This window comes from Petaurus breviceps, unplaced genomic scaffold (assembly GCF_028583685.1).
Source record: "Petaurus breviceps papuanus isolate PSGF00001 unplaced genomic scaffold, PetGlider_PUasm1.0 90639, whole genome shotgun sequence".
In the NCBI taxonomy this organism is placed as follows: Eukaryota; Metazoa; Chordata; class Mammalia; order Diprotodontia; family Petauridae; genus Petaurus; species Petaurus breviceps.
The window spans coordinates 3,821,964-3,894,052 of record NW_027187296.1 but is presented as its reverse complement, the minus strand read 5'-3'; the positions used below and the strand labels follow the sequence as shown (position 1 = coordinate 3,894,052).

Below are 72,089 nucleotides of genomic sequence, written 5' to 3'. Positions count from 1 at the left end.
AATATGTCATTTTATTTGATCTTCACCAGAACCCTGAGAAATATATCCATTTTTAGGAAATTGAAGAAGACTGAGGTTAAATGTTTTGCCCAGGATCATACAACCAGTAAGTGTCTGAGACCTGATTTGAATTTGGGACTTCATGACTCCAAATCCAGCACTCTATCCACTGCACCACCTAGCTACCTGGAGGTCTTCAATTAAAGGCTAGATGATAACTCATTAGGTACGTTTTGTAGGAGAATTCTTGTTCCTTCCCATCTTGAGAATCTCTTAATCAAGTGTGCAGCTCTTCCTTGTCACTCTCCTCAGTCATTTTTAGAAGATGAGGAAAACCTAATATGAAATATAATCAGGCTATAACTTGTTGGAAAAAGGTCAGTTGATGACCCAACTTTCTAATAGCTTTAAAACAAAAGTGACAGAAATCAAATGTTTGTATATGGTTATATTAAATTTATATATGTATACATATATTGCATATGTTGTATATATACATATATTATATACATATATACATATTTAATTAGTTAGATTTAAGTCACTATTTCCATGTAATAGATAAATCATGTGTAAAAATAGAAGTATGATATAGTAAAACGTATATTGGATTGAGAATAAAGTCATCAGAATTCAAGTCTTGTCTTTTCCAAAATTATCATGTTGTGTGACCTAAGCAAGATTTTAAGCCTTAGGGGGTCTCTGCTTCTTCATCTAAATGTTATAGAAAGCTATATAATCTCAAAATCATTGTTCTTAATGATGATTGTTCATGTAAGAGAGAGAATCTGAAAAATTAATTTGTTTGGTTTTGATATTGTTACGCATGGCATCTATTTGATGTTCTGAAAATTGAAAGCAGTTTAAACTAAATGTTGAAACCAAACTCTAAGACCTAAATAATAAGTTGCTGAGTTGTTACTAAACTGACACTGACAACGTCCTACTCTTTATCTATTGCTATTTCCTTGGCAGGGATAGAGATGGGAATGGGGATTGGAAAGGGAAGGACAGAACATGGAATTAAAACAATGGATCATCCATATCTTAACTTCTTTAAGTTTACTATCAATAGTTTTTCTCCCTGGGGCAGGGTAACTAATTAAGCAATTAAGCAAATTGCACAGTTAAGTAACCAAAATGTGTTTAAAGTCACTGCTACCAATACTATTTCAGTATTTCAAATGTTTTCTTTCTTAATCCAGTTAATAAGAGCTTTTGATTCCTTTTTGGGCCAGAAGTGCTTTGGGCATAATGTTTTGGATTTTATGTAGGCCCCATTGTAAAACCACCAGGAGGTTTGGCTCTTCTTCGCCAGTTTCATATGTGGTTTTCAGTAGAGTGGGGAAAAAATGTCCAGAAGATTAGCTTGCTGCAGGAACCACAATGGTAATAAAAATTCCAATCAGTTGAGAAGGAAAGAGTATTATTTTTTTTTTTATTTCACACACACATACATACAAACACAAATCAACTTTTACTTGAGCTCTGTCTGATGCATGTTAAATTATGCCTAGTAATGAAGAGATAATAAGGAAATTGAAAAACAAACTACCAAAAAAAGTCATTCTTTAATGAGAAAATTCAATCTCAAAAGACATCTTCAGATTCCCTGATGATATTCCCCTTTTCCCCTTCAGAAACTTGAATTTGACAAAGAATCATGGGATCATCAAAAACTCATAAAGATCCAAGTTTTGAAGAGAGGGAACTTAGTGACCTCTCATTTTACAGATGAGGAAACTGAGCTTGAGAGAAGTTATGTGGCTTGTCCTGAGTCATGAAGTCAGTAACCATCTGATGGAGGTTTTAACACAAGCTATCCTGACTACAAGTCCAACACTCCAGAAGTGCAATTTATGGTAGCAATTCTATTGTTTATTAAGTAAGAGTTAGCATGAACTCAAATTCTGCCTCTAACACATACAGGCTATGTGGCCTGGGCAACTCAACCTCTTAGTAACCTAGCTAATTCTCTAAGACCACAAATTGATGAGAAAGTGCTGACCTGCACTGATAGGAGTTTTCTCACCTGGAACTTCCTTATAAAAATGTGACAAAATGATACAATGAAAAGTGTACTGGACTGGAGATCAGAAAACCCCAGTACAAATCCCTTCTCTGCTTCTTACTTACTTCCTGTATAACCTGGAGTAAGTAGCTTAAACTCTCCTGGGCCTTATCTTCTTTATCTGTAAAATGAAAGGATTTGGACTAGGGAGACCTGACAGTTTCCTTGTAATTTTAATTCTGGGATTCTAGAGTTGAAAGAGAAAAATGCAATCATCCGATCCACCGCCTTCTAATCCAATCCAATAAGCATTTAATAAGTGCTGGTGACATACAAGGCCTTGTGCTAGACTCAGGAATTTTTTTTTAAAAAGGTTTATTTTTTTAAAAAAAGCTCCTGCCTCATAGAATTTACATTCTTAGGTGGAGAGGGGGAAGGTAAATTGAACAACCCCTTTGTATTTCATAGTAGAAAATATGGGCCTCCAAAAGTAATTTATCCAAGTCCACACAATTACTAAGTAACAGAACTAAGATTTACATTGATATTTACTACTTAACTACCTAACTAATCAGTATTGCCTATTTCAGTTCTAAATTTCTCTGTTTTCATTATTACTACATGGAAAATGTTCATGCATAGTAATTCATAATTTCCACTTGGGGCAGCTAGGTGGCACAGTGAATAGAGCACAAGACCTAGAGTCAGGAAGACTTACCTTTGCGAGTTTAAATACAGCCTCAGTGTGACACTGGGCAAGTCACTTAACCCTGTTTGCCTCCATTTCCTCATCTGTGAAGTGAGTTAGAGAATAAAATAGCAAACTGCTCCAGTACCTTTGCTAAGAAAAGCCCAAATGGGCTCATGAAGAGTTAGAAATGACTGAACAGGGGCGGCCAGGTAGCACAGTGAGTAAGAACACCAGCTCCAGTGTTGGGATGACCTGGGGATCGAATCCAGGCTCAGACACTTAGCACCCACCCAGAACCACCTGGCCATGTAACCTTAAGCAAGTTACTGAAGCCTGATTGCTTTAAAAAAAAAAAAAAGGAAAAAAGAAATGACTGAACAACAAGAAGTATCTCCACATAGTAAACTTAGAGTGTATAGATACATTCCAAGTGGAGACATGAAGCAATGACCTAGATAATTCAAATAAATCCTTATGTATTAGCCTGGATTATTGAAGTGCCCTCAAATTTGTCTCCATCACACACACACACACACATACACTCAAATATGGGTGTATATATACATCCACAGGCATGTATATACACACAAATATGTACATTCTTTTCTTCTTAAGTGGGATTCAACCAAACAACAAGCACTGTTAGCTTTATAGATCTAAGGATACCAAGACAAAAATCAAAATAATCTCTACCCTTAAGAAGTTTTCATGAGGAAATTTGTATGCTATATTTCTATGTATGTAAGTTTGTGATTGTGGATATATACAGATACATACATACACATACATAAATATGCCTACCCAGTTGTGTAAGCATATATAGACACACACAAGTAGATGTAGTGGATAGGACACTGGATACTTGGAGTCAGAAAGATCTGAGTTCAAATCACAACTCAAGTACTTGCTATAGTTGTGTGGCCTTGGACAAACTTTTGAATTTTAATTTTCTTAGCTGTAATATAGAGGGTGGGGGAAAGAGTGTGACGACCTCCATTCCAAATCTAAATCTATAATTCAATGATTATGATGTTATGATTCTAAACAGATGCAAAATATATGCAAGATAGAAAAAAAGGTTTTACATAACAGGAGGTGTGTGAGATGAGCAGTCGAGCCTGAGGTGAAGAGGGAGCTCATCCCAGGGATGGGGGACCACCTGTACAAAGGCACAATGGTGGCCTAATTTGTACCACTTACTTAATGAGATTGTTTTCAGGAAAATTCCCTGTAAACTACAAAATATTATAAAAGTCAGCTTCTGTTTTAGTTGTTATCATAATCATCATCATGACCAGTCAAGTAATTTCTGCACATCCATTGACCCAAAGAAACATGCCCTGAAGTTCATGGGCAACAATTCCTAGAGAGATAAAGATTTGAAAAGTGGAGCACAGAACTCATCTAGGCCTTTGCCTAGATGTGCAAACTAAAGACAAGAGAATGTAAGTGATTTACCCTGTGTTACATAATAAGTCAATGTCAGCAATTGGATAAGAATCCAGATCTGAATCCCATTCCACATGAAGCCTTGAGTTTTATTTTTTCTTTATAAATTAACACTTTTTTTTTTTTACAAAAGATTTATTTGCATTCTTGACTTTTACCCTCAGATTGAAGTTCTAATTTTGTTTCAGATAATTTTTCACCCTTTGGCAAGATACATGTATGAATAATTCAGTGAATAGCTCAAAGGTGAATAATGAAAGACATAAAGAAGAGCTTAAGATGCCTGAGTTAATTATAAAACTGAAGGCTATTACAGTAAAATATGCTTTTTGTGCTTATGCATATAGAAGACAACTCAATCATAAAATAGAATTTGAAACCTGATGAGCTGCCAATATATTGCAATGACAGTATCAGCAATTATAATATTAATAGCTATTTATCAATGACCAAAATAAGTTTTAAGACTTATGTGTGCTTGCAGATTATGGTACATTAGTTCTGAAACTCTAAATTTTATCTTCTTTGTACTGTATGTTGATCTTTTAACAGGCCTACACAAGATTATTTTTAGCTCAATCCACTTTTACATGTGGAATCAAACAATATATAGACCATTGAGGAAACATGGAAAGGTGAATATATTTATGTTTTTACTTTTTTTGAAGGGGTTAGGGAATGTTGGAAGTAGCAAGATGTGTGTGATCAGGCTACAAAATGTGGAAACTTGAGCTGATAACCCCTCAGTAACTTGGAATCCTCATGGGACGTAAATTAAGTTAGAAAATGACATATAGATGTGTTTTATTGTATCTTTATTTATTTTATTAAATATTCCTCATTTAGATTTTAATGAGATTCCATTTATAATCAGGAGTTTTGTGGACTGTATGAAATCCTCAGGGTGTGTTTGATACTTCTTGTCTAGATAGTGTCTAATATGACATGAACATCTCCTTTCATTTTCCTGGACAGGAACTATCTTTTGCCTTGTTTTGTATCCTCACTACTTAAAACAGTACCTGACGCATAGTAGGTACATAATAAATGTTTATTGACTGGCATTTTATTTTTGAATCTGCAAAACCCAGTGCAATCAGCATCTTGGGCAAAATAGGCACTTATCAAATGTATTTTGGAATTAAACTGAATTGAGTTTTTTACATGTACATTAGTGGTAGTATCTCTAATAAGGGAAAAAATGAATGTTCTTTTAGGCTATCTATGCAATGACAAAATAATCACAATCTATTCTGTCAGTTTTTTAATCAGTTTTTAAAAGTTGACCCTATATGGAGATCATATTCCAATTTTTACTTTTTCAGTGACTGAAACATAGGGATTACTAAAGCCTTAAGAAATTGATTTGAATTGAATTGACTACCTGACCTATTTAGCTAAAATGGCTAATCCAGCAACAACAAGCAAGTGGAAGCCCTAGAAGATGAGGTTGAGGCATTAATATGTTACTATGAAAAAATTCAAATTGTCAAGTGAAAACTAATAATTACGAGAGACCTCATTCTCTCATTGTTTCCTTTAAAGAAGTAATTATCTTGAAGCAAAATCAAATCACTCAATATTAATTAGCTATATTATGATTCCTATAATGCCATCTTGTGGAAAATTAATGTAACTTTAAATCATAGGAAATCATTCTGAAATAAAAACATCCATTTGGGGAAGCCACTGATATTTCCAAAAGCTCCTATAACAGTAAGACCTATTGGATTAGAATATCCTCTTACTTCTAGCACAGGACTTTTGCCCACAGTTGTGTGAATTAGCCAGGGTTTGGAGCATAAACAAAAAGTACCAGTTCCTTTCATTTTCATTTCAGTGGTGCTTGCTCTCATTTTCTAACATTTTTCTTACGGTATACAATGAAACTTAATTCAGTTTATTTCCAAAATTCATTTGCTAAGTGACTATTTTGCCCAAGATGCTGACTGCACTGGGATTGAAGATTCAAAGATAAAAGTCCAGTCAATAAACATTTATCAGGGACCTACTATGTTTCAGGTACTATGCTAAATACCGAGGATACAAAACAAGGCAATAGATGGTTCCTGCCCTCAAGGAGCACACAGTCTTATGGGGACCTATTTCTCATTTCTTGAAGGAGGTTATTATATAAGATATATTTTTTTCTGTTTTTTTTCAATTTTTTCAATATTAGTTTTTAAAATTTTGAGTTCCAGATTTTTTCCCTTCCTACCTCCTCACCTGCCTTCACTGTGATGACAAGCAATTCGATATAGGTGTTACATGTGCAGTTACCCAAATCATTTCCATAGTTGTCATATTGTGAAAGACCAACTATATTTTCCTCCATCCTATCCAACCCCTCACTTATTCCATTTTCTCCTTTGACCCCATGCCTTTTCAAAAATGTTTGCTTCTAACTACCCTCTTCCACGATATGCCCTCCCTTCTATCACCCCTCCTCCTATCTCCTACTCCCCCCATTTTCCTGTGGGGTAAGATACTCAATTGAGTGTGTATGTTATTCCCTCCTTAAGCCAAATTTAATGAGAATAAGGTTGTTCCATTCCCTTTCACCTTCCTGTTCTTCCCCTCCATTGTAACAGTTTTCTCTTGCCTCTTTTATGTGAGATAATTTATTCTAATCTACCCCCTTTCACCTTCTCCCAATAAATACCTCTCACCTCTTAATTTTATTTTTTAGATATCATCCCTTCATAATAAACTCATCCTGTGCCCTATGTCTATGTATACATAAAAATACATATGCCCACACTCGCATATACATTTACACACACACACACACACATATTCACTTCAACTATAAGTTACAATTATCATTTTTCCATTTGGGAATGTGAATAGTTCAAATTTAATAAGTTCCTTATGATTTCTTTTCCCTGTTTACCTTCTCATGCTTCTCTTGCTTGTATTTGAAAATCAAATTTTCTGTTCAGCTCTGGTTTTTTCATCAAGAATGCTTGAAAATCCTATATTTCATTGAATGACCATATTTTCCCCTGTAGCATTATATTCAGTTTTGCTGGGTATTTTTGGTTTTAGTCTCAGTTCTCTTGACCTCCAGAATATCATATTCAAAGCCCTTCAGTCCCTTAATGTAGAAGCTACTAGATCCTGTGTTATCCTGATTGTGTTTCCACAATACTCAAATTGTTTCTTCATGACTGCTTGCAGTATTTTCTCTTTGACCTGAGAACTCTCGAATTTGGATATAATTTTCCTAGGAGGTTTCTTTTTGGGATCTTGTTCAAGAGGCAATCAGTGAATTCTTTCCATTTCTATATTGCCTCTGGTTCTGAAATATCAGGTCAATTTTACTTGATAATTTCTTGAAAGATGGTATCTAGGCTCTTTTCTTTGATCATGGCTTTCAAGTAGTCCAATAATTTTTTAGTTATCTCTCCTGGATCTATTTTACAGGTTAGTGGTTTTTCCAATGAGATGTTTCACACTGCCTTCTATTTTTTAATTTGTTTGGATCTGTTTTATATTATTTTGATTTCTCATAAACTCATTAGCCTCCAATTGCTCCAATCTAATTTTGAAGGAGATATTCTTTTCAGTAAGTTTTTGACGTTCTTTTTCTGTCTAGCAAATTTGGCTTTGTAAGGCATTCTTCTTCTCATTGGCTTTTTGGGTCTCTTTTCCATATGAGTTCGTCTACTTTTTAAGGTGTTATTTTCTTCAGTGTGTTTTTGTGTCTCCTTTAGCAGTCTGTTGACTCACTTCTCATGATTTTCTTGCATCATTATCATTTCTCTTCCCATTTTTTTCCTGCACATCTGTTACATGATTTCCAAAATCCTTCTTGAGCTCCACCATGGCATGTAATCACTTCATATTTTTTCTCAGATGCTTTTGATTCAGGATTTCTGACTTCACTGTCTACCTCCCATTCCATGCCTTGATCTTTTTTGTCCCCAAAAAAGGAATTTGTGGTCTGATTACATTTCCTAGGCTTGCTCATCTTGGCAATAATTTACTTGACTTTTTAGTGTTGTGCCACAGTAGAACGCTGCTTCCAGAATGGAAAGAGCTGCATCCCAAATCACTGGGGGTTTTGAGCTGCTGGAGCTATTAGTTGTGCACCCTCTCTACAAATACCATAAGCTCTGGCTCACTGGTCACACACCCCAAGACCATCACCCAAGACTGTGATCCAGATCCAAGCAGGTTAAAGCAAGAGTGATTACCCTCTATATGGTCACTTGGTCTCCCTCAAATTTACAATCTAGGAGCTCCTGGGACAGTCAGGCAATGGTGGCTGTACAGCCACCATGCCTCTGCCTCTTCTTGCCCTGGGGGGAGAGGCCAGACCATGCCCTTGGTCCCCCTGTTCCCACAAATTTCCACAATGGCCTCTTACTTTCTTTTTGGCATTTATGGGTTGATAATTCTGGAAACTACTGCAGCTGCTGGTGATTCTCTCTCCTAACGTCTGCTCAGGGCCCACTGCTGGTCAAGACTGCCCTGGGGCTGGGAACCACATAATTCATATGGGGCTGCTCTCAGCTCCCAATGCCCTGTGATAGATCCTTCCTATCAGCCTGCCAGGCTTCTTTCAGTGGGAGCTCTGTTTCTCTTTGTCTCTTTGTGGGTTCCATAGCTCTAAAGTTTGTTTAGAGCCACTTTTTTTACAATGTATTGAGAAGTGATGGGAGGGGAGCCTGCACCAAGTTTGTGCGTCTACTCTTCCCTCTTGCTTCCACCCCCTATATAAGACAGATATTGAAATTGTAATTCTATGTAGAATGTGATAGAAATCTAGGAGAGATGTAAAGAAAATGGAATAATAATTTTGAGGAATGAGCCAAGTCTTTAAGGTCCACATAATTCAACAATATTTACCCAATGCTTGCTACTGTGACAGGAGCTAGGTATATCTATACATAAGTTCTCAGGGATCAAGCATTCTGAGAATTTAGTTTAACAGATATTCTTAAAGCACTTCATGTTTGTGAGATACAGTGCTAGGGTGTGTTCTGTGTGAACAAGGTCTGTATATGACCATCAAATCAAATATGACTTGGTCAGTTTGGGAATTTTGTTTCTCATAATTAGACACATATTTTATGTCACAGAAAGCTCATTGGTCAGTCTACTGGCCTTTTCCTATATCTATTACTGGATTCATTTTTATTTCTCTTAGATCCAAATTTATCTATAGCTACAAACAGAATGTTCATATGAAAATGTGCATAAAGGCTCAGCTACATGGCACTTCCAGGATGCACTGGCAATTTTTTTTCCTCTTTTTCATTAGAGAGTAAATGAAAAATTACAACGAATTTTCTGCCCACTTCTCTTTTCTATTTAAATAATATGCCTTCATTGAGGTGGGTGTTCTCTTTAATGTTATAGCTACCCAATCATACCTCTTCATTCTTTTTGATTTTTGTCGAATTTCTCCCATAAATACATGACAAAGTATGAACCTATAAGATTAGGTGCCTCTTCTAGGTCATCCAACATTATGAGGATTTCCATGTATAATACAACATCAATTATCTGCTTGCTTGTTTGATTCAGGGTAAAACTCAAGACTTTTAAAGTTTACTCATTTCACCATTTTATTTGCTTCTGGTTTTCTGGACTTTGCCATAATGACTCAACTACATTCTCAAATTGGAATGTTCTTCTTCTCCTTTGACCTATGCTCTTTTCCATGTGGGCCTCCCTTTTCAGGAAGGGGATACGTTGGTCATTCTTCATTCCCTTCCAGAATGTTTCTGACTCTTTAGACTTTGCCACTATATATACACTGTCTTCTACCATGTATCCATGCTTTTTCCTTTTGTGTGTTGTTTTCTTTCATTAGAATGTGACTTCCTTTGAGGAAGGGACATTTTTTTTCTTTTTTGCTTTTTTTTGTATTGTATCTTGAACACACACACACATTTCTATTCCCTTCAATTATTCTCATACTGAGAAAAGATCTATAAGTTACAATGATCATTTTTCCATGTAGGAATGTAAATAGTTCAACTTTGATAAGTTCCTTATGGTTTCTTTTCCCTGTTTACCTTCTCATGCTTCTCTTGCTTCTTGTATCTCAATGTCAAATTTTCTATTCAATTCTGGTTTTTTCACCAAGAATCCTTGAAAGTTCTCTACTCCACTGAATGACCATATATTCCCCTGAAACATGATACTCAGTTTTTCTGGGTAGGTGACTCTTGGTTTTAATCCCAGGTCCTTTGACCTCCAGAACATCATATTCTAAGCCTTCAAGCCCTCAGTGTAGAAGCTGCCAGATGCTGTGTTATCCTGATTGTGTTTCCACAATATTCAAATTGTTTCTTCTTTGATCTGGGAATTCTGGAACCTGGCTATAATATTCCTAGGAGTTTTCTTTTGGGGATCTTTTCCAGGAGATGATTGGTGGATTATTTCAACCTTTATTTTGCCCTCTGGTTCTAAAACATCAGGGCAATTTTCCTTAAGAATTTCTTGAAGAATGATTTCTAGGTTCTTTTTTTAATCATGGCTTTCAGGTAGTCCAATAATTTTTAAATTATCTCTCCTATATCTATTTTCCAGGTCAGTAGTTTTCCCAATGAGATATTTCACATTGCCTTCTTTTTTTTTTCATTTGTTTGGATCAGTTTAATGGTATCTTGATTTCTCATAAAGTCACTAGCTTCCATTTGCTTCAATCTAATTCTGAAGGAATGATTCTCTCCAGTGAGCTTTTGAGATTCTTTTGCTATCTGGCAAATTCAGATTTTTAAGGCATTCTTCTCCTCATTGCCTTTTTGAGCTTCTTTTGCCATCTGAGTTAGTCTATTTGATAAGGTGCTATTTTCTTCAGCCAGATTGTTGACTCTCATTTCATAATTTTCTTGCATCATTCTCATTTCTCTTCCCAATTTTTCCTCCACTTCTATTATTTTATTTTCAAAATCCTTTTTAAGCTCCTCTATGGCCTGTAACCAGCTCATATTTTTCTTGGAAGCTTTTGGTGCAGGAGTTCTGACTTCACTGTCTTCCTCCTGTTCCATGCTTTGATCTTTTTTGTCATCAAAATAGGAGTCTAATGTTGGATTCCTCTGTTTGCTTTGCTTCTCTTGTTTACTTATGTTGCCACTCAACTATTTGACTTTTGGGCTTTTTGCCACAGTAGGACCCTGCTACCAGGCAGAGGAACTTTATGCCAAATGCTGGGGTTTTCTCAGCTTCCAAAGGTATTAGTTGGGTGCCCTCTCTGAAGCCTCCACATGCTCTGGCAAGCTGGTCACACACCCCATGACCTCCACCCTAGACTGCAAACAAGACCCAAGCAGGTTAAAGCAAGAACAATTACCCCTCAGACTGGTCCAGGTAACTTAAGATTGCTCTGGAGACCACAAAATACCAAGACACCCGGTCCTTCCAAATGAATTCAACTCAAGTCTTCTCAGCCAAAGAAAAGTAAAGTTTATTGAAAGTTAGCTTGTATTGGACACAGAGTAAGTCTGTACTAGGTCATTTTATGGTACTTTCACACACATAGAGAAAATATGGGTTCTTATATACAGAAGGTTGTGGGAGGAATCTAGGGGTGGTCTAGAGGAGGAGTTTGGGGAGGGTCTTCAGGTGGAGTTAATGAGGTCAAGGAGTGATTAAAGGTGGGAAGTTTCTGGAGAATACCTGGATACTACAGACAATGGTGGGCTAGGCCAGTTCAAGTGTGGATTGATATTTTGATAGGCTCAAGGGTGGAAAGTCTAGTAACAGAGATTTGGGCTCAGCCACCACAAAAGGCTTATTGCCTCATGCAAATGCCTCATCAAATGATATGATTTAATCAGAGTTCAAGGGGTGTTCCCAGAGCCTGTACCTCAAGGACTCAAGGAGAGCTTGAGGGGGCTTCCAGAACCCATACCTCATCATTTCCCCCTCAAACAAATGGAACCCAAATTCCTTTGGGTAAAGGGCAAAGGTCTCAGCTTCTGAAAGTGCTTCCTGCTTGCAAGGTGTTTAGAGCTGTCCCTGCCTCTCTGGGTCCTGTTCAAGGTGGTCAGACTTTATATTCAAGGGGTCAGACTCTGGAACATGGATGATGCCAGGTCCAGTGGGCTGGAGAACTTGGATTCAGTCAGAGAATTGCATAGCCTTAGTGGTCATCCAGAGGTTGATGGCTTGAAACCTGGAGGAGACAAAACTGGCAAAGAGGTTAAGCAAACAAAGACCAAACAGGCACCAAAAGAAAGAGAGAGAGAAAAGACAATTTCCCTGGTACAAAAGACAAATTTTCCTGGTTGGAATTAAAGATGATTGTGGCAAGGCCAAAACACTGTCAGATATCCCTTTCCTTTCCAAACTGCTCCATGGACATTTAGCACATGGAAAGCAATAGCAGCCACAGAATCAAATAGTTTTCAAAATCAGGCAACAACTCCCAAAGCCTGTTCTCTCCTTCCATCATCATCGAGAGTAAAAGGTTTTTTTTTTTCCTAAATTGGGTAAAGCTGGAGTGGGGGTCAACTTAGTTTTCAAAATCTCAAAAGCTTTCACCTGGTAGTCTGGGCCTTGAGTAGTATTTAATGATTGCAGTCCCTCCAAGGCCTTGGGTTTAATTGGATATAGACCATTATGGGGGGGACACTTTAGAATCTAGGAGTCAAAAACAAATGCTGAGATGGCAGAAATAGCTCGCCCAGGAATTTCCTGATCTCTAACAATTGATTCAACTATCTCCCATACCCCTGAGGGAACATGGGGAAATCTGGGATGCTTCACTAGAGAAAATTGGCTTCCCAATTTCACCAAGTCCCTTCCCAACAAGGGGACAGGATAAGAGGAAAGCATAAGGAAGGAGTGTTCAAACAACAGATCCTCAAGTAAGCAGGGGACTGGGTATGTCTGGAGATGTCCCTAAAGTTTCCCCTTTCATGCCCTGACCTGACTGGTCAAGGGGAGGGTAGAACCAATTGGTTAGAGCAGAGAACTTAGTCATAATAAAGTGGGCAACCTTACTTTCAGCCTCAATGCTTGCCCAGGGCTCAGCAAAGGAAATGGAGAAGGTGGGAACACTGCCAATCCTCAAGCTTCCCCTTCACTCCAAGTCTTGAGAAGATTGGAAGACAGGGTACTGGGAGGTAGCTCTACCACTTTTACCTTGGTGACCATCCTTCCTCCAGTGTCCCTCCTGGTCAGATGGGCACAGTTCTAGAGGCATTGGTTACTGTGGCTCCCCCTTGGGGGGAGTCTTGGAGGGGCACTCCCTGGACCAGTAATCCTCCTTGTGGCATCAAATGCAGGTTTTCCCCCTGCCCAAGTGACTGGGCTTTCTCTAAGGGGGTCCACTGGAGGAGCTTTTCCTGGCCATAGCAGCAGCCAAGAACCAAGCATGTTCTCTGTCTCTGGTTCGTTCCCTGCATTCTTTCTCCTCTGCTGCAACCAGGTCTCTGTTATTAAAGACTCCAAAGGCCATCTCCAGTAATTGGGCCTGAGGTGTTTGAGGTCCCATTGCCAATTTATGCAGTTTCCTCCTAATATCTGGGGCAGACTGATGAATAAAATACATGTTAAGGATTGCTGCCCCTTCTATAGAGTCAAGATCTAAATTTGTATACTTTTCAATAGCTTCTACAAGTGTATCTAGGAAAAGGGCAGAGTTTTCTTGATTTTTCTGAGAAATTTCTCTAACTTTCTGATAATTTACTTGCTTTTGAAATGCAGTTCTTGTCCTTCTAAAAGGCAAAGTACCTTATGGTCTCCCTTCTCCCTGTCATCCCAGATCTGATAATCCCATCCTGGGTCACTAGTGGAAATAGCAGCTGTTCCTGGGGGGTATTTTCTGGGGTCATTGCTAGCCAAAAGATCCCCAAATTTTGGGGCTTATTCCCAGATTCTCCTCTTTTCCTCAGTGGAACAACAGGTATAGAAAAGGATATGCAAACCACCCCAAGAAAGCTCAAATTGTAGGGATAAGTCCAAAAAGCCTTCAGCAAACTTTGTTGGGTTTTTGGAGAACTTACCCAAATTTTCTTTAATTTGATTGAGATTCAAAATGGAGAATGGGACATGTAATCTAGTTGTCCCACCAGATGAGAGAGCTGCTTCCCTTAAGTGAAAAAGCCCTGAAGGAAGTGTGGGGACAGAAGCTTGGGAAGGGAGATTGGAAGTCCCACTTCCTGTGAGAGAGGGACTAGGGTGCTGACTGAATTGGATCAGACTGTTAAGACTGGGGAATCTGTCTGGCAAGGGGAAAGTCAGCCGGTACCTGTGGAGAGTAAGGGGTCAGAAGAGGAGATAACTCTATGAGTGCCTCAGTGGTAGGGTTTGAGACCTGAGTGGGTGTTGCCTCCTGGGGAGGGTTCACAGAAGGAGGCTCTTCAGCAAAACCAGTGACTGGGACCTGAGCAGGGGTCCCTGAGTGGGAAGTGGCCATGCTGGGAGATGCAGAGTAGGAGATATGGATGGTGTAGGAGGCAGGAAATGAGGGATGTTGGGCTAGAGGAAAAGGGAAGGGGAACCAAGGGGAAAAGGGGTGGGGTGCAGCAGAAAGGGCTGGGGGAGCTGCTTCAGTGATCTGAGAAGGAGTTGCTGAGGGGGAAGGGGCTGGGGCCTACGCCATAGGAAAGGGGTCATTTAATTGGTCCCTGTTGCTCCTCTGTGGAGAGGCTCTAGCTTCAAACATCTCACAGTCTTTCCTGAGAACCTTGTCCAGAGAAAGTTCAACAAAAGCCATTAAGTAGGCAATTTCTATCCATCTTCCTTCTCTTCTATAGTATGATTCTAACTGCAAGAGAGCATTATCTTTTAAAGTCCCCAAAACTGGCCACAATTCATCATTTTCTAGGCTATACCTAGGTCAAACAGTGTTACAAAAAAAATGCCAACTTTTCCTTTTTAAGATCTCCAGAGAAACTAAATTTTTTCCAGTGTTGTAAAAGACAACCCAAAGGCAAATTTTTGGGAGCTACAAGCAAAGAAAAGTTTGAGAATAGCCTCAAAAAACAAACCAAAAAAAATCACAAAAATGTACCTGAAATGTTCCCAGTTCCCTAGCGCCAAGAGAATTTAAAGAATCTGGCTTACACTTCCATATGGGGCATCTGTCTTTGTCTTCCATTCTTCGGAAGAGGCACAAATGTCCATGTTCTCCAAAATAACCAAGCAGGACCAAGAACCTGAGGTCAAGCTGATCATGAAACAGCCTCCTAGCTGTCTGGCCTAATGGGACTTGAGATGTCAGGCCTCCCCTAAAAAACACACACAGAAAAACCCCACAAAGCAAAAACAAAAACAAAAAACTGCACTTCCAAGTTACTAGGGAAAGAGAGAGGCTTATGTACCTTCCAGTCCCAGCTGCAGAAGAGCTTGAGATTAGCAGTGTTTCTGGTATCAGGGAACCATAAAAATGAAGGGGTTACCCATAAAGAGGGTTAGGGTTGCTTGGGAGACCCCAAAATACCAACACGCCAGCTCCTGCCAAATGAATTTGACACAAGTCTTCTCTCAGCCAAAGAAAAGTAAAGTTTATTAAAAGTTTGCTTGTATTGGACACAGAATAAGTCTGTGCTAGTTCATTCAATGGCACTCTCACAAACATGGAGATAAGATAGGGTCTTATATACAGAAACTTGTGGGAGGAATCTAGGGGAGGTCTAGAAGAGGAGTTTGGAGAGGGTCTTCAGGAGGAGTTAATGAGGTCAATGAGTGATTAAGGGTGGGAAGTTGCTGGAGGCTACCTGGAGACTACAGACAATTGTGGGCTAGGCCAATTCAGTGGCCTAGATTCACAGATCAATCAGTGGATTGATATTTTGATAGGCTCAAGGGTGGGAAGTCTAATAACAGAGGTTTGGATTCAGCCACTATGTAAGGCTTATTGCCTCATGCAAATGCCTCATTAAATGAGATGATTTAATCAGAGTTCAAGGGGGGCTTCCCAGACCCTGTACCTCAAGGACTCAAGGAGAGCTTGAGGGGGCTCCCAGAGCCCATACCTCATCAGTAATACTGCTAAGCCTGAAGCCTTTCTTCATTCTCCTCACAACCCTAGACTCTCCTTTTAACAAATTTACTTTGTATTTAGTTTGTATAGACTTCAAGGCAGTATGGCTTAGTGGTTAAATGTTGTCCTGAAATCCAGAAAGACTGGTTCAAATCCCACTGCTAACTATAGTGGCTAAGTGACCATATACAATGTAATGGTAATGGAATTTAAAGATCCCCCTGTATTGGCTTGGTTTTTGGGTTGAGTGTTAAAACCCAGAGCTTGTGAATCCCATTTGTGGGATGGACTTATTGATGTGATGTGGATTTAGAGAAAGGCCCAAGCAGAGAGAGAGGCAGAAGAGCAGCATCGTGGAGGATTGCTGAGGGCCAGTTGGAGCTGCCCAGGACTTTTGAAAGCTTCCACCAAGAGCTGCCAAGGACTGAAGAGGCATGGCTGTGATGCTGGTATTTTGTCTGTCTGCCTTGATGTTGTTTTGCCAGTTTTATCTGCTGGTGAAGGACAGTGCCATTGTTGCAGCACTGGAGACTTTCTATTGGTTCAGAAGCCCTGAAGAAGGATTTTCTTGTTGTATGTTTACAGAAATCCTGAAAGATGGTCTTGCTGATATTTTCAGGGGTGCTGAGACTGTTCTGCAGGCAGAGAGTGAATTGATGAGGACACTGGCAATGTATATTGTGGCTTTGTTAAGCTCTGTCTCCCCAGGAACAGAGATTGCTGAAAACTTGCTTGGTCCAGATGAATAAAAGACCTCTCCTTGGGTATTAAATTCTGTGATGATATCTTAACCTTGCTATAGTTCAGGGGTAGGTGGCCTTTGTGCTTTCCACTGCCCCTTTTGAGAAGGTTCTTGCCATTAACTGATGATAATTGTAATTCAGTTGTGATCCAGGGGTGGAAAACTTGACTTTTTTGTGCTCTGTGATTGGCCAAATGAATATGCTTTGTTTATGATTTGGAAACTATCTTATTCTCCATTTGAGAAGAGAGACTTTGTGATTGACTAAATGAATGTACTGCACAGGGGTAGAGTAGTTCTTGGAAATTATTGGATCACACTTGGTGAATGCTGTATTTTGATTTTCTATGTTCTGTGAATGTTTTGCCTTAATTTGTCACTGAATAAAATAGAGAGTTACTATGTTGGTATTCTGAACCTTGGAAGTTGCCTTTGCTTAGCACTACACACAAGTAACTTACTTTCTTGGTTTTCTAAATAACTTTCTATTATCACAAATTGCAGAGAAGATGCCAACCTCAGAAACCTTAAGCAAGTTATTCAACCTCTTAGTACTCCAGTCAAGATGACACACATTGACAGAATTTCCCCATCCAGGAGTTCTCCATATTAATAAAATCCCAGTCCCAGTCTTCAATCAGGATATATTCCCCCTGTATCTTGATTTTACCTTTTTGCATATTAAATTTTTTGTAAATTATATCTGTTATTTATGTACATACTATTTCCCCCAATAGAATGGAACATTTATCATGTTTAGTTATGAAGATGGCTTATTTATCATAGTATACCTGGCATCTATCAGAGGCTTTTAATAAATGCATACTGATTGGGTATGTGTACCATTACTCTACACTATTTCCCAAACATATGTGCCAACATTTAAAAGTTAGACCAAAGTCTGATATCTAAAAGTTAGGCCAATGACAATGGGTATCCATTTGGAGGGACACATAGTCCTAAGAATTCTGTAACTTGGTGCTTAAATCAATCAAACTATCATAGAATAAGAAGAGTCAGGTGATAATAAGTTATTTCATTACTGGTTCGCAGGATGGTTGACAGAGACAGAGCAGGACCACAGCAAGAATTTCAAATACTTTTCTCTGAACAGTTTAGATATTTTCATGAAATTTTATAATGTTTACCTTTTTTTAAAAATATTCATTTTGAGTAATAAGGAAAAGGGAAGGGAAGGAACAAGCATTTATTAAGTGCCTAATCTGTGTTAGGCACTATGCTTAGTGATTTACAAATATGTCATTTGATCCTTATAGCAACCTTGGTAGTTAGGTGCTATTATTATACCCATTCTACAGTTAAGGAGACTGAGGCAGACAGAGGTTAAATAACTTGCCCACAGTCACACAACTATTAAGTATCTGAGACAGGATGTGAATTCAGGTCTTCTCCCCTCCAGGCCCAGAGTCTATTCACTGCATCACTCTACCTCCCAGAAACCAGAATATGAATCAGTTTATGACTAAATATGATATTTGCTCAGTTTTCCTAGTGCATTCCCAAGTGCAGTGCAGAATACATTAACCATCTGGAATAGGGACATCTGGCTTTCATAGGGATATATAACCTGCACACAAAGTATTTTGTGAACTCTGATTTTATAAAAAAAAAAAATAACTCCCTCTATCAGTATTAAACACCAAATACATACGTGTCTAAGAGACAGTTGGCAGCAGAATGGATTGAGTTCTGGATCTTGAGTAAGGAAGACCTGAATGCAAAGCCAGCCTCAGACAATTACTACCTATGACCCTGGGCAAGGCCGTTCACTTCTGTTTTCCTCAGTTTACTCAACCGTAAAGTGGGGTTAATAATAGCACCCAACCCAAAGAGTTGTGGTGAGGAATATAGCACTTGTCAAAGTGTGCCAGGCACATAGGGGTGCAATATAAATATTATAATTGATGAGGATGATGTGGATGACGAGATTAATTTATGTATTGAGAAGAAATAGAAAGCATCTTGTAAACTAAATAATACAGGATGATTTTTGACAATCTGTCCAGAATATGCAGTGAAATATTATGGTCTAATAGTTTTCTGGCAATCACAATTAGTTGTTGTAAGAATAGTGCTTTGGAAGCTATAAAGACAAGATAAATATTTTTGAGCTGCTCTTATATAACATTTTATTACCTTATATACCTTTTGAACATTTGCAAATTGGTTTCAAGTGCATGTCTAAAGAGTGCTTTAATATGCCGTCTTGACAACAGGTTGTACAAACAGGTGGAACAAAGCAAAGGGAAGAACATCAGGTCACCCTACATGAGTTTCAGAGAACAATTAAGCAACAAGAGATTTCAGCCAAAAGCTGAACCAAAGACACTATGCCTCCTTTACCTTGCCATATACCTACCTCCCTCCTTTAGTAAACCTCATCTTAAGTCTACAATTCAGCTTTCTTCCCTCACTATAAGTTTTCTAGAATTTCTAATACTACCTCTCTTTCTTCAAAGGAAAATTATACAAACCAATATACTTGAGTAAATATGATAACAATAGCTTCTGTGACCTTAATACCTGTAGTGTCTGCAAAAAATGACCAGGGCTCTCCACTCTGTGCTTTCTGAGGAAGAGAGGAGGATTACATTTTTCCTATATGGGTTCTCTTGTACAACTTTATACATTCTTTTGTCCTCATATTTTATGTGCCCCATCCTGATTACCAAAGAAAAAACAAAACCACAGAAATATTGAGGAAAAACAAATAAATGCATTTTTGCTCCAATGGAAGCCAAACTCGGATTTATATTTAGAAAGAGGGAAACCCAAAAACACTCATCTTATTAACAAATCCATCCCACTTCTGACTGAAAAATCTTATCAGAACAAACAAGGCTATACATAAGTATGGTAATACTGTCAGCTAAAGCCTTGGTCAGTTTCTATTCTCTCTTAAATATTTCAGTGATGTTAAAAAAAATTCTGAGACACAGAGCTTAAGTGTAAATTAAAGTCAGTTTTATTGACTATGTCTACAAAGCAGTCAACAAAAACAGGTTCATTGTCACCTCTATAGCCAAAGAGAGAGAACCTATTAAACTTTCCTTATTTACAAAGTTTTTTTTTTTTTTAGATTTAGGGGTTCTGGGATACCAAAATAGTGACATACGGGTCCTGTCTGATGGAGTAGAGGCCCAAGCTGAAAGCTTCACCCCTTACCCAAAAACAATTTTAGTCCCATTTGTGCATAGGCCCTGGAAAACCCTACCTTGAACTTGCCACTTGATCTGACTTTTCATGCCCAAATCTGTTACCTTAACGTAGCCTAGCCCTCCATTGTCGGTTACCTCTGAATTTCCCCTGGCTACTTCATACCATTGATCCCATCGATATCCCATTCTCTTGGTTCCTGGTGTCTGACCTCTAGTCATCCCAGCTACAGGCCACTCCCATCAAGACCCTCCCTAAACTCCTTCTCTAGTTATCACAGACTACTTGACAAACCCTAGATCACTCCCACAATCTTTCTATATATAAGACCAATTCCATTTCCATGAAGATGCTCAGATTCCTTAAGGGTCTAGTCAATGGTGATATTTCTTAAGAGTCTGGCAAATACAGTGGATCTTTTTTTATTTAATTTTATTTATTTATTTTTATTTATTTTGAATTTAATTTTAGTTTTCAACATTCATTTCCCAAAGATTCTGAATTACAGATTTTCTTCCCATCTCTCCCCAACCTCTCACCCAAGATGGCAAACATACTGAATACCTCTTCTTCCAATCTGCCCTCTCTTATATCCCCCCCAATCCCCCCCCTTTTTTTTCTTGTAGGGTAAGATGGATTTCTATACCCCACTGTCTATATATCTTATTTTCTGGTTGCATTTAAAAAACAATTTTTTTAACATTTGTTTTTAAAACATTGAGTACTAGATTCTCTCCCTTCTCCCCTCCTCACTCATCCCCACTGAGAAGACAAGCAGTTCCATATAGGTTATACATTTGTAGTAATGCAAAATATTTCCATAGTAGTCATATTGTGAAAGACTAACTATATTTCCCTCCATCCTATCTTGCCTCCCATTTATTCTATTTTCTCCTTTGATGCTGTCCCTTTTCAAAAGGGTTTGCTTCTAACTACCCTCTCCACCAATTTTCCCTTCCTTCTATTCCCCTCCCCCCACTTTTCCCTTTACCTCCTACTTTTCTTTAGGGTAAGATAGCCAATTGAGTGTGTATGTTATTCTCTCCTTAAGTCAAATACATTGTCAGTAAAGTTGACTCATTCCCTTTCACCTTCCTGCTCTTCCCCTCCATTATAACAGCCTTCTCCTGCCTCCTTTACTTGAGATAATTGACCTCATTCCATCTCTCCCCCTCTCCTTCTCCAAATATATTCCTCTCCTATGGCTTAATTTTATTTTTTCATATCATTCCTGCACATCCACCTCACCCTGTGCCCTCTTTCTATGTACATGTACACACAAAAACACACAAACATACATACACACATACAACCACTTACACATAATTTTTAAGTATATATACATATATACACATATATATACACATATGCACATAAATATACACACACACACTTATATAATCCCTTCAACTATCCTCATACACAGAAAAGTCTCATGAGTTACAAATATTGTCTTTCCATGTAGGAATGTAAATAGTTCAACTATAATAAGTTCCTTATGATTTCTCTTTCCTATTTACCTTTTCAGGCTTCTCTTGCTTCTTGTATTTGAAAGTCAAAATTTCTGTTCAGCTCTTTTTTTTTTCATCAAGAATGCTTGAAAGTCCTCTGTTTCATTGAATATCCAAATTTTTCCCTCAAGTTTCCCCTAGTCCAAATTTCTCCAATACTCAGTTTTGCTGGGTAGGTGATTCTTGGTTTTAATCCTAGCTCTTTTGACCTCCAGAATATCATATTTCAAGTCCTTCAATCCTTTAATGTAGAAGATGTTAGATCTTGTGTTATCCTGATTGTTTCCATAATACTCAAATTGTATCTTCCTGACTGCTTGTAATATTTTCTCCTTGACCTGGGAACTCTGGAATTTGGCTATACTATTCCTAGGAGTTTTCTTTTTGGGATCTTTTTCAAGAGGTGATTGGTGAATTCTTTCCATTTCTATCTTTCCCCTGGTTCTAGAATATCAGAGCAATTTTCCTTGATAATTTCTTGAAAGACACTAGGCTCTTTTTTTTAATCTTGGCTTTTGGGCAGTCCAATAATTTTTAAATTATCTCTCCTGGATCTATTTTCCAGGTCAGTGGTTTTTCCAATGAGATATTTCACATTGCTTTCTTTTTCATTTGTTTGGATATATTTTGTATTATCTTGATTTGTCATAAAGTCATTAGCTTCCATTTGCTCCAAACTAATTTTGAAGGAATTATTTTCTTCAATGAGCTTTTGAAATTCCTTTTCCGTCTAGCTAATTCAGCTTTTTTAGGCATTCTTCTCATCATCTTTTTGGACCTCTTTTTTTTAAGATGTTATTTTCTTCAGTAAGGCTATTGACTTATTTTTCATAATTTTCTTGCATCATTCTCATTTCTCTTCCCAATTTTACCTCTACTCCTCTTACCTGATTTTCAAAATCCTTCTTGATTTCCTCCATGACCTGCAACCATTTCATATTTTTTCCTGGAGGCTTTTGATGCAGGAGTTTTGACTTCATTATCTTCTTCTGGTTCTATGTTTTGATACTCTTTGTCCCTCCAAAAAGATTCTATAGTTTGATTTTACTTCCTCTGTTTGCTCAGCTTGCCAGGAAATTACTTGACTTTTGAGCTCTTTGCCTCAGTAGAACTCTGCTTCAAGAGTAGAGAGTGCTGTGTCCAAATTTCTGGGGTTTTGTGCAGCTGTTGGCATAGCTTCTTCCAGGCATCTGCCTCAGAACTGTGAGGAGGACTTTCTCTCCACAGCCTCAACAAGCTCTGCCATGCCAGGGCTCCTCACCCCAGGACCACCACCAAAGCTTAAACCCAGATCCAAGCAGGGCAAAGCAAGAGAATCCTGTCTCAACACCAGCAAAGAGATTCCTGCAATTGCCCTCTGGACAGTCACTTGGTCCCCGTATGATCTGTAGGCCTGGAGTTGGAAGCAGTCACAGAGAAAGCAGTTGCACCCACTGCTACCTCCACTGCCCAGGGTTCAGAAGACAGACTGCACTCTTCTCTCCCCCAGGATCAAGATAGTTTCCCACTGACCTTTTACTTTCTCTTTGGTTTTTATGGGTTGAGAAGTCTGGAAACCACCACAGCTGTCAGTGATTCACTCTCCTAAAGTCTTCACTGGCTGGTCTGTGCCATAGGTCTGGGCTGGCACAGCTAATGTGGAACTGTGCTCCCCTCCCAGTCTGGTATGACAGACATATCCTGTCTGCCTTCCAGGCTCCCTTCAGTGGGAGATTTGTTTCTCTCTGTCACTTTGTGGCTTCTTCAGCACTAAAATTTTTTTAGAGTAATATGTTACAGGTATTGGAGGTGGTTGAAGTGGGAGCTCAAGCAAGTTCCTGCTTTTACTCTGCCATCTTGGCTCCACTTTGTGGATCTTTAACAAACTTCATTTTTCTTTGGATTTATTTGGGCAGGACCCAGTATGTCACTATTTCAGGGTCCAAAGCACCCTTAAACCTCAACACTGCCAAAATCAATTCAACCTGCACCTTCTTTCAGCTAAAGAAAAAGAAAGTTTATTAAAAATCAACCATATTGGCCAAAAGGAAGCTCAGAATTGGCTAGACTCTAAAGGAATCAAGTATTTTCATAAAGGCAAGATGGATCTTTCAAATAGAAGGACCGTGGGAGGGATCTGGTCTGTAGGACTAGTCAAGTAGTGTGGGATGACTGGAGGAGGGGATCTTGATGGGAATAAGGTCTAGGCAGGATCAAGGGTGGGAAGTAGTTGAAGGGAATCTGAAGGTAACAGTGAATGGAGGGAGATTGGGCATAGGCTACACTGAAAGGCCAGTTGATAGGTGCTGCTCATCTGAATGTTAAAGGAAGTGAAGTATTCTATGAAGTGGCTATAAGGAGAAAGTGCATCCCAGGAAGAGAGTACAAAGGCAAGGGGAAGGAAGATGGAGAATCAAATGTGAGAAACAGAGGGAAGACAAGTTTTGCTGAATGGAGGAGTGTGGGAAGTATATAATGAAATTTTTAAGATAGGTTGAGATTACATTTTTAAAGATTTTAAAAATAATAGAGGAGTTTATATTTGATCTTAGAGGGAACTGGAACCCAGTGGAGTTTGCTGAGTAATGGAATAAAATAATAAAATCTGCCAGATGAATTGGGAAGATTCAAGGAGAGTCCAAGGCTGGGTTTCCAAGTGCCTGTACCCCATCATTTTGAAAAGGGGGTACACTTGAGGGTGAAAATCAACTCTGATTTTTCAATAAGTAATAAGAAAAAATTAATATTATAATGGAAGGTGGCTTATTTTAAAAGGAGAATCTTTGGGGTACTAACTTGAATCACCCATGTCTTAGTCAAAGAGATGTATCAATTTCCACATCACCTGTCTGACAAAAGGTAGAATCTACATTTTCCTAGACCTCTCTGAGTACAAACAACAAGAAGGAGAGAGGTGATGACATCCACCAATGAACTTGAAATGACCGAATAGACAGATGGTTTTTATTACAGATTCATATTTTTTATCAGCTTTTTCACAGAGAAGACTTGAGGCATTTGTAGAAACTCATCCTGAAGGACTCTCAAATAATTAAATGCTTCAAACTTTAACCTACTAAAATTTAAAAAAAGGAAAAAAAGAGAGATCATACGAGCATATCACCTCCTCTACTTTTTCTTTCCCAAAAGAGACGTATGACACTAAATAGGGTATTTCACCCTACCGCAGAGGAAGGGGGGAAGGGATGACGGGGGGGGGGGCATGATGGAGAGAGGGCAGGTTGTGGGGAAAGGAAGTTGGAAGCACACACTTTTAAAAAGGGACAGGGTCAAAGTAGAGAATAGAACAAGTTGGGTGTGGGATAGGATGGAGGAAAATATAGTCAGTCTTTCAAATATATCCACTATGGAAATGTTTTGCATAGCCACACATGTACAACCCATGTTGAATTGCTTACCTTTCCAGTAAGAGTGGGTGATGATGGAGGAAGAGAAAGAATCTGGAATTCAAAGTTTTAAAATCAAATGTTTAAATATATATATATATATATATATATATATATATTTCTTTACATGCAACTGGGAAATAAGATAAATAGGCACTGGGGCATAGAGATCCATTTTGCCCTACTGGAAAGTCAGAGGGGGATGAAGGAATATATAGGAGAGAACAGATTGGGGGAGAGATTATTCAGTGGAGTCGCTGTTTTGGGGGTGGTAGGTAGGAGAAACATGGGGAGAAAATTTGTAACTCAAAATCTTGTGGAAATGAATGATGTAAACTAAAAATAAACATAAAATTTAATTTTAAAAAAAGAGAGATGTATGGAATACCTGAACATATTAAGCCTTCAAAAAATTCCATTTCAACAAAAATTTTTAAAGTATTTATTGTGAGCAAAATAACTACCTTTTCAGAAAGAAAAACAACAACAACTATGTGACTATGGAAACTAACTTTGCCTATCAACATCCCCAGGCAACTTTCTAATACTAGAAGTTATAGAAGAGTTGCTAATACATTTTATGGGAAAGAACACAGGGTGAGTCCAAACTGATAAAATCAGTGTGGAATGATGTGGAGTGATGAATCCCACACAGATATTTTCCTGTCTTAATATTTTAACAAAATCATGTACCCAGTACTCTTGCAAAAAAAAAGTTTACAAAACTTTTGTAGGTATTCATGGCATATATTGTATACACTGACTAAATACAGTATATCTGTAGATATTCATGGACTCGGCATATATTGTATATATTGCCTAAATACAGATAGGGAAAAGAGTACCACCAGTTGAGGGGGTCAGAAAACCTTTCATGTAGTTGTTGTTTGAGTGTTAAAGGAAATGAAGGATTCTATGAAATAGCTATTAGGAGAAAGTGTGTCTCAGGAAGAAAGTATAAAGGCAAGGAGAAGGAAGATGGAAAATCAAATGTTAGAAACAGAGGGAAGACAAGTTTTGATGAATTGAGGAGTGTGGGATGTATATAATCAAATTGTTGAGATAGGTTGGGATCAGATTTTGAAGGGCTTTAAAAATAATAGAGGAGTTATATATGATCTTAGAGGAAACTGGCACCCAGTGGAGTTTGCTGAGTAAGTTGATGAAATAATGCATTCAATTAAATGAAATCTGCATTTAAGGAAAACCACATTGTTAGCTTTCTGGAAGATGGACAGGAAGGGAGAGAGACTTGAGTAGGGAAACCAATTATGACATCACCCCAAAAGACCAGGGACAAAGCAATGAGAACCTAAACTACAGTGCTGGCTATATCAGTAGAAAGAAGAGATTCTATGTAAGAGATATTATGGAGAAAGAAATGGTAACATTTGCTAATGATTGCATGAGCTTAGGAAGAATGGGAGACTAGAAGAATGCTGCTAATCTTGACAGAATAGGGAAGTTTGGAAGAGAGGTGAATATATGGAGAAAGAGAATGAATTCAGTTTTTGATGTGTTGAGTCTGAGATTGCAACATTCATAAGATGTTACAAACTAGATGTTACCCAAAACCAAAATGCCTTCTGCAACTTTCACGTTTTTCCACAAGCCATCACCATGACTGTTAGAGTTTTCCTTATATCATAATATCTTCCTTTAAGACTTAGCACAGGTTCCAATTGTTTAAAACATTCTCTTCATCCTCAAAGTTTTCCAGAACATGTTGTCTAAATGTTTTCTTTGTCTTCATCATTCTTTACCTTTTATTGAATCAATACATGCCATATCTTCCCCAATTCCAAGGGCGAAATGTAAGTTCTCTAAGGGAAAGGAATATTTCAATTTTTATATTTGTACCCAAACACATAGAACAGTTAAGTGTTGAAAATATCTGTCTGTATTTTCTATATAGACTTGACCCATCATCTATGCAAAACACCTATTCACTCCACATTCTTTCTCTATTCTCTCAGAATAGTAAAATATGAGGAATCAATATTGGGGCTACTAACTACTCTAGTGGTTCTCAAAATGTGGTCTGAGGATTTTGGGTGTTCCTGAGACTTTTTCAGGAGGTCTGTGAGATTAAAACTATTTCCTTGGGGAGGCTATGTGGTGAAGCAAATAGAGCACCAGCCCTAAAGTCAGGAAGACCTGAGTTCAAATTCGGCCTCAGATACTTAACACAAAAACTAGACGTGTCGCCTTGGGCAAGTCACTCAACCCTAGCTCCCCTCCAAAAAGAAAAAAAAAAACTATTTCCTTAATAATATTAAGACATTTCAATTTCAACATACACACACAGTCACACACATACACACACATACTCCTACCTGAGCAGAACACAATGGGCCTCCATACCTTAGATAAATTACTTGGGAGTTTGGTTCAGGATTTGACTGGGATAAGGAGACTCAATGCAATCTCATTAACAGTAATGTCCTTAAAAAAAAAAAAAACTCCTGCTCCATCCACTCCAATGCCTGTGAAAGATGACTCGAAACAAATTTTGGTGCTATAGAATTCACAAAATGACAGAGAGAAACAAATCTCTACTGAGAGCAGCCTAGCAGGCCAACTGGAAGGGTCCATAGCATCACAGACACCATGTGGGCCACACTGACCTAGACCAGCAACACAGACCACCCAGAGCAGACTTCAGGGGACTGATTCTCAGGAGCTGTGGTAGCTCTCATATTTCTCAACGCATAAATGCAAAAGACAAAGTAAAAGGTCAGTGGGGAACTCTGTTGATCCTGGGTAAGAGAAGAGCGATAGTCCAGCCCCTGCCCACAGGGTGGCAGAGCACCCGCAGCAACTGCCATAGTGGCTGCTCGAGAGCTCCAGACCTACTAATTGTAGGAGGACAAGGTGACTGTCCAGAGGACAATTGCAGAAATCTGTTTGCTAGAACTGAGGTGGGATCCTCTTACTTTGCCCTGCTTGGATGTGGGTTAGTCTTGGGTGGTAGTCCTGGGGTAAGGAATCCTGGTCTGGCAAAGCTTGTTGAGGCTTTGGAGAGAAAGTATTCCTCACAGTTCCAAGGCAGGTGCCCAGAATAAGCTCTGACAACAGCTGTGCAAAACCCCAGAAATTTAGGACATAACATTCTTCATTCTAGAAGCAGAGTTCTACCAAGGCAAAGAGCTAAAAGTCAAGTAATTGACTAGCAAGATGAGCAAACAGAGTAAGCAAAATCAAACTGCAAAGTCATTTTTTTTTGAGAAAAAGATGATCAAAATATAGAACCAGAAGAAGACAGTAAAATCAAAACTTCTGCATCAAAAGCCTCCAAGAAAAATAGAAATTGTTTGCAGGCCATACAGGAGCTCAAGAAGGATTTTGAAAATCAAGGAAGAGAAGTAGAGAAAAAATTGGGAAGAAATATGAGAATGATGCAAGGAAATTGTGAAAAGTGATTTAACAGCCTGCTAAAGGAGACCAAAAAAATACTGAAGAAAGTAACACCTTTAAAAATAGACTAATTCAAATGGCAAAAGAGGCCCAAAAAGCCAATGAGAAGAATGCCTTAAAAAGCAAAATTGGCCAGATGGAAAATGAATTTCAAAAACTCACTAAAGATAATAATTCCTTCACAATTAGTTTGGAGCAAATGGAAGCTAATGACTTTATGAGAAATCAAAATGCTATTAAAAAAACAAAGATCCAAATAAATGAAAAACTAGAAGGTAATGTGAAATATCTCATTGGAAAAACCACTGACCGGGAAAATAGATCCAGGAGAGATAATTTAAAATATTTTGGACCACCTGAAAGCCATGATCAACAAAAGCCTAGATATCATCTTTCAAGAAATTATCAGGGAAGACTGTCCTGATATTGAAGAAACAGAGGGCAAAATAGAAATTGAAAGATTTCACTGATAACCTCTTGAAAAAGATCCTCAAAAGAAAACTCCTAGGAATATTATAGCAATATTCCAGAATTCCCAAGTCAAGGAGTAAATAGTACAAGCAGTCAGGAAGAAACAATTTGTGTATTGTGGAAACACAATCAGGATGACACAGGATCTAACAACTTCTACATTAAGGAATCAAAGGACTTGGAATATGATATTCCAGAAGTCAAAGGAGCTAGGATTAAAACCAAGAATCATCTACCCAGAAAAACTGAGTATAATAATTCAGGGGAAAATATGGATATTCAATGAAATAGAAGACTTTCAAGTATTCTTGTTAAAAAGACTAGAACGGGACAGAAAATTTGACTTTCAAATACAAGAAGCAAGAGAAATATGAAAAGATAAACAGGAAAGAGAAATCAAAAGGAACTTATTAAAGTTGAACTATGTACATTTCTTCATGGAAAGACAATATTTATAACTCAACTTCTGGTGGCAATTAACCATTTGGGAGCTTTAAAAAAAATAAAACCTTCATCAGCTCATGTGGTGGGCCAGCACTGGGGGATATGCAATGCCTTTTGGTATGATGTGCTATTTTGGTATAACATTTGAAATGTCTACCTGAGTGTAATTTACTTCATCTCTCCATCTCATAACAACAGCATAGAGGATAGCTTCCCATTCAAGTAAAAGAAGAGACAATTTCTAACTTGGTCTCTTCCTTTAATTTTCCCATAAAACAGATAATGAAGTTTCTCTTGACTCCCCATAAAGAAAAGTGGGGAGAAGTATAGCAATCTTTCCCCCCCACCCATACTACCAATACTAATATCATTCTCAGGACAGATGTGCATAGAGTTAGAAGTGATCCCATGATTTAGAGAAGTCTTTGGTCCCATCAGATTAGAACTAATTGTTTGCAGGGGAAACTTCTGCATTGGAGACAGTGGACAAAAACAACAAGATTGATCCAGGCCTGATTACTTTTTAGGCAGATATGCAACCTGAATTGTTTGGATATTGCAAAATTAAGGTGAAATTAACAATTCCTAATTAGTAGTCCTGAAAATTGCTTTATGTTCTATTGAGTTTTAAATATCAGCTTCCCAGTAGATTATAACGGTAGTTATAAGGTTACTGAATCCTACTTTAAATCATTCTATTAATTAATGCTTTGATTCCTTTATGTTTAGCATTTGTTTTTTGTGTAGAAATAAATCACCTTCCCCAAATTACATGCTTGAGTAAACAACAGGGAACAGCAAAATACCCCAGTCCTTGATTGCCCAGCTGTAGTTACTTAATGTTAGAGCTATGAGGAAGATAATTAATATTTCATTAAGTACTGCTGTAATGGTTAATACTTACATAGACTATTTCTCACTTTCTTTGTTGACTGAGTTAGTTGTTTCAGTTCCTAGTGTGAAATTTATCTGTTTTCAGATTCTAGAACCTGAGCAGGTATGAGTGCCACTGCTAGGTACTGACTGATAGAAGAGATTCTTTAATCACTGATTGACCCATGAATTTACTTGGAACTTGCCATGTACCCGATAACTGGCTTGGTTAGTTACATTTAGAATTAAAAGGTTAGTAATCTATCTGCTTAGTAAACTTTAAATAATCTAGATACGCAAAGTTAGCAAACTTTCCTCACCACCACCACTGTTCTTGTAGTAAAGAGAGTCAATGCCCTTGCAGTCAACAAAAAATGTTTGGGAGTGAGGGAGAGGTTTACAATCCAGATCACTTATCTCTCCCTAGGTTTCCCTCCTACTGAGTCCCTGTGATTAGATCTGAGCATGTCAGCATTTGATCAGGTAACACATCCCATGTCAGGGAAAGGAGCCTACACCCTTACATGCCTGTAATAGACTGTGTGGCTTGTGATACTTTGAGCTTCCCTGTTCCTTCTTGTGCCACTTCACTCAGGATCTCCTCACATGTGGGAAAGCTAAAAGCAGCAAATCTTGACACAGACAGAAAGAAGAGAATTTATGATTTTTTAGATCATTTGTTTAGGAAATAGGATTAAAAAGAAAAGAGAAGGAAGGGTATACTTTGTTGTCCATTTGTGCTTATATTCCCTAGATATGCATACTGAAAAGCAAGTTCTATAGGTTGATGATACAAATGCATATTATAATTTATACAATACACAGTCTTCCTCCACTTGGTCTCTCCTGTGTGGATGGTCAAGTCAAACTCCTTTGAGCAGTTACAAATCTCTTTGAGCTGACTACAGTGTTCTAGGGTTTAATACAATTAGCACAAGGCAAATAAGATTTAAAGAAGCTCACTATCCATAGGAAATCCCTCTTCAACTTGTACTGCAAATAAAATGTGCATACTTAATAAATGTTCACTGAGTTGAATTGAATTGAACTGTGGCATTAAGCTGAAGTAGCTCAAGAGCACTTGGTGTCTCTTTGAGCTCGGTACATATGACTGAAACCCTTTCTTGGTAGTTAAGAAGAGGTTTTGACAAGTTGAAGTGGTGATCTTCATGACTTCAAGAATAGGTAATGGCAGCATAGTTGGGCTTTTTTTTTTGCCCCTTTTCCAAGTTTTGGAAGTTCTCTGTCCTTAAAAACTGATTGAGTGGAATCTTCAGCAAGCATTGAGGGGCACTCACTCAGGTTTCTAGAGCTGTAAGTCCCCCAGAAATATCACACATGATTCTACTTTGAAAAAGTTGCTATTCAGCTATTATAGAACTCTAGATGCTAGTTGTATGATTCTTTGTCATCTTTTCAGTAGAAACTAGAAAACAGCATGAAGGTACGTACTTACATAAACTGATACTGAGTGAGGGAAGCTGAACTAGGAGAACACTGTACACAATTACAGACACATTGTATCTGTGATGACTAACTTTGATAGTTCGGGTGCCTCTCAGCAATGAAACACTATAAGACAACTTGAAGACTCATTTTAGAAAGGGCTATCCACATCCAGAGAAAGAACTACAGAGTCTGAATGCAGATTGAAGAAAACTACTTGCTCTCTCTTTTTTGGTTTGGTTTGGTTTGGTTTGTTCTTTATCATTGTTCATCCTAGTGATGATAATCCTTCTTTACAACTTGACTAATGTTTAATGTGAAGGTATTTTTAGAACCTATATGAGATTGCATGCTGCCCTGGGAGAGGGAGGGAAGGAGAGAGGAGAGAGAGGAGAAAATTTGGAATTCAAGGGCTTGTGAAACTGAATGTTTTAAACTAAAAGTAAATTAATTAATTAATTTAAAAAGAAAGAAAGAAAGACCTGGAGCTTGGGGCACCATTCTCCATATGTTGGGATTAGAACTTGACTATTCTAATAGCTGCTAAAAAACAAAATTTAAAAAAGTTAATAAACAAAAATTATCAAACAAAGGAGAAAGAACCTAACCACAGATAGCTACTATGGGGATAAAGAAGATTTGGGTTCATATTCAGAAGAATATAATGGAGCTAAAAGAGCCACTCCTTTTTCAGTGAGAAATGTTAAATGGTTCCAAGCACAAAAAGAGTTCTTGGAAGAACTTCAAAAGGACTTTAAAACCAAATAAGAGAGATCAAGGAAAAATTAGAAGAAAAAATAAGAGCAATCTAAGAAAATTATGAAAAGAAAATCAACCAACTTGAAATGGAGAATCAAAAACTTAAGGAAGAAAATAATTCCTTCTAAACTAGAACAGGGCAAGTGAAAGTTAATGACATTCTAAGACAACAAGAAAAAAAATAAAACAAAATCAAAAGAATGAAAAATAGAAGAGTAAAATAAAACATCTCATCAGAAAAACAACTGATCTGGAGAATGGACTAAGGAGAAATAATAGAAGAATCATGGGACTATTTGAAAATTATGATAAAAAAATCTTGATACAATATTATAAGAAAATATCAAAGAAAATTGACCTAAACTTTTAGAAAAAGAAGGCAAAGCAGAGAAAGAAAAAATATCCACTGATCACCATCTGAAAGAGATCCCAGGAGGAAACTAAAAGGAATATCATAGTCAAGTTTTGAAGCTCCCAAGTTAATAGAATATTAGAAACAAGGAGTAAAAAAGCAATTTAAATATTATGGAAATACAATAAGGATTACGCAAGACCTAGCAACTACTACACTGAAGGACTTTAGGTTTTGGAATACTATATTCCACAGAACAAAAGAGCTGGGGTTATGTATGACCAAGGGTAACTTAGCCAACAAAGTTAAGTATAATCCTGAATGAAAGGGGGAAAAAAAGGATATTTAATGAACTGAAAGACTTCTAGGTCTGTGGGGGTAGGAGGGGGACAAAAACTACCAAACTTAAGGAAAAATTCATCATATAGCATCTAGGAGAAACACAAGGCAAACATTAATGATCAATTAGAAGGGACTCTAAAAGGTCAAATTGTTTACTTCTTATATGTGAAAATATTAGCAGTACTCTTATGACTGGCATCATTATTTAGGTAGCTTGAAAGAAAGGCTTGGACTGAGCTGAGAATGATGGAGTGATCCTTAAAAAATGTGTTGGAAGAGACTAATTATCTCAAAAAATGAGACATAAAAGGAAAAACTGATACAGAAGAAGCTGGGAAGGGGGAGGGCAAGTAGTGCAGGAACCTTACTCTCATCGGGAATGGGTTAAAGAGTGAACAACAAATCTAGAAGAGTATAAAAGTCTTCTAAATTCAGAAAGAAATAAGAGGGCAAGTGGGCAGGATGGAAGAAAAGGAGAAGGGAGGAATTCTTGGATACATGGGTAGGGCAAGAAGTAGGAGGGTAAAAGGTAGTGTGTAGAAGCAATGCAGAGGAGTGAAGAGGGATAGGATAAATAGGGTGAGAAGGATAATGAGGAAAAATAAGGAGGGAAATACACAAGTAATTGTATCATATAATGTGAATGGGACGAATTTACCCATAAAATAGAAATGGATAGAAGATTAAAAATGTGAATTCAACAGTATACAGCTTTTAGGAAACACTATAAAAATGAGAGATACCCCAAAAGATAAAATAAAAGGCAGGGGTAGAATGTATTAATAAATTAAATTTACATCAAAAAGCAGGGGTAATGATGATCTGACAAAGTTAAATTTAAAATATATTTAACCCAAAGAAAAAAAATAGAGAAACTCCATTGTGTCAGCCATATTATTCAATATTGTTTTAGGCCATTTAAAATAACTAGACACTATAAAATTCCTGTGAGTATACCTGCCAAAACAGATACAGGAACTATATTAACATAAACATAAAATACTTTTTATACACATAAAGTCAGATCTAAATAATTGAAACAATATTTATTGTTTATGGGTAGGTAAAGGCAAATATAATAAAGGTAAAGGCAATATAATAAAAAAATGACAATTTTATCTCACTAATCTATTTATTCCATGTCATCCCAATTAAATTCATTAAGCATCTTTACAAGTAAATTATCTTACCGAGTCAGAAAAAAATAATAATAAAGTTCATTTGGAAGAATAAAAGGTCAAGAATTTCAGAGAAATCAGAGGGAAAACATATAAAGGAAGTAGATTCAGCAGTATTAGACCTTAAACTATATCATAAGTGGAGAGCAGTTGAAATGTAAAATTTATCATTTTGATTATTTTAAATTAAAATTTTCTTGTATAAATAAAACCTACAGCCAAGAATAAAACAAATACAGAAAATTGGGGGAAAAACTTTCACAGACAATCTCTTAGATAGGATATGATTGGGTTGGAATTTTGTTATGTGTAAAGCCACAGATGAGCAGCTTTCCAGAGGACTGCTGCTGTGAACAGCTTTCAAGGTTCTCATTACATAGTATAGTGAACTCTCTATTTAGTAACAAATCAGAGCAAAACATTCACAGAAAATCAAGGTACAGCATTCACTATGTCACACCTCAACAACTTAACACTAAAATGGCCACATAGTTTTCACCAAAGTGGTCACATAGTTTTCAACAAAGTACAATCATTTAGTAACTCAGTCATTTATTAACTCAATCATTCAATAATCCTTAAGGAGGCTCCTTATTTGCCTATTTGCCTCCTTAAGGGACACAAAGTACAAAAGTCAAAGTACTCCACCCCTGGATACTACATTCATTTAGCCAATCACAAAGTCTTAAGACCTCAGTTCAATCACAAAGTACAAAAGTCAAAGTACTCCACCCCAGGTAGTCTCAACTGGAGATTAGTTTCCAATCATAAACAAAGTACATTTATTTAGTCAGTCACAAAACACAAAGGCCATTTACCCCTAGGTTACAACTAGGTTACAATATCATTATAGCATTCAATATCCAAGGAGAGGTCTTTTCTTCATCTTGATCCAAGGCAAATTTTCAGCAGTTTCTGTAGTTGGAAAGACAAAGCTTAGCAAAGACACAATAACCGGCATCCTCTTCAATTCACTTTCTGTCTGTGAAAGCAACCTAGGCCCAACAAGGTCTGAGGCCTCTATCAACAAATGAATATGACAAAGTAACATGAAAATAGACAGACCAAGTACCAGCACCAGAGTCAAGCTTCCACAGTCTTTGGTAGCTCCAACTGGCCCTTGGAAATCCTCAGCAGCTCTGGCTGGCCCTCAGAAATCCTCAGCAGCTCTGGGTGGCTCTCAGAAGTCCTCAGCACCATGAGCTCCATTCTCGAAATCAAAATCATTTTACCCAGCCTCCATGTGGCTTACTCCAAGAAATTTTGTCTCAGTTCTTAATTTACATTCCTCTTCTAAATTCTCAGTTCAGCAGCAGCTGCCCTGCCTCCACGTTGCTCATCCCAGGAAATTCTGACTGTCCAGCTTGTGCTCTTCCTTAAATATGGTATAGCTCTTCCCTGTTCAGTCCTTTCCTGTTATATCAGCAACAGGAGTTCCCTGTTCAGCCCCTTCCTGTTAGTCAGTAACAGGGGATCATGCCTTCTATTTCTTTAACAGAAGCTTAATTTGAAACTAGGTGCTAAGTAACTCTTAGTTTGGCAATACAGAGGGAACTTCAAATTTCATTACTATTACACTGTGGTGTAGAAGATGATGAACTGGTTGATTTAAAAAAAATGGAAAGACTTGGAATTATGAAGAAAGATGTAATCCACCTTCAGAGAAACATATGACAAGTGGAAATAAGCATAGTATAGTCTTACATATATGTGTATGATTATATACGTATAAATATACACATATATGTTTATAGATATCTATGAATATTTGTGCCTATAGAATGGATATATCATATTTCATGTTATCCACAGCATCTGGGTTAAATGGAAGAATGAATGGATTATTGAAAGAACACTTAAGGAAGTTAAGTTTTAATAATCTGTATCAACATTAAAAGGATAATTTGTTCACTGCTTTATATAATTTTAATAATAGATCACTGGGAGAAAGTACAACTCTTGCCAGAATGATGAACCCAAATCTGTGAATTAGAAAATAGCAAACACACACATAAGATCCAAAATATTGAGTATTGAATTGTGAGGCACAATGTCCCAGTACCATATCCAGGAACATCTGGTTTGGTAGGATATGATTTACATTGTTTAGAGGACTTTTGGTTGGATAGAAAACAAATAAGAAAAATCTCCACTTAAATATGTTTGAGAATCCCTAAAAATCATTTTGGATGGACATTACCTAAATCAGAATTAACAGCTTGAGGAATATATGTATTGGCTGGAGTAATCGATTCTAATTATCAAGCAGAAATTATTGTAACATTCCAAAATTTAGGTAAGAAACCCATGCAGCTTTGTAAAAATGATAGAACAGTTCAAGTGATTTTATTATTCCTTGTGAAACAATAACCCTTGCGAAAACTGACCCTTCTTCTGAAATAACTATCAGAGGAATTGCAGGGCTTGGTTCTGATAGAATAAAATTGGGAGCTAAAGTATGTGTAAAGCAGAAGCCAAATGATATTGCAAAGGCTGTGGAAATTATAACACGTAGGAAAGATAATACTGTAACTCTTGTTTATTCAGGAGAAGATGATTACCAGATTGTACCCTTAAATCATATATTCTACCATGAATAAGGCTATGATAGTGGGTTCTTGGACTCCAGAAACATGGCTGGCCCTATATCTACCCTGTTTCTGGTTACTGTCTCCTCATTTTGGTTTGGTTTTTGTCTGTTAAACTTGTTTTAAATTAGTTTCCTGCAGGCTTAGTACCCTCCACCTGCTCATGTCTGATCACTTAAGTCATATGTCACCCCTGTCCACAACTGTAATGTGTCACCCCTGGACCTGGCATTGATCAAACTCTTGTCAGCTAAAGAACTAACTTCCTGAATGGGACCCCTTACGGCAGGGACAATGTTATGTCCAATTGCAGCAGGAAGTAGCTATGGGAGAAGAGACTTTTGCCCCTTACCAAGATTTTGAGCTTCAGCGGTGGAGCCAAGATGGCAGAGTAGAAGCACAAACTTGGTGTGAGCTCCTGCTCCAATCACTTCCAATACATGTAAAAAAAAATTACTCTAAACAAAGTTTAGAGCTGTAGAACCAACAAAAAGACAGAGAGAAACAAATCACCTGCTGAAGGAAGCCCAGCAGGAAGGACTATCGCATTGAACTGGGAGTCAAACACAGTCCTGCATGAACCACATGGTTCTAGCCCCAGGGAGGCCCAGACCAGTGGCAGCTGGAGCAGACTTCAGGAGAGTGAATCACCAGCAGCTCTAGAAGTTTCCATATTTCTCAACCCATAAACACCAAAGACAAAGTACAAGGTCAGTGTGGAACTCTGTTGGAACAAGGGGGCGGGGGATGGAAAAAGCACGGTCCAGCCCCTGCCTCCAGGCCAAGAAGTGGTGGAGGCACAGCAGCTGCACTACATGGCTAACTCAGGACCTATTAGCCTGCAGATCATAGGGTGAACAAGCAGCCATTCAGAGGTTGATCGCTTTTACTTTAAACTGCTTGGATCTGAATCACAGTTTGGATAGTGATCCTGGGGTATGTGGTCAGTGTGCCAGAGCTTGTGGGGGCTGTAAACAGGGCTCCCTCCTAATAGCTTCAGCAGCTGTGAAAACCACAGCGATTTGGGACATAGCTCTCTCCATTCTGGAAGCAGAGTTCTAACATGGCAAAGAGTTCAAAAGTCAAGTAATGGGCTGGCAATATGAGCAAGCAGAGGAAGCAGAAACAGACCATAGAATCCTTTTTGGGGAATTAAAAGGATCAAGGCATGGAGCAGGAGGGAGACAGCAATGTCAGAACTCCTGCATCAAAAGCCTCCAAGAAAAATTTGAACTGGTTACAGGTCATGGAGGAGTTCAAGAAGGATTTTGAAAATAAAGTAAGAGAAGTGGAAGAAAACCTGGGAAGAGAAATGAGAATGATGCTAGAAAATCATTAAAAGCAAGTCAACAGCCTACTAAAGGAGACCCAAAAATACACTGAAGAAAATAACACCTTAAAAAATAGATTAACTCAAATGGCAAAAGAGGCCCAAAAAGCCAGCGAGGAGAAGAATGCCTTAAAAAGCTGAATTTGCCAGATGGAAAAGGAATTTTAAAAACTCACTGAAGAGAATAACTCCTTCAAAATTAGATTGGAGGAACTGGAAGCTAATGACTTTATGAGAAATCAAGATACTATAAAACAATTCCAAACAAATGAAAAAAATAAAAGGCAATATGAAATATCTCATTAGAAAAACCACTGACCTGGAAAATAGATCCAGGAGAGATAATTTAAAAATTATTGGAGTACCTGAAAGCCACGATCATAAAAAGAACCTAGACACCATCTTTCAAGAAATTATCAAACAAAATAGCCCTGATATTCTAGAACCTGAGGGCAAAATAGAAATTGAAAGAATTCACCAGTTGCCTCTTGGAAAAGATTCCCAAAAGAAAACTCCTAGGAATATTATAGCCAAATTTCAGAACTCCCAGGTCAAGGAGAAAATACTGCAAACAGTCAGGAAGAAACAATTTGAGTACTGTGGAAACATAAGCAGGATAACATAAGACCTAGCAGCTTCTACATTAAGGGATCAACGGTCTTGGAATATGATATTCCAGAGGTCAAAGGAGCTAGGACTAAAACTAAGAATCGCCTACCCAGAAAAACTGAGTATAATGCTACAGGGGAAAATTCAATGAAACAGAGGACTTTTAAGCATTCCTAGTGAAAAAAACAGATCTGAACAGAAAATTTGAATTTCAAATACAAGAAGCAAGAGAAGTATGAGAATGTAAACAGGAAAAAGAAATCATAAGAAGCTTATTAAAGTTGAACTATTTACATTGCTACATTGGAAAACGATAATTGTAACTCAAAAGACTTTTCTCAGTATGAGAATAGTTGAAGGGAATATATATGTATATGTGTGTATATATATATATACATACATATATAAGTATGTAGGAGGGTGTATGTGTATATAAATATATATGTGAGTATGGGCATATGTGTGTTCATATATACATAGACAGAGGGCACAGGATGAGTTGCATATGAAGGGATGATATCTAAAAAATAAATTTAAGAGGTGAGAAAGGAATTTATACTACCTGCTCCAAATGCCCCTATTTTCAAGAGAGGAAATTTAGTCTATACATTCTAAGCCTATTGACCAGTTCTTGGTGAAGTTCTAAAACCTATTATTAAATAAATGGTTTGTAAGCATCTTAAAAATTTTGGGAGGAGAAAGGGAGAGTTAGATTAGAGTAAATTATCTCATATAAAAGAGGCAAGAGAAAACTGTTACAATGGAGGGGAAAAGCAGGAAGGTGAAAGGGAATCAGACAATCTTATTCTCACTGAATTTGGCTTAAGAAGGGATAACATACACACTCAACTGGGTATCTTACCCTACAGAAAAATAGGGGGGTAGAGGATAAGAGGAGAGATGATAGAAGGGAGGGCAGATTGAAGAAGAGGGGAGGTAGAAGCAAACATTTTTGAAAAGGGACAGGGTGAAAGTAGAAAATAGAATAAGTGGGGGGTGGGATAGGATGGAGGGAAATCACCATGGAAATGGTTTGGGTAAGTACACATGTAAAATCTATATTGAATTGTTTATCTTCACAGTGAGGATGGGTGAGGAGGGAAGAAGGGAAAAAATCTGGAACTCAAAATTTTAAAAACAAATGTTTAAAAAAATTGTTTTTACACACAACTGGGAAATAAGATATACAGGCACCGGGGTATAGATATCCATCTTGCCCTACTAGGAAGTTAGGGGGTGATGGGGAGCATATAAGAGATAACAGAGTGGGGGAAGGGGTATTCAATAGGCTTGCTATTTTGGGGTGGAGGGTAGGGGAAAGACAGTGAGAAAAAATTATTAACTCTAAATATTGTGGAAATGAATGTTGAAAACTAAAAATTAATTAATTTAAAAATAAGATTTTGAGCTTCATTTGTTCAAGGGAGGAATGATGGGGTGCTTGTGCTTAAGCTACAACCCTAAGATATTGTTTTATGTGCTTATTTTCTGTTATCCCTGTTACATTGTTGTAAAGTTCTCTTGAAACCAGTTACCCCACCAATTAATCCCTAAACTCCCAATAACCTATGTAATGACATATGTTGTTAATATATTTTTGCTACATGAAAACCATGAAAGATCTTGGAGCTGATGTAATGGTAATGGGAATTTGAAGACCTACCCTGCCCCCTAATAGGCTAAATGTAATCATATGGAGCCTGTGGTGGGAGGAGCTTGCTAAAGGGTGGAGCAGAGCCCACCAGAAGCTAGAAGCCAGAGCAGCTAAAGAGAGAGAGGAAAGGAGATGCAGGCAAGGAGAGTGTTTGCTTTTTTCCCCCTTCTGTGACAGTTAGGCTTGTATGTGTGTGTTTATAGGAAGATCAAAGGATGGTATGGCTCCCTGCTGTGCTATGGTGTATTAACTTCTTTGTTGCTATGATGGATTTGGTGTCCTGGTACTTGGATTTGACTTTCTGGTGTTTAAATAAATGTTTTGCTTCTGTCTTCTCTATGGAGAGTCTGATATATTTTGTGATTTGGAACTGTGCCAGCATATTCATAGTTACCATCAGTGCTGTGAATATTGCCTTGAGGCTAAATTGCTTAATTGTAGCCTTCTTGGGGAGAAAGAAGAGGGTGGACAGGGAAAAAGTGAAGTAAAAGGTGCTCAACAGACAACAAATCTACAAGGAAACAAAGAAAAGCTGAGAAAATTTGAAAATATTGTGTAGCATTTACTATATAGGTTTTCTTGAAATAAAAATTGTTTTATATCAAATTCTCTCATGTTCTGCTGTTTGTTTCTCATTTTTGTATATAAGTTTAAAAATTTACCAAAAAAGAAAAATATGTATTTATTAGGTATCTATTATCTATGAGGCAAAGTTAGAGGAGTAAAAGAATAGAACAAATTGAGGTATCTTTGTGTAATGGAGAGGTTGTTGGAGCTGGAGACATGAAGACTTGGGTTAGTGTCCTCCTTATGACACTTGATAGCTGTGTGACACTGGGCCAATCATTTACTCTCTCTTTCTTTCCTAATTAGTAAAATGAGTTGGCTGACTTAATGATTTTATATTTCCTTCCAGCTCTAAATCTATGAGTCAGATCAGGAACAAATTGTATAGTCCCATATTTTGGCAAGGTGGGGCACTAAAGGGTAATAGAATAAAATAAGGTTGGATAGGTTAGCTAGAGGTAGGCTAACAAATTTGTATTTTCTCTCATAAGCAAAGGACAGTCACCAAAGATTTTTAAATGGTAAAATGACATGATCATATATGTATATTATGAGGATGAGATCAAGCAGTCAAGATCAAATGAATTACATTTCAGTGCTCCAAAAGAAGTGGCAAATGAGACTACTGAGCTGCTATAGGTGATACTTGAAATTTAATGAAGAATAGGATAGGTGCTGTAGAACAGGAAAAGGGAAAATGTCCTTTTTTTTTTTTGCAGTAGGGAAAGTGGGGCAATTGGGGCTAATCTGGCTATTGTTAAGTGTCTGAGGCCAGATTTGAACTCAGGTCTTCCTGACTCCAGGGCCGGTGCTCTATTCACTATACCACCTACCTGCTCCAAATGCCCCTATTTTCAAGAGAGGAAATTTAGTCTATACATTCTAAGCCTATTGACCAGTTCTTGGTGAAGTTCTAAAACCTATTATTAAATAAATGGTTTGTAAGCATCTTAAAAAGAAAACAATGATTGGAAAGGGCCAGCATGGTTTTATCAAGAAGACACTGCAACAGATTAACTTCATTTGACAGTTACTAGATTGGTAGATCAAGGGAATATTGAAATAAATGTAGTTTATCTACATATACACAAAGACTGATAAAGTCTCTCATATCATCTTTGTGAAAAAGAATAATGCAGGTTAGATGACAGTACTACTGTATTCAATACTGGTTGGACTCATAAAGGGTCATTACTGACTCAATGTCAGCTTTGAAGTTGCTTTCCAATTGAGTGTCTTTGATATCCATTTTTGGCTTGTGCATTTACCATTTTTATTAATTACTTAGAATATATGAATGTCAAACTTCACTAAATTTGCTGATAATACAAAGCTGAGGCCTAACATGTGAATAACTGAGTCAGTATCCAAAAAGGTCTTTCAATGGCAGAATGTTAGGCTAATTCTAGTAAGATAAAGTTTGAGAGAAAATCTTAACACATTGAGTTCCAAAAAAATCAATTTCACAAAGACAAAATATAGCAAGCTTTAGCAGAAATGTTTGTATGCAAAAGATCTGGGATTTTTAGTGGATTGCAATTTCAATATGTCCAGTGTGATACAGCAGCCAAAAGTTAATTAAATTTTAGAAATCATTAAGAGAGGCATAAGTGGGATATGCTAGAGCCAACTCATACTAGCATCCAAGAGCTGATTTAATTTTTAGTGTGAACACTTACACCTCATAAATTGACAAATGCTACAAATCAGGGCTTCGTTTATTATTTTGTTGATTGTCTAGACTCAATAAAGATAGAGAAAGTGTTAATAACAATGATGAGAGATAGTGACTTAATGATGAAAAAAGATAATAACATTAAATTTAAAAGTCTGTCGTGTACAAATTTTTTTTTTGAGAGTTCGTTGTTAAATATTTACAAGCAAGTTGCTGTGTATAATGTACTGAAATTCAAAGATGATAGTCTCATTGGATTCTGTCCTGGCCAAGCTATTTCCAGAGCTCCATCCTGGATGTTATATTAGTGTTCTGGAGAGAACCTGGTTTCAATACATACCTGTGTGACTTTGAGCAAGTCACAGGTTTTTTTTATCATGTAATTGGGTGGAAAAATAATACATTAAAAAAATTAAAGTCTTATGAATATAAGGAAGGTACATTGAAAAACTGGATAGCATCCAGTGAAAGAAGAACAAGATTATTTAAGAAATGGCAATCATGCCATACAAGGATCAGATGAAAGAACTAGTGATGCTTAGCCTGAAGAAGAAAAGATTTAGGGCAAGAATATGATCTTCAAATGATATCATGTGAAAGGACAAAACTTTTTCTTGGCTTAGGGGACAGAACTAAGAACTAAAGGGGAAAATTTCAGAGAAGTATATTTCAATGCAATACAAGGATAAACTTCCTATCAAAACTATACAAAGAAGAATGGACCATGTTGGGATGTGTTCACAGCAAAGACTGGATAACCAGAGGGTTTTATTGTTGTTATTGAGGAATCAACTGAACTGGGTGATCTCTGATGTCCCTTCCAGATCTTATTTGGCAACTGTGTCAAGAATAGAGAAACAAGAAACTCGAGGCAGGAAAACAGTAAGCCAGAGAAAAATTGATGATTGCCTGAACTTAAGTGGTAGTAATGTGAGTGTAGGGGACAGATATGAGAGGTATTATTTTGGTAGAAATGATAAGACCAAGTGATTAATTGGATGATAATGGAAAACAATGGAGAAGTTAAAGATGGCTTTGAGGTTTCAAATTTGGGCATTAGTGATGATGGTGATGTCATTAAAATACAGAATTAGGATGGCAGGGTATCTTTAAGGGTCAAGATGAGTTCATTTTTTAATACATGTCAAAGCCAAGGTGCTAGAAGAATATTGTGAATCTAAGGAAAATACATTGACAACCTGGGTAGCATCCAGTGGGGGGTGACCAGGAAGATGAAAAAATCATGAAATAATAATATGGCAAGTTCATTAGTGAAGTACAAAACAAACTGCCATGAGAGACCAACAGAGGAAAAGTAATTTACGCAGAGTGGGACTCAGGGAAAGAATTGACAGTTGAACTGAATAGATGTTTTGAAGAGTACTGGATCTGGAGTCAAGAAAGACCAGGATTAAAATTCCATTTCCCAAAGACAAAATATAGTAAGCTTTAGTAGAAATGTTTGCATGTAGATTTAAAACTGAAAGGGCCTAGGATGTCATCTAATTTAATATATATCAATAGGCATGTGTGTCCTACTTAATTGTAAACTCCATGAAGCTGGTTACCATTCCTTACTGAAAAACTCTTATCCATCTTACCCACGGCTTTGCACACATTAAGTTATTAATAAATCTTTATTGAGCTTAATTGAATTGATTTCCCATGCTCAGTTTCAGTGACTGACTATGCAGTCATTTCCAAATCTATATATTCCATTCCCCTCTCCCCTGAACTTCAGTTCCTAATTTCTTGTTGTATGCTAGACATCTTCACATCACATTTTCAAACTTTTCACAACAAATCTCAGTAGTGTAATAGTCATAGGATAATAGATTTAGAGCTGGAAGTCTTCCATGATTACAGCTTGCAATATATATAGATGATTTTTTTTTTACTTTTTAAAAGATATTTATTTATAGTTTTCAACATTCATTTCCACAAGATTTTGAGTCCCAAATTTGCTCCCCATTTCCCCCCCACCCCAAAACGGCATGTATTCTGATTAACCCCCCAGTCTGCCCTCCCCTCTATCATGCCCCATCCCCCATACCCTTCCCCCTTTTCTTGTAGGGCAAGATAAATTTCTCTCCCCCACTGCCTGCATATCTTATTTCCCAGTTGCATGTAAAAACAACTTTTAACATTTGTTTTTAGAACTTTGATTTACAAATCCTCTCCCTTCTTCCCTTCCCACCTACCCTCATTGAGCAGGCAAGCAATTCAATATGGATTATACATTCGTAGTTATGCAAAACATTTCCATAATAGTCATGTTGTGAAACAGTAACTATATTTCCCTCTATCCTATCCAGCCCCCACTTATTCTATTTTCCCGTTTGACCCAGTCCCTTTTCAAAATATTTGCTTTTGACCACCCCCTTCCATCATCCTACCCCCCTTATCTCCTCCCTTACTTTCCTGTAGTGTAAGGTACACAGTCAAGCACATTATTCCATCCTGAAGCCAAATCCGATGAGAGTAAGGTTCACTCATTCCCTCTCACCTCCCCCCTCTTCCCCTCCATTGTGAAACCTTTTCTTTTAATATATAATTTAACCCCATTTTATCTCTCCCTTTCCCTTTCTCCCAATATATTCCTCTCACCCCTTATTTTTTAGGTATCATCCCTTCATATTCAACTCACCCTGTGCCATCTATTTACTTATCTATTTCCTCCAAGTACCCTAATACTGAGAAAGGTCTCATGAGTTACAAATATCATCTTTCCATGTAGGAATGTAAACAGTTCAACTTTAATAAGTCCCTTATGACTTATCTTTTCTCTTTACCTTTTCATGCTTCTCTTGAGTCTTGTATTTGGAAGTCATATTTTTCTATTCAGCTCTGGTCTTTTTAACAAGAATGCTTGAAAGTCCTCTATTTAATTAAATATCATTTTTCCCCCAGGAAGTATTACACTCAGTGTTGCTGTTGTATAATTTCTTGATTTCTCATAAAGTCATTAGTTTCCATTTGTTCCATTCTAATTTTGAAGGAATGCCCTTCCTGTTGGCCTTCCAGGCTGTCTTGGGCTGGAGATGTTTCACTCTGTCATTTTGTCGATTCTGTAGCTCTAGAATTTGTTTGGAGTTGTTTTTTACAGGTACTTGGAAGGATTTGGGGGCAACATCAAGCAAGTCCGTGCTTTTACTCTGCCATCTTGGCTCTGCCTTCTATACAGTCTTCATCCCAAATGACAATGCAATGAAGGCTTTGTTCTGGGTCTTCTAATATAATTTTATAAATACCAGGTGGATCTTTTTATAGTATTGGCCCACCTTCTCTCTTGATCATCCCTGTTTTTTATGGCATCTTTCCATCACCAAAAAACAAACAAAAAAACCACTCCGATAAGCACCGACTCTCTCACTAACTGGGGGTCATAGGAATTTTGACAAGGTGTGATAGTAATGGCAATTAAAGATTCCCCTGTATTGGCCAAGAACCTGTGGTAGCTGCAAACCCTGAGGACGCTTGGGGTGTTTGCTGCTACACAAGGACTTAAAAATCATGGTGCCAGTGGTAGAGTTGGAAGGAACTTTAGAGATACCTTGTTAAAAAGCTTCAGATTATGAGTGAAGAAACTAAAACCTAGAAAGATTAAAGTGGCTTGTTTAAGGTAACAGAGGTGGTAAGTATTCACCAATTGACAATGGTGTGTCAATTTGGTAGACTGGGATTCAAAGCAATCACATCCTGAAATTCTGAAGTTGCAATCTTTTCATTACAATGACTGAGCTTCATTCTGTGTGCTGGAAGCAGAAGATTCTGTTTCTTAAGTCAGGCTCTACTATTTGCTTTCTAATGTGACCCTAAGCAAGTTACTTAACCTCTTAAGAGTTTTTTTTTTTCCTTAAGTGTAAAATAATGAGAGTAGTACACTAGCTGATCTACATGGTTCTCTGCTGGCTCTAAATCCTATGATACTTTTTTACAGCAAATAAATCCCCATTAGTAAAGGACTATGTTCTCCCAGTGATCTAATATTATAAACACAAATTCTGAAAAGGATTAAGCCCAGTTCTCTATCCATCAAGGCACACTGCCTCTAAGAAATCAGGGATAGTGTACTGGGATTCATTGGTTGGATAACTCCAGGAAACCCCCACTCTTTACCTATACATCCTTAGCAGCTTGAGGGCTGTCTTTTTATTATTTTTATTCCCAGAGCTTAGAATAGTGATTGGTATATAGAAGTCGCTAAATACATGTTTGTTGGATTAAATCGGTTTGGAAAATCCGCAGATGAAGAATCACCTGTACTAATATACCAATATATGGACCTTCTCTGAAATGTCTAGTCTCAAAGAGCTGTCTGGAGCATTAAGGTTACACAGGTGGAACTTGAACTCGTGTCTTCTTGGCAGTTAGGCTTGTTCTACCATCCCTGGCTGCCTTCACAAAATACAATATAAAAAGAATAGTTATGAGACAAACGTTTTGGGATAGTGCTATCAGTAGGTAGACTAGAGCTGAACAATTCCCAAGTATTTATTGTGTAGCTAAGACGACGCTTAATTTGAAGTCAGTGATCTTTTAGTTCGAATCCTACCTATTCCAATTTACCTGAAAATGTGAAGTCTTTTGACCTTTCTGGCCTTCTGCAAAATGAGAGGACTGGCCTACCCGACCCCTAAAGCGCGCAGCTCTGAATCTATCACTGTATGATCTACTCTGAGCTCAGCTCATTTCTATGTGTCGGATATCTCCACGGGGGATACAACAGAAAAAGTCTTTGCCCTGCTTTACAACCCGACAGCTTGGTGGCTGGAAAAGAAATGAACATCACACCCCGTGGAAGGGTAGGTGACACCGCGGGAGCAATGCACGGGCGCTGGGCAAGTCTGGTGCCAGGCCTCACGGTTCGGGCAGGGCAGGTCAGTCTGGAGGTAACACACGCGGCTTGGGGGTGACTCCGGCACAAGCCTGGAATTCTCCGTGCGCCAGCACGCCCCAGCCACCTCCAGGCACCGTGCTACTTCCTCCTTTCTTCTAGGTAAGTTTCCTTCCTACTCCCTCCGTCTTCCGCCCTGGGAGGAGCCAACCTCGGGACCGCCTTTCGGCAGCCGGGCTTCCGAAGTCTATAATGGAGATGCCTGACTTAAAACAACCGCGGCGTATTTCATTTTCGGGTTATTTCTTTCGGTACAGACCCAATCAGGGTCATAAAAGCAGAAGGCTAGGTTCCCCGAGTGGCCTCTGCCTCGGGGGTAGTTGAGAACCTGAATATTTTGGAGTCGTTTGTCAGGCAGCCTTGTAGGCAGCCTCTAGGAGGGAAACCCCAGGTCCTCAGACGACAGTGGAGGAGGACGTGGAACTCCGCACTGAGAGGAAAGGAGGCCGCGGCTTTGGCTGCGGACGCTGCTGAAGAATTGAGCGGGAGGAGCGATCCAAGCACCGCCGAGAGGCTCCCTAAAGTCCAGCCACGGCCTCACTATGTGAGTGATGTGAGGAGCTGACCCGACCCGACCCATTCCCCTCTCTGAGAGTGTTGGAGCCCTTTCCCCCGCCATCCTCCTCTAACGCCGTTTGCTCTCTTTGCTCTGCAGGTCGAAAGTTTCCTTTAAGATCACGCTGACCTCGGACCCGCGGCTGCCGTACAAAGTGTGAGTGACGTAGCCGCCGGGCTGGGGGCGGTGCGACCCTTCTCCTCCCTCCATCTCCCTCCCCTCCCCTCTTAAGCTGATAATGGGGCGGAGTTGGGGGTGTGGCGTAGTGACTCTCTCCTTACCCTCCAGTATAAATACAGATGTTGATGATGGGGATCACCCGTTTAAGTCTCCGAGGGGCTATCTCAGAATATAAGTAGTCCAGCTCCGCTCATTTTACCAGGAAGAAAACTAATCCCTAGGAAAGTTGTCTTACTTAACAAACAAGCATTTATTAAGCACCTACTTTGTGCTAGGCACGGGGAGTATGATGACAGAAATGAAACGGCCATTAAGAATCCCACTTGGGGGGAGGGGGTGTGCTTCATGAGCTAGCACTCTTTCCAACTCTTTCCATTGATGCTAAGAAGACTCCTCCAAGTAGCTTTCTCAAAGGGGGCTGCAAAGATAGGTTTCAGGACAGTTCTTTAGAGAGTGATTTTTGCCATGACTTGGAAACATAATAGCTGTTTGACCATGGGCAAGTCACTTGAGCTCTCAGACCAATGAGTTGCCTATTTGCATTGATGGAGAGAGTTTCCACTTACCTAACTCCAGTGAAACCACAGCTCTGAACCATATGCTAGAAGACCCTGGATATACAAAGATTGTTGTTCATCCTAGCTTTTGGAAGAGGTACCATGACATCAGAAGGGTGATGTCTTAATTTGCAAGTGGCAGGGCTGTGCAAAGTCATCAGCTTCATTCTCTCCTCCAAAAGTCATTGGAGTCCAGTGGCAAGACATAAGTCAGGACGACTGGTAGTGACCCTGATATACAAAGAAAAAGAATTAAAAGCCATTGTTGTCTTCAAGGAGTTTACATTCTCCCCACACCACCACGCTATAAGTGTTTGGGGGCTCTAATCTTTAGCCTTATTTTTGACCCTTTTTTGCCCTTCACCTAGTAAAACTAGTTGGATGTCAAGCATTGTTTCTTCTATCTCAGATGTGGATCAAATTTTGATTCTCTTCTCCATTGATACAGTGCCCTAGGGTAATCTGTCATTTCTTCTTCTGGACTGTTAGAAGAACTTTATAATTGGTCTTCCTGCTTCCAGTCTGCTTTCTCCTGTCCCAGTCGAATGTTAACCCCTTCAGATCATAGATTACTTTTTACTTTTTTTTAATATGGTCTAAGCATCTATCACAGTGCTTTGCACATAGTAAGTACTTAGGAATGTTTATTAAATTGAATTGGTTCCATCTTCTATATTGCTACCTGAGTAATCTTCTTGATGAACTCCTATGGTCTTGTCATTCCAATTCCCAGTGGCCTAGTGACATAAAGCAACTTTTCTTCTTGTCTCTTTTTTTTCTTGTCCCGTTTTTTTCCCATTTCTCATCCCTGCCAATCTTCATCTGTTCAAGTGACTCCTTTATGTCAAAGCCAAAATAAATATTCTCCATTCATCTTTCCCTCCTTAAGTTTCTCATAACACTTTACCTAGCTATCTTTTGTTCCTATCAAATTCTGCTTTGTTTCATATATATTTTTATTCTGCATGGAATTTTTGTTCTCATCCATTAGACTGTAAGCTCTTTGAAATGAGGGATTGTGCTGTTTTTCATCTTTGTATTCCTATCACCTGTTAGTACCTACCATATGGTAGGTGCTTAATAAATATTTGTTGAATTTAAAGGTCCTCTTCCATAAAGGGAAGCAAAGGATACTTTTAAGCCATGCCTCATTCACCTAAGATAGTTTTTGTTGGACCACATAGTATGGTTTCATGGGAAAAACACTTAGTTTTTATATGAGAAAACCCAGATTTTTGTATGCTCGTTGACTAGCTGGGAAACCTTGAACAAATCACAAAGTTTCTGAACTTCAGTTTGCTAATTATGTATATTTCATTGAAAGCAGGGTCTTTATCTTTTTCATATTTCCAGGGCCTAGCTTAATAGTAGATACTTAATAAATGTCAGGTTGAATTATATAGAGACATACTGGAAACCCTCGAAGATTTACCAAGTTTCTTATTATATAGAAGTGATTTATCAGTATATTAGGTTCCAAAATGTAGTTTCCTGAAATCATCCATTAGTTACATTGTGTTTTATTAAAATATTATATGGTACTATTGATTGCATTAAGCATATTATAATGTCAGATTTGAAAATGGTATTGTCAGTTAATCATCACTAAAGATGGAATTCTACCAATCCATCTATATTTTCTCATCTGGTACACTTGCATTTTTGAGCTTCCTGGCAGAAGGTAGGAATAGAGTTATTCATTATCAAACAAAACATTCCCTAGTTGATGGGCATCCCCTCAATTTCCAAATCTTTGCTATCACAAAAAAAAAGCTGCTATAATTTTATATATATCCTTTTCCTTTTTCTTTCATCTCTTTGGGGTACAGACTTACTAGTGGTTGGGTCAATGGATGTGTACAGTTTTATAACCCTTTGAGCATAATTCAAAATTTTTATCCAAAATGGTGAGAAGAGTTCACAATTCCAACAACCATGCATCTGTGCCTGTTTTTCCACATCCCTTATAACATTTGTCAATTTTTTTTCTGTTGTTAGCCAATCTGATAGGTGTGAGGTGATCCCTCAGAGTTGTTTTAATTTGTATTTCTCTAATAGTGATTTAGAATATTTTTCCTATGACTTGATAGCTTTGATTTTTTTTTTCTTCTGAAAACTTCCTGTTCATATCCTTTGACCATTCATCATTTGGGGAATGACTCTCATTTGTATAAATTTGGCTCAGTTCCTTATGTAATGGATAAATGAGTACTTTATCAGAGAAACTTGCTGATTTTTTTTTCCCTGTGTCCTGCTTTCCTTCCAATTTGACAGCATTTGTTTTATTTGCAAGATAACTTTTAAATTTCATGTAATCAAAATTGTCTATTTTGTGTCCTGCTCCTGCCCCCGTGATTTCTCTGTCTTATTTGGTCATAAACTCTTCCCTTATACTTAAATCCATAAAATTTTCCATGCTCCTCTAATTTACTTATATCACCCCTTGTTTCTAAATCTTGTACCCATTTTGACCTTATCTTGGTAAATATTGTGAGATGTTGGTCTATGCCTGGTTTCTACCATACTACTACCAGTTTTTTCCTAGCAATTTTTATTGAATAGTGAGTTCTTGACCCAAAAGCTTGGATCTTTGGGTTTATCAAACACTAGATTATTATGGTTATTTACTTGTGTTTATTGTGTACCCATTCTCTTCCACTGATCAATCACATTATTTCTTATCTAGTAGCAGATTGTTTTGATGATTACTGCTTTGTAATATAGTATGGCACTAGTAGGTTGCCTTTACATTTTTTTTCATTGATTTCGTTAATGTTCTTGACCTTTTGTTCTTCCAGATGAATTTTGTTTTTTTATTTTTTTCTAGCTCTATAAAATAATCCTTTGGTAGTTGGAATGGTATGGCTCTGAATAAGTAAATTAAGTTAGAATTATAAAGTAAATTGGTTAGAATTATCATTTTTATTATATTGGCTTGGCCTGCTCATGAGCAGTTAATATTTCTCTGTTTAGATCTTTGTGCAAAAATGTGTAATTATGAGGAATTTGTGTAATTATGTTCTTATAGTTCCTGTGAGTGTCTTGGCAGATAGGCTCCCAACTATTTTATACTGTCTACAATTATTTAAAATGTGATTTCACTATCTTTTCCTGCTGGATTTTATTGATAATATATGCTTATGATTTATGTGAATTTACTTTGTATCCTGCAACTTTGCTAAAGTTAATTGTTTAAGATTTTCAGTGTATTCTGTACAGTTCTTTATCAATTTATTTTTCTTGTCTTACTACTTTAATTAGTATTTCTAGTATAGTATTGAATATTAATGTTGATAATGGACAGCCTTGCTTCACCCTTGATCTTATTATTAGGAAAGTTTCTACTTTATCCCCATTACAGATAATGCTAGCTCTTGGTTTTTGATAGATACTACTTATTCATTTAAGAAAAAATTCATTTATTCCCATGCTATCTAGTGTTTTAAATAGGTATAGATTTTGTATTTTGGCTAAAGCTTTTTGTTTATTTGGAAGGTAGGGCAATTGGGGTTAAGGGACTCTCCAAGGTCAGATGACTAGTTTTGTGATTTGAACTCAGGTCCTCCTGACTCCAGGTCCAGTGCACTATTCACTGTGCGACCTAGCCACCCCTGTCTAAAGCTTTTTTTGCATATCTTGATATAATGATATGATTTTTGTTGTTTTTCTAGCACTTAATTTTAATTTATTCTCATCTACTGGCTCATTCTTTACTGTCCACAAATATGCTTCGTGTCTCTCCCATTATGGAAAAACCTTCACTTGATCCTTCAGTCCTTGGTAATAGTCTTCCCAATTCCCTTCTGCCTTTTGTGACTAAATTCCTTGAAAATGCCATCTACAGTAGGTGCCCCCACTTTTGCTTCTCTCACTCTCTTCTTAACCACTTACAATTTAGCTTCCAACTTTATCATTCTATTGAAATTGCTCCCTCCAAGGTTACCAAAGATCTCATAATTGTCAAATATAGTGGCCTTTTCTTTATCTTCATTCTCCTTGAACTCTACAGCCTTTGACTTTGTTGATCACTCTCTCCTCCTGAATATTCTCTCCTCTGTAAGTTTTCAGGGCCCCACTCCTTCTTCTTCTACTTGTTTGATCATTCGTTCTCAGTTTCCTTTGTTGGATCCTTCTATAGATCACACCCACTAACAATAGCTATCCTCAGTGTTCTGTTCTAGGCCCACTTCTCTTTTCCCTCTGTACTACTTCACTTGGTGATCTCAGCTTCCATAAATTTAATTTCCATCTCTAGTCTGATGATTCTCAAATTTACCTGTCCTGCCCCAGACCTCTCTGCTGACATCCAGTCTTGCATCTCCAACTGTCTTTCTGACATCTCAAACTAGATATCCAGTAGACATCTTAAATATGTTCAAACTGGGTAGCACAATGAGTAAGAACACTGGCTCCAGTGTCAGGATGACCTGGGGATCGAATCCGGGCTCAGACACTTAGCACCCACCCAGAAACACCTGGCCGTGTAACCTTGAGCAAGTTACTTAACCCCGATTGCTTAAAAAAAAAAAGATGTTCAAACTGAAATCATATCTTTCTCCTAAGCCCTTCCCATTAACGCCACCTTTCCTATTCCCATAGAGGACAACACCATTGTCCCAGTACTTCAGACTTGAACCATAGAGGTTATCAGCTTCTTACCATCTCTCACTGCCCCTCCCAAATCCAGTCGGTTGCCAAGTACTGTCAATTTTACTTCAACATCTCTCAAATAAATCCCCTTTCCTCTTTTGATAGTCATCACTCTGGTGCAGGCCTTCATTACTTCATACCTATACTATTGCAATAGCATACTTGTAGGTCTGCTTACCTCAAGTCGCACCCTACTCCAATCCATATTCCATTTAGCAACTAAAGTGATTTTGCTTAAGTACAGTTACAACCATGTTACTTCCTACTAAATAAACTCCTTTGACTGCCTGTTGCCTCCAGGATCATATACAAAGTCCTCTGCATGATATTCAAAGAGTTTTTTAGTAATCTAACTCCTTCCTATTTTTCTAGTGTTCTTATACCTCACACTCCCTTCCACATACTTCATCACAGTTTCACAGATTAATATTTTCATCTGAAATCAGTAACATTTTATAATAGAACATCTCATTTTTAAATAAAATGACAAATATTGATTCATTGAGACAATTGATTTTGACAACTTAGGTCTTTTAAATTTGTCTATGCCCTTTACCTTTTGTCACTGTTAATCTCCTAGATACTTCCTCTGTGGTTTCCCTGACTCTAGCCTCTTGTTTTTGTTTTTCTACTTGTCTGATTACTTTTCTCTTTCCTTTGCAGAATCCTGTCTTCTACTTGGTGTACCTTAAGTCTATCCTTAGCCCTCTGAGTACATTGTCTCTTTTAATTCATACCTATCTCTACTCACAAGTCCTCTACTCTAATTTAAACCATTGTCATCTTTAACTAGTTCAGGAATTGGCAAGCTACTGCTTAAAGGCCAAATTTGACCCGCCTGCCTGTTTTTGTGTGGCATTGCAAGCTAATAAAGTTTTTTTTGTGTATTTTTAAATGAAATTTTATTGGGACACAGTCATGTTTATTCTTTTGCATATTTTCTAGATACTTTCATGCTACAAAGACAGAATTGAGTAATCTGGTAGATAGTTAACAATCACTGATAAAATAATCCAAGCTTTATAATTTATTAGCAAAACAGGAATAATAAATAGGTCAGTGGACTCCCCAGCCAGTCCAAAGCCCCTGAATGCAGAGACAGAATTTTAGGTATGAAAGCCAATTAACTACATAAGACCAGTTAATTAAAAGAAAACAATCATTATACAAACTAGGATACAAAATCAGGTAATCTGACATCTAATTAGAGAAAAGATTAGGGACTTTCCAGGTTGGGAGGAGGAGAGTAAAGAGGTACAATTCCCTGAAATCATAAAAAGAAGTTTGCCACTCTCCTCAAATATTTATATTCAGTTAAAGGAATAAGAAAATAATAACTGATTGAACAATACAGGGCCAGTTTTCAGATAAGATTTAAGGGTTGCTTGAGATCTATAATTATGAGAAAACTCCTTGTATCAATCTCCACATTTAACTAGGTTGCTGATTACTATAACCTAAGTCCTTAGTTAAGGGTCACTAAGTAACAGGTAGAGGTGGTCCAGCTCCCCAGCCATGCAGGGCTAGGTTCAAACAATATAATAAAGTTTTCTCACAGTTCCCATAATTGAATAAAGTTGGACTAGACCCATAATTGAATAGAAAAGGAACTGAACTAGTTCCAGAATTGAGTAATAAGATTGAGTCAGTGTGGTTCACTCAATTCCTTAATTCCCTCAGCATTTGCAATAGAGCCCATCTGTGGTTCTCTCATTCTTTCTCACTGCTGCTCAATGTGCTACAAATTGAAATGACACAACTCTAACTCAACAGCATTTTCAGTGCCACATATCACCATATTGCAACATTGTGTTTTTTATTAGCAGTACATACTCATTGTGTTGAAACAAGAAAAGAAGAAAAAAAAGCTTTATTATATTTTTTTCAGTTCAAGGCTGAGACTTAAATTTTTCTGGAGAAGAACTACCCTCAACCCCTGTTAGCAAATACTTAATAGCTTTGGAAATTAGCTTTACTGAGGATTTAATAATGTTTCTTAATGAATAAGCCTAAAATTACAAGACAAAATAGCACTTAACTATGAAAATTATACTGCAGTAAAGTCAATTACACAACAATTAACATTATTTGAATCACAAATAACATCAGCCTACTTTACACACTTCCTTTGCTGCTGAAAGTTAAAATAAGAAGGAACATCTCTCTTCCCACACAGATTTACAGAGTATATGTTTTCTGAACTTAAGATACAGTTCAAGGAAAATTGTTCAGATCTCAGTGCAAGTGCAGAAGAAATTTCCATATTTCAAAAATTCATTTAACTATGCAATTGAAAAGCTTCCATCTAGCCTTCAGTTGGAAGTAATTAATCTGCCATGTAATGGCATGCTACAAGTGAATCTAATCGAATTCTTTTTTTGTTTGTTTGTTTGTTTTAAGCAATTGGGGTTAAGTAACTTGCTCAAGGTTACAGGGCCAGGTGTTTCTGGGTGGGTGGTAAGTGTCTGAGCCTGGATTCAATCCCAGGTCATCCCGACTCTGGGGCGGGTGCTCTTACTCACTGTGCTACCTGGCCGCCCCATGCAATTGATTTTGATAACAGGGAATATTAACTTTGGGTCCCAGTGAAGCACAGTTTTATTCCTCCAAAAAGAAATCCTTTTTTTTTTTCATTAGAAGGCTTGTGTTATTATAAAAATCATACTTTATTATTATTGTTGTTATTCATCAAGAAAAGATTGTGGAAATTTGTTTTCTCTCTGGTTAAGTACCAATGTATTATCCTTGATTTTGTCTCTTGTCCTACAACACCTAAAATGTTTACTATCTGGCCCTTTACAAAAAAGTTTGCTGCCCTTTGACCTAGATTATTGTACAAGCTTCCTAATTCTTTTCCCTCCTTAATAGTCTATGCCCCATCAAGTCTGCCCTTCACTTAGCTGCCAAAATAATCTTCCTAAGGACAGGTCTTAGGAATTGATCATGGAATTTAATCTGATTAAAAATTTATCAGTGACTGTTGGTGGAACAATTGGTCCATCCATTCTAGAGAGTCCTTTGGAATTATGCCAAGAAAGTGATTATAATACTCTTTGACCCAGAGATTCCACAGGTAGACATGTACCCTGAGGAACCCAGTGACACAAAGAAATGTCCACTTATATGAACATATTTATAGATCCACTTTTTCTAAGAACTGGAAACAAAGTAGATAGACATCCATCCTTTGGGACATGATTAAATAAGTGTTTGTATATTAATATGATGGAATAGCATGTACTATAAGAAATAAATACAGAGAAACATAGGAAGACATGTATACTAATACAAAGTGAAGTAAGTAGAACCAAGAAAATAATATATTCAATGACTACAACATTGTAAATAGAAAGAACAAAAGCAGTGCTGAAAGTGGATTCAGTATAAAGATATAGTGCCCAAGCCTGGTCATGAATAAGAGATATGAGAAGATACCCATTCCAGCTTGTCACTAGAAGTAGGGCAGTATGCATATTGAATACTGCATATAATGTTAGACTTTTTCAATATATTGGTTGCTTTTGTCACCAAAACAGTTTTAGGATATTCAGCAAGTCAAACAGTTAGGTAGGCCCAGGTTGGAATCTAAGACTCCATTCCTGACCATTGAACTGGCCTTGAAAAAGGAAGCTTCTAACTTGTAAGCATTTTGTATTCCAAATTGCTTGGGAGCTAAATATTTGATGGCTGTGTGTGTGTGTGTGTGTGTGTGTGTGTGTTTGCATTCTTACAGATTTCTTTCTCCTTTCTAAATTCTCCCTTAAACTCCCCTTCCCCCCCGCACCCCGTCCCCCCTACACTTGAAACAAAACAGCTTTTCCCTTGTAGCAGATAAGTCAAGCAGAACAAATCCGCACAGATTATGTACAAAAATATGTATCTCAATCTATTTCTTAAGCCCTATACTTCTCTTGTCAGGCAGTAGATACTAAAAAATAAATTAGTACAATATATACTGTTTTAATTATTGAACATTTTATAAATTGTATTATCTGGGTCTGCAAATGTCATTTCCCTACAGTGGGAAGAGCTATTTTCTAAGTTAGTAGGATCTTTCCATTACTGTGGAAAACAGTAAAGGCCCTAATATCATTATGTATGATTACATATAGTACTTTATTTTAAAATTTTAACATAATAATTTTTTAAAACTATTACTGAAATAAGACTCATTAAAAAAGGTCTGTTGGATTATTATCATTCTGCTAATAACAAATATGAAAACTCTGTAAAAAAACTTCAGCTTTATCAAGTCAGAATCTGAAATTTTGGAAAACCTTAGCACAATTATAAATAGAAATGACAACGTATATTAGAATGCCCTTTTTAAAAAAAATGTGTTTTAAGAAATAGTGAAAAGGATAGATTCAGAGAAACATGGGAAGATTTCTGTAACCTGAATCAAAGTGAAATTAGTAGAACCAAAAAAGTTCATACAAAAATTTCAACATTATTAAAGAAAAACAACTTCAAAACACTTAAGAACTGCGATCAATTTAGTGATCAGCCATTACTCCGGAAGAATGAAGATGAAGCATGTTATGTGTGATAGAAAGGTGGGGGACTAGAGGACCAGTTTGAGGTAGACATTTTTGGATATAGTCAATGTGTAGTTTTGCTTAGCTGTGCATGTTTTTTTTGGGGGGGGGGTAGAGGTGTTCCTTCCCCCCCCCTCCAATTTGGGAAGGAGAAGGAGAATTCAGCAGGAATAACAGGAAAGAACAAAGGAAGGAAGGAAAGGAAAAAAGGTCATTGTAGTATTTTTTAAAATGAACAGAACAGAACTGAAAAACTTTTACCTTCTTTATTTTTTGTAATAAGAGATTATTGGAGGTAGAGGGTAAATAAGCAGAACACATAGGGAAATACATGTAATATAAAAATAAAAACTATCAACAAAATTTCATTTTAAAAAACCTTCAATGGATCCCAGTCATCTCTAGGAAAAAAAATGCAAACTGAAGATTGGCATTTAAGACATCCAAGACCTGACTCTGACCAATCTTTTTGGTTTAAGCTTGAGTGTTATTATTCCTCTTTAAGTATTCTTCATTCTAGCCAAACTGACCTAGGATCTGTTCACTGGCATCTGTGTGTTATCTGCCATCTCTGCTTACATGCACAGGCCTTGCCCCAATCCTGCAGTGTTCATCCTCCTCTCAGATCCTTCTCAGATCAAGGGCTGCTCCTGTGGAAGCCTTTCCTGATCCGCTCAAGATAGTAGTGCATTCTGTCTCCTAGTATTAGAAAACTTCAATCTTTCCTTTGCTCTTTTTCTCTCCCTGCTCCTTTTAGGAGACGTTTGTTTGTTTGTTTTCATTGCATCCATAGCACCTAGCCCCTGTTTAATAAGTATTTGAAGAATTGGATAATTTTTTGAATTATTCATTAAGCATATAAGGTTTCATTGTGTATTCATAACATTATCCATTTAACAGTAATACTAATCTAATGCAGATAAAATATTACTTAAAAGATACCTTGATGTTTAATTTAATAAGTCAAAGCTATTACCAAATTCTCTTGTGCAAAAGCAACTTGAAACTCAGGGTGCCAGAAATTTCCTTTTACCAGTTCAGAGTTTAGAAATAGAGCCTTGGGTTCTAAGCTGTACCTAAAATGCTAGTACCTGATTGCTTGATTAATTGAATGTTCTTAAAAAAAAAGTGCATTTAACAATTTGAAACCTAATACTAGACCCAGTTTTGCGGGTTTATTTTTTCAGATATGTTTTATCACTGACTAACCCTTAGTGTTTTTTGAGTAGATTTGTCTGTTGCAACAATAGAGAAGTGAGGAACATTAGTGGCCAAGGGCCAATGTAAGGCATGATTTATTCAAAGTGAAAGAATATTGAGGTCAGGTTGGAGTATTGGTGATCATCATTCAGCAGAACTCCCTGACAATTCCATCTGAGTATACCATTAACAGCTGAATTGAACTGTGTCCTTTTTCCTAATCTGTTGCTCTTTCCTTGCAGACTCAGTGTTCCTGAAAATACTCCATTCACAGCAGTCTTAAAGTTTGCTGCAGAAGAAGTAAGTATAAAATCATCGTTAGTAAGCATAGGTTATTGCCGTCATCGTATAAATGAGGTAATAAAGTGACCAGTCGTGGAAAGAGCACTAGATTAGAGATAAGGATGTATGGGTTCTAGTCCATGCTCTGCCTAACTAGTAGTTTAACCATGAACAGTCACTTTACCTCTTTTAAGTCTGTTTACTCATTTGTCAGATGGCAGTCTTTTAAGATTCCTTTCAGCTCCAAAATTATGTAATTATCAAAGACCATGATTATTAATGAAAACTTACTTTGAAATTGGGAAAGAGGTCACTTTAAATACTTTATTTTTAAAAATTCATATCTGTCTTTTTGAGGTGATATCCTGGCCAAAGAACTAATACTTGTTAATATCCTAGCAGAGAAATATGAATAATATATTCATGAATTGTTTTAACAAGATGGTCTACCCAAATTAGAGTTATTTCTAAATATGTACTTCAGTTTTAAAATATGGCTCAGCCATTACTTTATTTTCTTACCTGATGTAGGAATAAAGTCTTGACAATAGTCTAAGAACCGTAATTCATTTTAAATTGTTAATTTTATACTGAGGATATTAGCTAGTTTTAACATGTTTTCAGTAGTAAACAAGAGAATTCCAAATTCAATTTGGAATAAATGGACATCTAATTTTTTCAAACTTTGAAGAAAAAATAGCTATAATTTAATACCTTGAGGACAGAGATCATTTTAAGTTTGTCTTTGTATTCTCAGCACCTCGCATAGTTTCTTGTACATAATTGGTGCTTAGTAAATGTTTGTTGAGTTAAATTGTATTATATGATGTGGCCTTTGCAGTTTCTTCAGTTTGAGGTGATTGGTGATTGTCATTGGTGGTTAGCTTATAGAATATTTACATTTTGGCATATCAGGTCTGTTGTCTCTCTTGAAGATAACATGGCTAGCTGGCATAGGGGATAGATTGCTATTTTTTTTTTTAAAGCAATCAGGGTTAAGTAACTTGCTCAAGGTTACATGGCCAGTTATTTCTGGGTGTGGTGCTGAGTGTCTGAGCCCAGGATTCGATCTCTAGGTCATCCCAACACTGGAGCCAGTGCTCTTACTCGCTGAGCCACCTGGCCTCCCCTAAGCAATTGGGGTTAAGTAACTTGCTCAAGGTAACACGGCCAGGTGTTTCTGGGTGGGTGCTAAATGTCTGAGCCCGGGATTCGATCTCCAGGTCGTCCTGACACTGGAGCCGGTGCTCTTACTCGCTGTGCTACCTGGCCGCCCAGATTGCTATTCTTTAAGTCAAGAAGACCTGAGTTTTATACTGCATCATACACTTAATAGATATGTAACCCAGGGAAAGTCACTTGAACTCAGCCTCAATTTCTTCATTTGTAAAACAGGAATAATAAAAGCACCTTCCTCGCAGAGTTGTTGTGAACATTAAATAAAATAATATTGGTAAAACATTTTGAAAAACTTAAAAGTGATATGTAAGTGTTAGCTTATAGATAACCCATATTGTATAGCTCATGTACCTGTAGTAGAAGATGTTATTATATATGTGAGATTCTTTCACTAATTGAAGAACAGCAATAAAGCCCAATAAAACTAATTTCCTCAGCAAATTAAGAGCAGTGTTAGACACTGGAAAATTCAAAACACTACCATATCAGACCAGATAGTGAAGACTGCTCATGAAGGTAAATGACATCAGAGTAAATGAAATGACCTTGTAGAATGGGATGTATCAAGTGCCTGAAGCTTATGATATGGGCAAAAAGTAGGTTCAGTGTCAGTGAGATTGGGGGGGGGGGAGAAGGGGAAGAACTAGAAGGTTGTAGTCAAAGTAGAACTTAAGATTTCTAGATGTTGGAGGTAATGTACTTAATTCCCATAAATAATGAAGCCTGATGTATAATGGTGTCAATCCATGTAACTTCAGTGGGATGAAAGAGGTAATTCAAGTTAGTGACCTGAGGGCCAGTAAAGGATACCAGCAAAGAAGGAAATATGGAGGAATACATAGATTGTATGACTTCAGAAGATGAAAGGTCATTGAGAAATGTTGATAAGAGAAATGACCTCAAAATAACTATGGAGAGCAGAGAATATGCACAACCTTCCACATAGTGGTGTGAGTCATGGATGTTGGGATAAATGGTTTCCATTGGAGAGAATTGTGAGGAATGTGGCTTCTTTAGCACAATGGAATAAATACTTTATTGAAAAATGGGTCGTTGGGATGGGATACAACATAGACAAATTAGGTAGGAATGGACCTTGGAAGGAGTAGGGCTGATTAAAGTATAGACGGTGACTCAGGAAGAGGTGCTTTGGACACACCACAAGCACTTGGTATTTTAGAGAACATTAATAGGGATGGAACAAAAGGCAGATTGCTCCTACATACTCTATAGGTGGCACATAAATGGTAGAGTACTTTGAGAATTATTAGGATAGTTTTGTCCTCGTATTTGATTTATTGTTGAGAGTGTGTCTTCAGGTGATGACAGAAGAATTGGGACAGTGGGACAGGTAGCTAACTGATAATTTGGAGGTCTTTGTGATATCATCGTCTCAACCCCAGATGTGTTGTGACTAGTACACCCAACTTTATGAAATTTAGACTCTTGTAATGAAGTACAGAGATTCAGAGGAGCAATTGGAGAGCCAGAGAAGAGATTGTGGTGTCATTAAGTGAGACTTGAAGAAGAAAGGAAAGAAGAGGCCTGGGAAGAGGAGGAGGGAAGGAGTAGAAGAAGAAATCATTAAAATGTTCTCTATTCAGGGCGAAGTTATTACTTCAAAAGTAGTTATAGTGTTTTCTTTCAGTTTGACTATTACTGCCTTACCTCATTCCTAGAAAGAAAATAAATGGCAATGTTTGCTTTTCTCTTAATAATTATGGGACACATTCCCAAGAACTAATATCAGCTTCTCACATAGGTATGACTTAGAAAACTGTATGACCTTTGCTTAAAATGAATTTGATTTAAGAAAGTGAGACTCAGTGGGGTTACTAAGCTTCTTTTATAATCCAGGTTTTATAAACCTGAAATGACTATTGAAGTTCAGTTGAGTATTTGAGCAAATTTCTATGTAACCTCACTTACAATTTTGAAAAGGTGTTTTGCAAAAGTTAAAAGCACTTTAATTATACATCAGATCCAGAAGTACTTTTGATTTTTCCTTCTGTGTAGTATTTATTGTTAGAAACTTGAGGTTTTAAAATAAACTGTACTGTAACTAAGGAAATTGTGCAGCATAAGGAAAATAATTTTTATAGTACATTAATCTCTAACAAATAAATAGTAAGTGCAGTTTTACTTTTATTTAAAACTTGAATTTCTAAAGAAGTACATACTGTTCTGTGTAGTTGTAGTTGTTTTTACATGTATACACACAAGTTTTTCTTACAGATCAGCAGATAATAAAACTAAGACTTTCAGATGTCAGCTATCCAATAAGATTAATATTTATAGAACATGAAAAGTCCTTGGTATGTGCAAATTAAAGCATTTTCTCTATTTCTGGTTTGTATCATCAGGATTTTTTATTTCTACACTACAAATAATTGTTATCACAGATTTTAAAATTACTTAAGTTTGTAAAAATAATTTTTGCTATTTCTCTCCTTTAGTTTAAAGTTCCTGCAGCAACAAGTGCTATAATTACAAATGGTAAGAGTTCTTTTTAAAATCACATAACAGCTACAGTGAATGAGTAAGAAGAAAGAGACAAAATTTATTTAAATTGATTTTAAACATACACTCTCTTAATCTATATAAGCATTATTGTCTTATTTATCAATGTAATCACAGAATCTGAATCACAGAAGTCTAGAAAAAGGTTTAATCAGGTCTCAAGTCCTTCCATGGTTTTGGGACAGTCCAATTAATTTTTAAATACCTTGTGACCCGATTTGAAAATACTAGATTGCTGTGGGAAACCTCTATAATTGACAGGAGACCAAGTGCAGCAATAGGTATAAATATGTAATCATAATTAATTTTAGCAATTAGGTGATTACCTGAAAGATGGATATTTATATTTCTGTATTTAATATTTTCACCTTTGTTTATATACCTAGTGAAGCTGTTTTAGTAGTAAATCTACTGTAAATACTTGGAAACTTGGTCTAATCAGATACATTTCATCTGATTTTAAAAACTGTTTTACAGATGGAATAGGAATAAATCCTGCACAGACTGCTGGTAAGCGTCCAAAAATTCTACTTGAAAACACTTAGTTTTACTTTTTATTGATACCAGATATGCTTATTGACAACTGTTTTGTAACCATCTATTTTAAAACTAAATAGAAACTCTTTTACTTTTTGTCCATATTAACTTATTTCATTATGTCCATTATTACACATTTGGAATTTAGCCTTTAATCAAATTGACCTGTATATTTTAAGAGACAGAAAGGAAACATAATGGCTAAAGCATGAGATTCTACGCCAAATAAAATTCCTGTCAGATTGTTTATCACCTAAGGAGTCTAATAAATGTCAGCTTTCGTAGTAGGGGCATGATACGGTTGTGTGTTTATATTTATATATCTACCAATAGGTAGATTTAAATCTATAAAACTCATCACATATGCTCCAGTTTACGAAGAAATATAACAAATTTAATAAGTAACTTTAATAGTTATACACATTTTAAAAAATCTAGCTGTTGTGTTTGTCAAAATTTAGCATGCCTGATATTTCATAATGTCTTTGACAACAGTCATTTTAAAATAATTAACCATTATATAATGAGATGTTTAACTAGTTTAAGTTCTGTATTGTCCTGAATTTAAATGAATCTAAATTTACGATGTAAATAAAACAGAACTTTATGATTCAAGCAGAAAAATTTAAAATTTTTCATTAAATTCATTTAGCTATTATTGCTTTTAGTTTTAAGTAAATGATGTCATGAAAATGAATCATTTCATAAAATTAATAGGTCTAAACATCTAATTTTCCTTATTGTTTAGATATTTTAAAAGTTATTGGTAGAAATCAAGTCAATTCACATTTTAAACTAAGAATAGTTTATTTGTATTTATGTCTACAACAGATATAATGTATGCTGGCTGATATGGCATTAAAAATTCCATTGACAATCATTCCCTAATTGGAATATTATGAACTATTAGAAGATTCTAACTATTTACATATTTCTTATAGTTTAGGTTTATTTATTTTCCTGTTCTTCAGTTTGGTTTTTGTTGTGATGTATAAAGGATTCATGATTTAATTAATTCACATTGTTAAGTTTTTGAGTTCATTCTGTAGTTTTTTCATCCCTGCTGTTTCTGGTTTAATTTGCTAACTATGTATTAGTTGGACTATGACAGTATGGGAAGAACTAAAAAATATCTCTGGATTAAATCAGTTTTTCAATAGATCAAAATAAGAATAAGACATTTATTTCATATGATTTTTTTTAATTATGTACTGCTTCGTTAATGATCATAAAATCTTATGATTTTAGCTTCTCTTTAGCTCTTATATAGCATTAAACTTCACCTTATATGCATACCTAACTTTGTTTTTCCTTTTGTTTAGGGAATGTTTTCTTAAAGCATGGCTCAGAACTACGAATAATTCCCAGAGATCGTGTTGGGAGTTATTAATTTCTGCTGAATGGAAATTTACCATTATCTTACTGAATAAACATTGATATTTATTTTGTAATGTTGCATTTGGACTATCTACGATTTTATGTACCTGCTCCAATGAAGACACTGACCATTTACATTAAAGAAGGAATACATCTCGTGAATAAAACAGCTGCCTTAAAAAAGAAGCCAACCTCTCCTCCACTACCTCAATACATTTATGAGTTTCTATTTAGTTTTAAAATAGAAAAATGATATTACTGAGAACTAATTCTTTACCAGTAAAATAAGAAAATTAAAATTTCTTGTTTAAAATCATGTCAATCACAGATTACATTATTTATCTGAGTTACAAATCAGAATTGCTGGAGAACATAGAAAGAGGTGGATAAATGTGTATTTTACATTCAATTTAAGATAAGAATAACAGATGAATTGATTATCATGTAAATAGTTGTATTTATTATCATTTGGATTTCCTAGGTTTCAGTTGACTCTAGTATTTTATTTGGATTTGCATTTAACTCAGAAGTACCACCAACTGAACAGTATGAACTTATCTTAATTATGGAAAATGACATCTCACACCAGGTAGTCTATGTTCCTATAGAATTGGATATAGTTAGTAGTGGGAATTTAAAGTAAATATATCTGTTGCTGAATTGTATCCCTACATGAGTAAATTCTAAGAGCTCTCATGTAATTGTGATCTTTTGATGTAGATAATTCTGCATTGAAATCTGAAAGAGAATGAATACCACTGAGAAGACCTGAAATCGCACAAAACTTACAGAAGTGCCATAATCTACCCTTTAGTGTACTGAATCCAAAGTTCAAGGGGGTGGCAAGGGAAAAGGAGACAGTGTAAGGACCATGATCACTGAAAACAGAAAAATCGAGTTAAAACTGAAGTGGTAGAAAATAAAGGAGCAAGCCATACAAGAGATAAGAAGTAATATCACAGTGATGCTCAAAATCTAGAAGGAATGATATTGGGTTCCAAAAGGTTCAAAATGAAAAGAAACTAAGCAACAGAGTGGAGAAGAAAAAAGTAAATACTAGATTATGTGAACAAACAGCATAAGAGAGCCAAGTATATACTCTTAACTACTATAGAGGATAAAACATCTATGCCTTCCCAGAAACCTATAAGAAAGAAGAGATAAACCCTGAAAAGAAAAAGGAAATGGTTTAAAATAGTAAAGTGTTAACACAGAGACATAACACTTAGTATGTTGGCTCATGGACGTTGTATAAAATCAAGGCTCAGAAAAAAATCAGCTTAAATTCTTTGTTACTTTGTAGTAAAACACAGCTGGTGTGCACAGCTGTGTTTGGCAAATGCATAAATTAGCACTCCTAATCCAAGTTTTCTATGATTTGTTTTCAGTGATATCCCATGATACTCCAGTTTCTGACCTAAGGTTCATTGAAAAGGCAAAAGATTCTTATAAAAAATGCAACTTATCTAACCATGTATATTTTCTGAAGGATGTTTTTGGTCTTGTAAAGTTATACGTGACATTAGAAAGCTAGATTTGATTGATCTTAATTATGACTAAGGGACAATAAGATTCCTAGCCATCATTATGTGGTTAGCTTAGTAAAGGCAGTAAAATTAAGACAAAAAAGTGAACTATTATATTTTTTAAAGGTTTTTACCTTGAAGAATTAAACATTATCCATTAGTTACACAAACCCATACCATAAGCATTCCAGTTAATCAAGGTTATACTTTATTTTTTTTCATAAGTCAAAATATGCTTGCATTTATGTGCTGCAGAAAAAATAAAATGGTGCATTGAAATAATAGGTTTTAATTTGTTAACATTTGTGTATCAAATTCTCATTAAAGGTAAAAAATAAAAATGTTTTTTTTCCTTTAAACACATTTACATTTGTGCTTTTTAAGATTTTATTTAGAACTTTAAGTAGAATTCTTGTAATGACAGTTACCAATTTTAAAATTAAGCAAATTTAATGCTTTCAGAAAATATTGTATATCTACTTTGTGTTCTAACAAAGAGGACCCCTTTACCTGGCATCAAATTGTTTAGGGTTATTGTTGAAAAGGAAGTTATCTATTCTAAAAATAAATGTCTTTAGTATGTTGCTTTATTTTTTTTTCCATGAAAGTAGACCTTAGAGAATTGTAGAATATTAACCCACAAAAGAAATTTTGGAGATTAACCTAGGCTAAGCACCTTATTTTACAAAAAAGAAAAACAAGACCCAGAAGGGTTGATTTACTCCATGTGTTATAGCTAGTGAATTGTATGACCAAATCTAGAATCTAGGATTCCTCATTTCTAGTTCAGTAACATTTCCGTTATGTCATACAATCACCAGAACACACACACACACACACACCTGAAATTTCTGGTAACCATTTAACTTTTTGGCAGTTGTGTTACCTTTAAATTTTTTTAAATGAATGTGTTTGGCAAATGCATAAATTAGCACTCCTAAACCAAGTTTTCTATGATTTGTTTTCAGTGATATCCCATGATACTCCAGTTTCTGACCTAATGCTCATTGAAAAGGCAAAAGATTCTTATAAAAAATGGAACTTTTCTAACCATGTATATTTTCTGAAGGATGTTTTTGGTCTTGTAAAGTTATACGTGACATTAGAAAGCTAGATTTGATTGATCTTAATTATGACTAAGGGACAATAAGATTCTTAGCCATCATAATGTGGTTAGCTTAGTAAAGGCAGTAAAATTAAGACAAAAAAGTGAACTATTATATTTTTTAAAGGTTTTTACCTTGAAGAATTAAAAAAAATACATGTTTTAACTCATTTACATAGTGCTTTGAGTTTACAAGGCCCTTTGCACAAAAAAGGCTAGCCTCCATTTAACATGTAAAGACTCAGCTTAAATGATTTGCCTCAGGTAACTGATGACATTAAAAAAAAGAGAATTGAAATTGGAACCCTCTGTCATGTTCTCTGTGCTTTCTACCTCACCGTACTCTTTTTAATCCAAGGATAAAAGCACTTAAGCATATCAAGAATGACATAGGCCTCCATCCAGGCTCAACCTATACCCCAGTTTTCAATAAAACACAAACTCCTCCCCTTCCTGCCCCCATAGTCATTATGAAGCATCTGCTTTCAACTAGGTGTTAGGTCTATTAAGATTGTTTTTTTTTTTTTTTAATGGTAATCTACCTAAGTAACTGACCTGAAAGAACAAGAATTTCCTCAGGCCTGGATGGTTTTGATTTAAGAGATTTATCTTTGATACTTAAAAAAAAAAAAGTCTGGAATTTTAATGTTCAATTCAAGACGTAACTAATAACTTTTAGTACATGATATAAATGTGACTAATGAATGTCTAGAATATCAGAGCAGAACCAATAGAATGTAACAACAGTGAAATAGTGGTTGGAACAGTTTCTTAAGCACAATTTGTGCTTAACCTGGAATAATAAACAAGCTAACTTTATCTCATTTTCTTGGGAAGCTATAGCTATGGCATTGAAATAATTTTAATTTTAATTTTCTGGAGGAAAAGATCCTTTGAATAACTTAAAACAATCCATTCTGTGCTTCACAATGCAATCTTTCATAAGTAAGAAGTTAGGGTGTTTTGTGTTTTTGTGTTTTCTTAGTTGAAAATGAGGTTTCCATTAAAACCTTACACTGAAGTTTCATCACAGTAGGAAGATGAACCTTAATTTTTCAAGGCAAAATTAGAATAAGGCTAGACAAATCCTCCCAAGTAAGAAGTCAGACTAAATCTGTCAAACTAGCTTAGCTGAGAAGGACTGGGTTGCAGATGAAACTAAGTCTCATAGAGGTTAAATGACTTGCTCCATAAAGTATGAGGGTCACACAATGAATGTGAAACAACACTCAAGTCCAAGTCTTCAAGGGTCTTTCTGGAGTTGGTCAATAGAAGCATGTGATGATACTCCATTAGGATTAGCAACTAGATAGAAGGCATAAGTAAGAGGAAAAAATCAAGGATATAATTCCAAGGTTGTGAAAATAAATGACTGGAAAGATGGTAAAATGAAATGTTACTACAGTAGAAGATGCTGACATTTTAACACAATATACAATTGTTATTTCCCGTTCTGATTGAAACTCTATATGGGAAAACGACAGTCAACAAGATTGCATTCTAGAACCAATATTCAACATGTGTTTTGAGTAATATATAAGAAAATATTTACTGTGTTTTCAGAAATTTTAAGGATGACCCACCAAAGTCAACTAAATAATCTGCTTTTTTTCCTTCCTCTTTTCCTCCACTCCTACTTCTCCCTACCAATTAAATAAAGATATTAGTTCTTGAAAATACTAATTTGGAAATAATGTTAAGTAATTTGGAAACTATGCATTTGCACTATTTTCTAATCAGTCTTTAAGATTAATGTCTGAAATTTCAAATTGAAATTATGAAAGTATGCAGTGCATGATTCCATGAACTTTCCAAATACATACAACTTTTAAACAGATATAAATGGACCAGTTGTTTGCTATTCTTAGTTCTTTCTCAAAATATGTTTTAATTTCCTGGAAGACGTCAAGAGTGTTGCTTAATATGCTAAGCACCCTCATACCATCTTTCTGTATTTTCCTTCCCCACCCTCCAACAACCCCTGTATTATTTTTTTAATTAACAAATGAAATATTAAGCAAAAAAAATTACAGCAACTTATGAGAATAATACACTTTGATCAGGTAGGATTTGTACCAGGAATGCAGGGCTCGTTTAATATTAGGAAAACTTGTCAGCATAATTGACCATATCAACAACAAAACTAACAGAAACCATATGTTATCTCAATAGATGTGGAAAAACTTTTGACAAAATACAACACCAATTCCTATTAAAAACACTAGAGAATAGAGGAATAAAGAGTCTTCCTTAAAATGATAAGTAGCATATACCTAAAATCATCAGCAAGCATTATATGTAAAAAGGATAAGCTAGATGCATTTCCAGCAAGATTGGGGCCAAAACAAGGATGTCCATTATCACCGCTGTTATTCAATATGGTAGTAGAAATGTTAGCTTTAGCAATAAGAGAAGAAAAATAAATTGAAGGAATAAGAATAGGTAAAGAAGAAATTAAGTTATCACCCTTTGCAGATGATATGATGATATACTTAAGAGAATCAAGAAAAAAACTACTTGGAATAATAAGCAACTTTAGCAAAGTTGTAGGATATAAAATAAACCCACATAAATCATCAGCATTTTTATATATTACTAACAAAGCTCAACAGCAAGAGATAGAGAAATTCCATTTAAAGTTAGTCTAGATATTATAAAACATTTGGTAGTCCACCTGCCAAAACAAACCCAGGATCTATATGAACACAATTATAAAATACTTTTCACACAAATAAAGTCAGATCTAAATGATTGGAAAAACATCAGTTTCTTATGGGTAGGTTGAGCTAATATAATAATGACAATTCTATCTAAATTAATTACTTATTCAGTGCCATACCAATCAAACTACTAAAAATTATTTTTTAGAGATAGAAAAAAGAATATCAGAATTTGTCTGGAAGAACAAAAGGTCCAGAATATCAAGGGGATTAATGAAAAGAAATGCTAGGTAAGGTGGCCTAGCCATATCAAATCTTAACTTGTATTATAAAACAACAATCATCAAAACTACTTGGTATTGACTCAGATACAGATATAGAGGGGTAGAACAGTGGAATAGGTTAGGTACACAAGACACAGTAGTCAATGATAATAGCAATCTACTCTTTGATAAACCCAAAGACCCCAATTTCTGGGATAAGAACTTCTCTTTTTTGACACAAAGTGAAAACTGGAAAATAGCATGGAAGAAACTGGGTATACACTAACATCTGACACTACCAAAATAAAGTCCAAATGAATATATAATTTAAATATAAAGGTTGATTCTATAAATAAATTAGGGGAGCAAGGGATACTTTAACTGTCAGATTTATGGAGAGTGGAGGAATTTATGACCAAACAAGAGATAGAGAACCTTATGAAAGGCAAAAATGGGTAATTTTGATTACATTAAATTGAAAAGTTTTGCACAAACAAAGCCAATGCAAAGATTAGGAGAGAAAGAGAAAACTGAGAATTTTTATAACTAGTGTCTCTGATAAAGGCTTCATTTCTAAAATATATAGAGAACTGAGTCAAATTTACAAGAATACAAGTCATTCCCCAATTCACAAATTGTCAAAGGATATGAACAGGCAGTTTTTAGAAGAAGAAATTAAAATTATCTATAGATATATTCATATGACTATAGTCATATGAAAAAATGTTCTAAATCACTATTGATTAGAGAGATGCAAATTAAAAACAACTATGAGGTACCACATCACACCTATCAAACTGGCCAACATGACATAAACAGGAAAATGATAAATGTTGGAGAAGATGTGGGAGAGTCGAAACACCAATTCATTGGGATTTTTGTCCCAGTGTATTTATTTATTTTTAGTTTTCAACATGCATTTCTACAAGATTTTGAGTTTCAAGTTTTTCTCCCCATCTTTCCTCTACCCCTACCCAAAATACTGAGCCTACTGAATACCCCTTCGCCTAATCTGTTCTCTCTTATATCCTTCCCCACCCCTCACACCCAACTTTCTAGTAGGGAAAGATGGATTTCTATACCCCAGTGCCTATTTCCCAGTTGCATGTAAAAAAACATTTTTTTTTAACATTTGTTTTTAAAACTTTGAGTTCCAGATTTTTTCCCTTCTTCCTCACCTATCCCCACTGGGAAGATAAGCAATTCAATATAGGTTGTACATGCGTAGTTATGCAAAACATTTCCATAGTAGTTACATTGTGAAAGACTATAATTCCCTCCATTCTATCCTGCCCCCCAGCTAATCTATTTTCTCCTTTACCCTGTCCCTTTTCAAAAGTGTTTGCTTCTAACTACCCTCTCCCCCAATCTGCCCTCCCTTCTATCAATCCCCCCTCTTATTCCTTTCCCCCCTATTTTCCTATAGGGTAAGATACCCAA

At 36.6% G+C, this 72,089-nt stretch overlaps 1 protein-coding gene across 1 annotated transcript; it reads left to right on the top strand.

Moving 5' to 3' along the window:
• The first annotated feature begins 47,875 nt into the window (after nucleotides 1-47,875).
• On the top strand, nucleotides 47,876-66,980 carry UFM1 (ubiquitin fold modifier 1). The gene is made up of 6 exons (XM_069064633.1): nucleotides 47,876-48,063; nucleotides 48,175-48,231; nucleotides 59,443-59,500; nucleotides 63,118-63,157; nucleotides 63,659-63,691; nucleotides 65,041-66,980. Coding segments are annotated over exons 1-6 (258 nt in total). The 5' UTR covers nucleotides 47,876-48,061; the 3' UTR covers nucleotides 65,109-66,980.
• Nucleotides 66,981-72,089: the final 5,109 nt, after the last annotated feature.

Bases quoted from the DNA above. Each gene is read 5' to 3' on its own strand.
- UFM1 (XM_069064633.1), top strand. The intron at 63,158-63,658 runs GTAAGAGTTCTT...ACTGTTTTACAG, and splicing joins AAGTGCTATAATTACAAATG to ATGGAATAGGAATAAATCCT. The intron at 63,692-65,040 runs GTAAGCGTCCAA...CCTTTTGTTTAG, and splicing joins AAATCCTGCACAGACTGCTG to GGAATGTTTTCTTAAAGCAT.